At 41.5% G+C, this 72089-nt stretch overlaps 2 protein-coding genes across 2 annotated transcripts; both read left to right on the top strand.

The window, feature by feature from the left end:
- The first annotated feature begins 40157 nt into the window (after positions 1-40157).
- Positions 40158-52441, top strand: kbtbd8 (kelch repeat and BTB (POZ) domain containing 8). The gene is made up of 5 exons (XM_079579275.1): positions 40158-40200; positions 41893-42100; positions 44003-44309; positions 47014-47833; positions 49693-52441. The coding sequence occupies exons 1-5, from the start codon at positions 40185-40187 to the stop codon at positions 50154-50156; spliced, it is 1815 nt and encodes a 604-aa protein (XP_079435401.1). The 5' UTR covers positions 40158-40184; the 3' UTR covers positions 50157-52441.
- A 207-nt stretch (positions 52442-52648) lies between these two features.
- On the top strand, positions 52649-58481 carry LOC306979474 (monocarboxylate transporter 2-like; the record flags this gene model as incomplete). The annotated part of the gene is made up of 5 exons (XM_079578427.1): positions 52649-52685; positions 53228-53439; positions 55187-55330; positions 56002-56796; positions 58228-58481. The coding sequence occupies exons 2-5, from the start codon at positions 53232-53234 to the stop codon at positions 58479-58481; spliced, it is 1401 nt and encodes a 466-aa protein (XP_079434553.1). The 5' UTR covers positions 52649-52685; positions 53228-53231.
- Positions 58482-72089: the final 13608 nt, after the last annotated feature.

Genomic DNA, 72089 nt, shown 5'->3' with positions numbered 1-72089 from the left:
AGAAAGGCATGAATCTGATACAATAAACGTACCAATAAATAAATAAAAAAGGCTACTGTATCTTTTTGCTTGCCAATACTATCTGACATCATTCATTTATACATTTTTTTTCTCACAAGAGTGTGGTCGTGGACATTACATTGTGAATGAATCAATAAAAGTCAAATGAACAAAATCACATAAATAAGCCTCCTAATGTGTTTTCTCTAGAACAGACAATTACACTGGTCCGCGAACTGGACATTAGTGGATTACCATGGCCCAGTCTGAGTTGTATTACAGATCCATAGCTAACACAGACTGAATAGGAATGCGTAAGATCAGGGCACCAGCTGAGCATGATGCTGTGTGTCCTATTGTGGGGCGCAAAAAAACACATGTTGGTTAAATATGTACCAGGTAAACAAACAACTGGTTTTGCTTAAAGCCGGGGTACCTGACTTTTGTTGTTGCAGAGTCAATTTATTTTGGCCAGTATGTTGTAAAGACAGTAAAAAACGATCTATTGAAAGTGTGCAGTTCAGCAGCATGTTTTGTCTGATAACACTGCAGATGTGTGCGCCCGGAATGCATTATGATTCATCCATGTGAAGAATTAGAATGTGCAGGAGGTATTACGGAACCTTGAAATGATTTGGAATAGTTCATGCTCCACAAGTTTAAAGGTATTGCATCTTTAATATATAGTATTAGAGAAAGTTGTACTACCTTACTGCTGCTATCACCATTAGTCCTATGACATATTATTACAGCCACTGCCTCTGAATGCCGTGTGTGTAGCATTCCTCATATTAAGCCTGTGGTGCTATTTTTCTACTTATGGGGTGAGATGTTTGGAGAAGCCTGCTCCCCTCCACCCAGGTCTCACCTGTTGGGCCCTGACAGCCAAACAAATGGCTTCAATGGCTGCTGACGTTTGGCCTCTGACCCCATGGCTTTGAGCGGGCCCGCAGGGAGGGGCTGCTGCTGAAACCTCACTGGGTCAGCTCCATCTTTCCCCTCGGAGCGGATAAAGCGCTTAGCTGTTTAACACCTGTGGCTCCGCGCTCTGAGCCCCAACACAACTGCTCACATCTTCCACACATCCTCAATGACAGGCCTCGTTTGTCACGGCTCGTTCTGGACACCTGAAAGCACCACCGCCTCAGCGCATGCATTCACTGGGAGATAAATGGTTCCACCCCTCTCTGCGTGCTGGACTTAAGAAAAATGTATTCCTGTTGAATTTCTCAACATGTAATGAATCAAACTATTAGTATACTACTACTCGGTTGTTGTATAAAGCGCCCAAATGTTTTCATCAACCTCCAAAGTATTTTTTCTCATTTGACTTGGGCTATCATGCGCAGCTCATCATCAAACAATAAACAGATGACTCCACATCTCGAATGAGTTCAGTGGATTCGCTCATATTCACTCACAAAGTCCACTGTAAACAGTCCCTAACTGACATCATTATTCAAATAAATCATCACTATTGCAAGTTAAGATATACAGTACATAAATATACACAAGCCTCAGGTCTGTACACATCACCTCCGGCTTCTTGCACCCAGCCTGAATCAATGGTCAATGGAAATAGCTCCATAATCTATGAGACGTCCTGTTTGCATGCATGGTTGGTTTTGGTTTTGTTTGCTTGTTTACATGACTCATAGCTTACAGTAGTGGCTCCCACTCTCACTGTGACACACAGTAAGTTTACTTTGGGTCCTTCAGTTTCACACATCAACCTTAAATATGCACAATAATCCTCAAGCATCCTGACCGAACCTGGCTAAAGCCACGAAAACTGGTCTCTTGTGATGTAGTCACTTGCTTGAAGGATGCGCCAAATGCAGAGAATGAGTTTAACGCTTCAATATCATATTGTGACATTGTGACACGGGGGATATTCTATTTTTTAATCTTTTTTTAAAGTCATTTTACAAACATTGCATTCAAATTCATTATTCATGGATTTGTTTAAACTTTTAACCTCAAGTTTCAACCTTAAGAACTAGTAGGCGCTCCCACACTGATTTAGTTCCCTGGTACAACAGGCCAACAAAGATCTACCCTGTATTAGCCAGGATCAGCCTTATTTATTGCCTCGAACCAAGACTTGGTGAAACTCAGCTCATACATACCTCTGGAAGCACGCAACAGCTTGTACGCAGCAGATGCAGATGTACCGGAGAAGCGCGATCCAAGAGTGCTGTGCCAAAGGCATGAGAGCACCACAGCAGCACCTGCCTGCCTTGGCCCGGGCCTTTTGTGCTCCTACGTCTCTGATCAGGATGAAGGACCAGCATTAGGTCATTGCTCGCTTCTTCTGGCGTCTGCAGCTGCTGCTCTACACCAGTGGAAACATGTCCACATATGGAGGTCCTCATGGCTCCAACGAATCTTACACAACATTTTGCTTTGAATTTGGAACTTGAAATGCTGACTAAATACCAGAGGACCGTAAAAAATAGTGTTTGAAATCTGACAATGGTGTGCTGTAATCGGGAGAGTATTAATATTCGTTGAATATTCATAGTGTATGTCCAAAGAGTACTCCACATACAAAATACTTACTTTTTAAATTACTGCTTTTACTAAATTGTTTGGTAATTCAGCCTGCAGTACAGTTTTCTGATTTTCCGCTCCCCTCCCCTTACTTTCCTGCTGCTGCGTGTAAGTAGGTGCCACGTTTAGCAGAGCAGATCGAGAGTATTTTGAGAGTGTATTGTGAGCACAGCAGGTCAATAAATATTTCATGATGGTGCCACCTCTGCACAGCGCCCAACACTGTCCTGACCTTCAGACACCCAGGCTGGATGAATTATTGAGAGGCGAGCTGTCAGTCAGGAGCGTTGGCCCTGCTCCATGTGGGACAGAAGAGGGCTATCTGTGATCGCATCTCGCTCAGATGTCAATCGCCGGACCACCACCTGCTGAATGGACACGCTGAGATCGAAGGGGTTTAGTGTGAGCTCAGCAGATACTGTGTGTCTTTGAAGAGGAAATGGGCAGTAGTGAAAGCAATACAGATCTCAAAACACAAAATATATCTCTAAAACAAACATATGTAGGCAGGGATGTAGCACAATATTCAAGGCTTTTGGTGGGCCCATACAGGACGTCTTTTAAATTATTTTAAGCATTTTTATCTATTTGTTTATTTTGTCGGAACAGTGCATGTTAATGACTCATACATGTGAACATGCCACGCCACATTGTGTATCTACATTACATGTAGCCATAGGCTAAGCTATATCTGTTGTGTCCCACTCACCCTCTCAAACACACTGGCCTATTGTACATGTTTTAGTGATAGGGGAAGGTTTCCTCCAGGTACTCCAGTGTCCCCTACCACTAAAAACATGTGCATTAGGTGAATCCTCCAGCCAGGTGATACTGACCATCAGCCTGGCTCCACATCTGGAGATGGGTAGCACGCGCCCACTGCTCCTGACAGGTCGTCCCAGCATATCAAAGGATAGGTCATATGAGACAATACAGTACACCTTAACCACAACCTTCTAGCTGCGAAGCACGAGCACTAACAGATACTGTGCCACCCAACAAACAGGGTCTTCTTACCCTGCATAAATGGCCCCCTTTATCCCCAATGCCATCTTCCAGTCAGTAGAAAAAAGCCTTAAATGGGTTATCCTTAGCATGGAAATGTTCTCTGATATATAGAGTAAAATAACTGTAAATCCTAATCTATAAAAAAAAAATGTGTAGCACTGCCAGAACTGCCAAATTTGAGTGTTGGTGTTTTTTTTTAGGTGCAACAAAACATAAGGGAAAATGTTTAGTCATGAAATATGCTGGCACACATGTGACCAAATCAGTCATCATCTGGATCTCTGTAAGATTTAAATTTATCGCAAATACTATATCAATATTCAAAAAATATAGTTTTGATTCTTTTGAATTTAAACCTGAAAAAAATGTCTCACCTCCTCAGTCAGAGCCAGACAGGGGGCCCAGAGTAGCACAGCTTAGTCATTATATATGAATGTGCACAAGGCCCTGTTATTAAAAAGTAAAAAAAAAAAAAAGAAAGCTTGTGCAAACAGATGAGGGCCTCTGCCTTTTGATCATGTGGCTGCCACTAATTGAATTATTTGTCCTTTAAAATCTTCATGACATTTGCAAATAAAGGTTTGATGAATCATTTCAGCCCGAAAAATCACTGCCTCAACTTGGACTCAGAGTCTGAATTACAGTAAGTAAGTAAGAACTTGTTTATTTCACTTTCTGATTTTACATAGCACATGAGACTTTTTAGCATCAGCACCTCTCCTAACATGATACATGTCTCTGTGGTCCGCTCCTGCCTTCTGTTGACAGACAGTTTCAACTGTGATAAGAAGGAACAGCAGAGCAGCAATTCATTTTCCCAGTGGGTAAGTTCAGTGCTGGCAGCCCACCTAATCAGATCTCCTGGGGGGCTTCTTGCTTTAATTTAATGCACCTCGTGAATGACAGGTGACATTGGTCTTGCTCAAAGGCCGGGAGAAGTAGCTGTTGGGAATTGTTTCCACAGAGCAGATTACTGCTACAGCGATCATTGTGTGGGTAGATATTCTCCATAAAGCATTAGCAGGCAGTGGGTTAATGCTTATGGATGGGATTCAGAAAGGGACATGACAAGTTATGTTATGTAAAACGGGACATAAATGCAAATTAAGCATGTTTTGAAAAGGCCAGAGACTGTCCTTTGTGCCGAAATCAATATACATAATCTGCTGCTACATTACCACAACTAAGACTGCTATATTTTTGAGGTTCCTTTAATAATCTAAAGCAGGGGTGCACAAACCTTTTTCATTGAGGGACGCATGATAGAGGTGGTCAATGCACTGAAACATTGGGTGCATTAAACCGACTTCGACTGAATATCCACATCCTTGGACTTGGATCCTCAACGCCAGCTAAGTGTCTTGGTATCTTTTATGGAAGATGTGAATTCCCTTCATGTCGGGGCAAATGAATTGACACGAGAGCCTATCACGCAGAGAATTGGCTACATTACGTATTCTCATGTTGGCCTTTGAGTCATTCAGCCTGCATCAGTCTTATTGCCCCCGAAGGACACTGGTCTGTTTATTTCATACGCAGTGGCCCCAGAACACTCTTTGCTATCTCTGCTATGAGCGTCAGGGGAGGCATTGGGCTCAAGGCTTGGCTTCTTATAGGTTTCCAAAGCACAAAGCCAGGGCTTGTGTCGATCACTCCTCTGCCTTTTACTGCGATGGCTTTTCCAGTCACCATACTCATGTACGGTTTGCATGGAGAACAGCTATTGTCAGCAACTTTTTGAAAATTCTTGCAGAATGCCTAATGCCTGTTTGCGAATGCTTTCTATTTAGTTTCATAGCGCATTATATCGTATTTCCTTGACCATAAACCGCTACGTTTTCCGCACGCTTTGAACCCTGCAAACAAAACAACAATACGGCTAATTCATGCATTTTTTTTTTATTTTTTTTTGGAACTTTTTATTTACATTTTTACCGAACAAACAGAACATTATCTGAGACGAGTGATAAATAATAATAATGTTAAAAGAAAGAGAAAAACAATAATTAAGTATTTACCACAGACATGGTACAATATACAGCAATAATATAAAAACAAAACAAAACAAGAAAAATAAATTTTAAAAAAATGCCTCATGCTAGAGCAGGTTTTTTCTTTTTTCTTTTTTTTTTTTCTTTCTTTAATTATTCATTTATAGATTTAAATATTCTTTAACCATGTGCCATCTCTGATTAAAAAGGTCAGTTTTCAATTGTAATGATGCAGTCATTTTTTCCATCACATAAATCTGTTTTAGTCTCTGTTTCCATTCAGTTACAGTTGGTGATTTCACAGTCTTCCAATTACAGGTAATGTTTTTTTTGGCAATTAGTAATAATACACGTAAAATATATCTTTGGTCAGCATTGAAAACATCAACTGATATTACACCCAGTAAGTAGAACTTTACATTTGAGGGGACTTCTTTTTTTACAATTTTCTCCATCTCTTCTTTAATATTTTTCCAGTACACAAGGATTATTGGACAGTCCCAAAATATGTGTGTATGGTCACCTATTTTACCACATTGTCTCCAGCATAAAGCTGCAGAGGGATCTTTGACAAATTTTGAAATAACCAAGGGAGTATGAAAATAACGTATTTTAAGTTTCCAATCGAATTCCTTCCACTGTTGACTATTAATTCCCTTATGGCATATATAGCAGAGTTTGTCCCATAACTCATCTTCAATTACTGTATTAGCTTCTAATTCCCATTTTTCCTTGATGTTGTAGGTGTTTTCAACAATGTCCGTTGACAATCTTTTATAAAGATGAGAAACATGTTTACCGATAGGGAGGCGTTTTTCTGATACTGTGATGAAATATTGTTCTATGCCATTTGGAGTTTTACATATTCTTTCTTTTTCCTTATGATTTGTAATGTAATGCCTAATTTGCAAATATCTATAAAAATCACTTGAGGGCAGATCAAATTGCTCCTGAAGTTGTGTGAAGGACTTTAGGTGTGTTTCTTCAAAGAGTTGATTAAAAATAACGAGGCCTTTAGCTGCCCATCTCTTAAAACTATAGTCCCACATTGAAGGTGGAAAATCTAAATTACCCGCAATGGGCATAGCTCGAGAAATTGTTCCAACATCCTTAAGCATTTTCTTTACTTCTGCCCATACCTTTATTGTGTGTTTTATCCATTCGTTTCCAATCTTCAATTTATTGACATGTTTTAGATCCATAAAGGGTAGGGCAGACAGTTGTGCACCCATAACTTCCCCTTGCTCTATTTGAGTCCACTTTGCTTCCTCGTCTTCATTGATCCAAGTCACAATTGCTGCTAGTTGAGCTGCCCAATAATAACATTTTATATTTGGCAGAGCTAAACCTCCTTTATTTTTAGCCAAATTTAGTATTTTAAGTTTAATTCTGGGTCTTTTGTGTTGCCATATAAATTGAGAAATTAATTTGTTTAGCATATTAAATGTGGAAATTGGAACTCTTATGGGCAGCGACTGGAATAAGAATAGGAGACGTGGGAGCAAATTCATCCTTACGGTCTCAACTCTACCAAACAGAGACAAAGGAAGAACCTCCCAGCGAGCTACATCGCTCCTTATTTGTTTAATTAGCTTATTATAATTCGCATCAAAAAGTCTTGTAATTTCAGGTGTAATAATAATTCCCAAGTACCTAAATCCTTGTTTAGACCAGTGATATGATACACTCTTGTTTAGTTGTTTAGGCCAAGTTCCCGATATCATCATTGCCTCTGATTTATTTTGATTAATTTTATATCCAGAAATGTCTCCATAATCTTTTAAGCATTGCATTAGTTTAGGTATTGAAGTAAGGGGATGTTTTATAAAGAGCAGGATATCGTCCGCGAAAAGGGAAATTTTATGAACTCTCCCCCCACCATCCTCAACCCCCTCAATCTGAACGTCTTGCCGTATTGCCTCCGCCAGAGGCTCGATACTAAGAGCAAAGAGAATGGGTGAGAGAGAATCACCTTGTCTTACTCCTCTCTCTATATCAAAAAATTCAGAGCAATGTCCATTAACTCTAATTTTTGATTTGGGGTTCTTATACAACAGCCGAAACCAACTGGTAAATTTTTCACCGAAGCCCATCTCAATTAATGTTTGTTCTAAAAATTGCCAATCTACCCGGTCAAATGCTTTCTCAGCATCTAAGCTGAGAAGCATTGACGTTTGAGTACCCTTTGCCATGAGTGACTGCAGGTTTAATGCTCTCCTTATATTATTCGTCCCCTGCCGACCTGAAATGAACCCTGTCTGATCCGCCTTTATCAATTTCTTAATATATTTTTGTACTCTAGTTGCTAAAATAGATGTTAATATTTTATAATCCACACACAGGAGGCTAATAGGACGATAACTAGAACACTGCAGTGGATCTTTTCCTTCCTTATGCAGGACTGTGATGATAGCCTCAGACCATGACTCTGGAGGGTTCCCTGAATTTAACACGTAATTATATAGCTTGCATAATACCGGAGTGAGGTCATCAACAAATACTTTGTAATATTCTCCTGCAAACCCGTCTATTCCTGGCGACTTGTTATTTTTTAATTTAGTAATTGTTTCTTTCACCTCTTTTTCTCTAATTGGTTCTACTAACACAGAGGCTTCATTCGCTGTCAACTTGTCTAATTTAAGATTATTAAAGAAATCATGTATTTTTTCTTCTTTCAATTCCTGAAGTTGACCCTTATATAACTGTTCATAATATTTGGCAAAAGTGTTTGCTACAGCTTTTGGGCTAATTTCAACGTCATTGGAATTAAGTTTTTTGATTTTAGGAATTATTCGACTTGCTTGTGACTTCTTTAGTTGAAATGATAATAACCTGCTAGCCTTATTTCCCAGTTCGTAATATTTTCTATCAATAAACCTAAGGGCACCTTCTGCCTTATACGTCAGAATCTCATCTAATTTGGCTCTATTCTCTTTAAGTTTATTAAATACTTCTTGTTTTCCACTTCGTTTATGTTCATTTTCTAATTTTTTTATTTCAATTTCTAATTCTGATTGTTTTTTAAGACGGTCTTTCTTTAACTTTGATCCAATAGATATAATTTTCCCCCTAATTGTGGCTTTTCCTGCGTCCCACAAAACCGAAGGTGAGACCATGCCGTTGTCATTCAAAGCAAAATATTCCAGTATTGCTGACCTTATTTCTTCTCTTATCTGCACATCTGTCAATAATGAAACATTAATTCTCCAATATTTCATACATGGCTCCAACCCCAAATCAAATGCCATTTGTACTGGACTATGATCTGAAGTAGTTATTGGATGAATAACACAGTTTTTAACTCGGTATATGTCTTTTTTGGACATCAGAAAGTGATCCAACCGTGAGTAGCTTCCATGTACTTGTGACATAAAGGTGAAGTCTCTCTCTTTTGGATGAAGGTGGCGCCATGCATCTATCAACCCTAATTCCTTCATCATATTCATTAGACTTTTAGACATTCTGCTTTGAGGTCTTGAGGATGATGGTAATTTATCTATTCTATTATTCAGTACACAATTTAGGTCCCCACCCATTATAAAAATACCTTCCCCATGATCTGCTACCAAATGAGCAAGCTTTTTGAAAAATTGTGGACAATCTTCATTAGGAGCGTAGACATTCAAAAAAGTTAATTTAAAACCAGCAATCCTTCCTGTGACCATAACATACCGACCCTCTGCATCCTGGAAAACCTTTTCACAGTGAAAGTACACAGATCTATTAAATAGTATAGCTACTCCTCTCTTTTTCTGTTTCCCATAAGAACTACTGTAAACCTGATCCACCCACTCCCTTTTTAATTTTTGGTGTTCTGTTGTTGTAAGGTGTGTTTCTTGAAGTAAAGCTACAGAGCATTGCATTTTCTTCAACTGCCCCAGTATCTTTTTTCGTTTAACTGGGTTGTTTATCCCTTTTATATTGTAAGTAACCACATTAAGTAATGCCATCATTGTATTTGTACGGATTCATGTAAAACAGCCCGAACCTCTCATAAGAATCTGTTAGACAAAAATAGATACAATAGTTTAACTCAAATTGTACAAAGTTCAACAAAAAGAAGTTAGCAACCCGTCTCAGATAGAACAAAACAATAACATTGTGAACATAGAACAGAACTTCCACATTTCCAGCCAGACACAGAGAATAAGTTATAACCATGTCTGACCCCCGGTGATAATGGGACAGAGAGTGGTGACCTGATCCCTCTGTGGAGAATAGCACACAATGTGCAAAAACGACCAGTATTACACTAGCATGTAAGAAAGGTCTCAATGAGTGTGAACCACTCATGTAAACATCAAGAGTCCGTCAGAACTTCTTTTACTCTTTTTTTTTTTCCTTTCATTTTTTTTTTTCTTATTCATTTATTTATCCCCTTGTGACAACTTTTTTTTTTTTTTTTTTAGCATAATACTATTATTGCTTTCAGTCTATACATTGTTCATACGCACTCCACAGTATGTGTACCTTTAGCAGCCCTTGTAAAAAATCAACCTGAAATAACTTTTAGGTGTCATATACCACCGACTACTCATCCTCATCTTCCTCCTGAATCATAGCCTTCAAGTCGGCTATTGCCAGCATGTTGGGTCTCTTCCTCCTCGCGCTGATGTTCCACCCTCCGGTCAGTTTCTCCTCGATGCGCTCCTTCTCTCCACACTGCACCTCCACACCCATCTCTCTCAAAGTGTCAGCGGCGCTTGTCAGCGAGGGAAAAGTTTTTTCTCCTGAGTCCATGTTAACTTTCAGTCGTGCTGGATACAGGCACTTGGCCTGGATGCCCTTCTGCTTTAGCTGCTTGACGACTGCGTGAACCTTAGATCGCTTCTTTTGTAGCTCAGGAGAATAATCTTGATCGAAGAAGATCCTCTTGTCCTGAAACATCACCTTTCCTTGGCTCCATGCTTGCTGCAACACAATATCTTTAACCGCTGCGTCGAGGAATCTCACGATGATTGATCTCGGAGGAGCTGCTGGATCTGTCGGTTTAGACTGAAGTGAGCGGTGCGCTCTTTCAATTTTAATGTCCAGATTAGGCGGTAACGTCAGGACTTTGGGGAGCAGGGCTTTCACAAACGCAACCACGTCTCCATGTTCACTCCCCTCTGGTATTTGAAACAGTCGAAGGTTGTTTCTCCTTAGCCTGTTTTGCAAATCATCACAAACAGCTGTGAGTTGTTTTTCACGTTGAAACAGGTACCGTAGCACACGGTGCTGCCCTGCCCCAGCGTCTTCCACATCACTCACTCTCCCCTCCAGCTCTCCGATCCTCTGTTGATGGTCACCGAGCTGCTCTTTAATATCAGTCACGGTGTTTTAGATCGTCTGGTGCTAGGTTATCTGGTCAAACAGCTGGCGCGTCAGCTGTGTTGACGATAGGCTACCACGCTACCTAACGAGACTCAACAACGCTTATATTTCGTCTCAAACAACATATCCGATTGTCTCCTCAGTGCTCACCACTCCGATGCACCCTTACCTTGACATCGATTCAGTTAAATGGACGCTGGCGCTCACAGAGAAGCCATGTGTTCGGTTGAAAGTATACGAGCATGTCCCAGTTGATTCAGCCAAAGGTCTCAGCTGGTAATGCAAATTAGGAGCAAAACAGCTGTTTGTGGGCGTGTCCTTTTGGGCCACCTTGATGAAACCAGTCAATGAAACTAACATTTCTTATGTGATCTGTCTGATCATTTTTCCACATTATGCTTCATTAAGAGTGTAGCTGAGTGGCTGCTTCCTTTAGACCTGTGCAATTTCCATTTTCATTTGCAAAGACAAGAAAAACGACGTGTAGAATAAATGCAATTGAGAAATATTGGTTTTAGCCACGCATGTTCTGTTGTTCGTTGGTGCGACAGCTAAGGTCATGGACTCTGATGCCGGAGGTCGCTGGTTCGATACCAGTAAAGGAAGATCACAAAGATTTATTGATTTCAGATACAGTTCATCGACAATTGGTGTATTTTTCACCAGCTATATGCGAATTCTACAAGCACACACGCGCCATTCTATGCAGGACATCCACTGATATTATTCTTTGTGTTCAAATAAAAGTGCATTTCCCTATGTATAAGACAAAAAAGAGGCTCGACCGATCTCTCCCTGCTCTACAAGCATCCACAGCAGGGCACCTGTGGCTGTGTTGCCTGGCCTCCACTCTGACGTCTGTGGGGGTGGGGGTGAGGGGTGCTCTTGGGGATAGGTAAAGACAAATCAATTGTCGATGAACTGTATCTGAAATCAATAAATCTTTGTGATCTTCCTTTACTGGTTTCGAACCAGCGACCTCTGGCATCAGAGTCCATGACCTTAGCTGTCGCACCAACTAACAACAGAACATGCGTGGCTAAAACCAATATTTCTCAATTGCATTTATTCTACACGTCGTTTTTCTTGTCTTTGCAAATGAAAATGGAAATTGCACAGGTCTAAAGGAAGCAGCCACTCAGCTACACTCTTAATGAAGCATAATGTGGAAAAATGATCAGACAGATCACATAAGAAATGTTGTTTCATTGACTGGTTTCATCATGGTGGCCCAAAAGGACACGCCCACAAACAGCTGTTTTGCTCCTAATTTGCATTACCAGCTGAGACCTTTGGCTGAATCAACTGGGACATGCTCGTATACTTTCAACCGAACACATGGCTTCTCTGTGAGCGCCAGCGTCCATTTAACTGAATCGATGTCAAGGTAAGGGTGCATCGGAGTGGTGAGCACTGAGGAGACAATCGGATATGTTGTTTGAGACGAAATATAAGCGTTGTTGAGTCTCGTTAGGTAGCGTGGTAGCCTATCGTCAACACAGCTGACGCGCCAGCTGTTTGACCAGATAACCTAGCACCAGACGATCTAAAACAACGGTCTTTTCCAAGCGTTCAAGGGCCTGTGTTGTTTGTTTATGCCCCTGACTATTTTCTTCGCGAAGTTTTCTCATTTCTTGTATCAAAGACATCTCGGCTTCACGTGCGCTCGCCTCCGCGCGGCTAGTAGCATCTAAGCTAGCGCGGTTCGTGTTCGGTGGATTATTGTCAGTTTCTTTCACATGACCTGGTTTTCCCTGTCCTCTGGTCCTCTGGGCAGCATTCATCTTCTTCGTGGGCTATTTTCCACCCTGAAAGCTTTATATATCTGCAGTTGTCACTGTTTTCTATCTTTTTTCTGACGGAGCCTCGTCTCTACCCTGTTGTTCCAACCATGACGTCACCGGAAGTCTAATTCATGCATTTTTATGGGCGTAAAGTCCTCTAGGGGGCGCTCTAGCAGAAAGTGCAAGGGTGAGACAGACAGGTGGAAGAGATATTACGGCGAGGAAGATGCTCGTTTGATTGTATTTTTCACTTCACATACCATCATGGAAAACACAAGAAATGCATATGATGATACTGATCAACTTCTCTGGTTGCTTGGTTTATTTCTTAAACCAAGCATGTTTAAGATCGGCTGGATGATTGGCGAGAGTAGGCGGGCACAACGATGGTGAAGAGAAAAGTCTGAAGTGGAACCGGCCGCTGCAGAGGACTCACAGCATCACGTTGAGATATCGCATTCATTTCAAGTTTATTCTGAATAAAAGTCATTTAGCCTTCTGCTCTGTTTCCTTTACTCCAGAGACATCATTCATCCTAAGAGAAAAAACACTCTATTTGTTTTTTGAGATAAAGCATTTCCTCTAAATTATGAGTTTGTTCTGTTGAGCATCAATCCTAATGTCTTTTTATGGGACAATGGACAAGTAGTAGTTTCAGTCATATTTTAAAGTAGCTTTTTTGTGCAGATCTAAAGTGTTGCACTGTTGAATGTGGAGGAGGGTCACAGCCGAGCGAGGAACACTTTTCTGATCCCAACACGTCCAATCACCCGTGCGAGTGACAGGTGGGTGTTTTCCCATCATGCACAGGGCCATGTAGCCTCTGCAGTTGCTTGACATTGTAACATGGAAACGTAGCAAAGGCAGCAACAAAGTAGGATGTTTCAGTTGTGCTAGCAATAGTATAATAACCATAGTGGAAGCTGTAGGTGTGTCTGCAGCAGTGGCATGTTTCATTATATAACTTTTGAGTTCTTTAACTTCTCAAAATCAAGCTCCTCTGACAGCGACTTACACTTGTGTAGCCTTTCAGTGGCTGTGCGCCTGACGTCTTGAGTCTCCTTTTGCCCAATCAGCACAAAATAATAGTCCTTATCGTTTTACCTCCACAGCGAGCCGGTGTAATATTATCAGGTATAAACACAGGTGCTTCACATGATGGATATCCCAGTTAACTTTAAGTATCAGTGTCCACTTTTATAATGTGTGAAGAAGACATACCACGATCTTTGTGTCTTTGGCAAACCCTCACTACTAGCACTGCAGGGATCATCACCTGCTTCTCAACTCTTCTCAACCACCACTACTGGGTCTACTTCTACCACTATCACAGCTGGTGTACTCAGAAACATTCCTTATTTAGGCGCTTTCCCTACCAAAATGTGCTAAAGACATGCTAACATATAGGTCAACGAAGTACACCAAACGTTAGCTCTAGCACCATCGTCTTTCTGATCCACATCTGCAGACCGTTAGAAAAAGGTTTCGGCCTCCGCTCTAGTGAACTTTTCCCCACTACCACCTGGCTTCGTCGTCGGGTCTCACAGCCACCGCGGGCCCCGGGGATAAGGTGCTGTGCAGAGTAGACCAACACGCTGCAATCTCCATGGTGTGTGTGTGCGCGCATGGAGACAGCTGGTCAGCTCATCTTCCCCTCGCGGCCTGCCTCATTTATAATTAACCCAGATGACCAGGTGGCTATGTCCCTCTGTCCCTGCCAAGGCATGCTTCGCTGTGACCTCTGCCCTTCTATCAGACATTCCTTGGCTTGTGTTTAGCGCTCATGTACTGCTTGGTTGACTGGCCGCCCCTGACACTCCACTCTGATACCGTTCCCTGGAGCGGCACACTGCGGCTGTGGAATGAAATATTACACAGGTGATAAAGGGGGTAGAGATTCGGGGGCCAGGACATGAAGGGAACCAGATAGATACAATCGGGCAGACACTTGTTGAGCTTTGATTTGATTCATTGCTTCCCTCGTCCAAATTTGATTCCGTTTAGCTCCGGAAACCTTGGAGGATCATCACTAATACCCACTATCTACACTGAAATGATTTGGTTTTCAGAGTCAGTGGTCTCGGTTATCAGTCACTCTCCACTGCAGAACAGGGTGCGATGGTGTCTGTACATAACTTTTCAACATAATGACTGGAAAGTGAGTGAGCCTCTCACGATCAGAGGTCTTGGTCAGAAGTCTCTACACAGAGAAAAAAAGCTATATTTGACGGAGTAAGCTGAAAACCCCATGGGGACACATGCAAACTCCACATAAAGACCACACAAATTCTAAACGTTGTACCATTTTATACTCTAGTGGTTCTCAACTGGTGGGTCGGGACCCAAAAGTGAGCCGTGGAACCATTTTCAGTGGGTTGTGAGCCTTTCTCTGAAAACATTTATTTCAATGTTTATGCACTGAAAAAGTAAAGAATCACTACTTGAGTCTGTTAAAATGACTGTTAGAGTTGTTTTTTTAAATTATAATTTCAGCTTTTTTTTTTGGCTTATTTAAAACAGAACTAAGTAACTTGTGCCCCTAGAGGCCGTAAGCACCACTGCAGGTGCAGTGTTTTTTTACTCATTAATTGTCTGTGAGAGTAAATACTACGCTGACAGAAAAGACAAAGGGAGAGAGTTATATTGTACATTATGGACATTGTATTGTACATTCCATTAGTGTGTTTAAATGCTCCGACCCGGTGGCAGGAAAATTGCAATTGTGGTTTTCTTGCCAGAGACACCAGGGGGAGATGAAAACCCCTCAATCATCCAATCAACACGTGTATTACCCCCAGAGGGACTACGAAAAGGATTTATTAAGGTAAACAAGTTACTTAGTACTGCTTTAATGCTTATTCAAGAACAAAATTTGAGGAAAAGACAATATTTGACATTATATTTCACAAGTCTAAGGCTTGTCGCCCAGGGTGATTGTGATTCCACACACCATACCAGCTGAGAACCACTGCTTTAGACTTTGCAGAAGTAGCTACAACATAAAATGTACTGCCAGAGAGAAGTAACTGACCTGCGATACATGAACAAACATTGTGTGTAACATTCAACCACCCACTTTCCGTTGCCCATCACAAACCAACCCCTGCCTGTCGTTGCTATAGCGACATCATAACTTTTCCCTCACTTTGCATAGAGTTCTTCAAACTGAGTTGCCCGTCTGAGAGCAGAGCATAACAGCTACAGGGCCACACTTTCTTGATGCCCATCTGTCGTCGCCCTCATAATAGCGGCTGAGGGCAGGACAGAGACCCAAGGTTAACGAACAAGGCAGATCCAGTTTCTGTTGTGTAACGGCAATACCTCCATGCTTCCTGTGCACATGTTCGGTGTAACGCTCATGTCCTGGTGATTGGGTGGGCTATTAGAGCACATAAGACAAGTGAAACTCAACCTCGCTCAGACTTCCTCCCACTGCGGCACACACGCTGGAGATAAACCTCTACACAACGACTCGTTACGGAGTGGGCCATGCATTCACTCGCTAATGCCTTATCTTGCAAACACCTTCCACAATCAGAATTTTCTGAAAATTCACCTACAGACAGAGAGACATATCTTGTGCGCTACACATGTTTATTTTAAAATATAGTTTAAAACGATAATTCGATGAAATGAAGTGACAGGGTGGAGTTTTGTGGACTGGAGCAAGGAGTTTCTATTACTTAGCTTTACTTTCCTGAAATTCAGATAGGTACCTCAAAATGCGTTTCTCTTACTCTACAATATTACTCTCAACACTTTCAAACTAAGCTTTAAAATCCACTTGTGGTATAAGCCAATCACGTGCTGAATGTGGAAGAAAAGAGAGATGTATTTCAATTGCACACCATCCCTCTGCTCATCGTGAGGCAAGGGCCACGGCACCCATCTTGTCCCCTTCACCCTTCAGCACCCTTCACCCTCACTCGTCGTCTCTCTCGTACCTCGCTGGCTCTGTTTGCTTTGGCAGCCGCAGGACATCCGTCACAACACCTGCCACTGCAGTTTGCGGCGTGCCTGCACCCGTACCCTCCGGCGCGCTAAAGGGTCAGCCACGTGTCCCGGCACCCTCTAAATGGGTGACAATACCACTGTCCTCGCCCACGTGGATTAGGCTTCAGTCAAACCAATGCCAGGACGGGCTGGGAGCAGGGCTGCTGAAGGCACTCAACCGTAGAAACAGGTGTCCCAGGCCCCCCGGCACAAGCCTAAAACATTACTCTTTCAACCTTCTCATCAAATGGCATCAGGCATGAGGGCAGTGAAAGGAAGAAGCCTACATAAATAAATATGGAGTGAGTTTTCAGAAAGGAACGCTCATGCCAGAAGGGTTTACGTGTTTCAAACTTGCCACTTTTTCTTTCTGTTTTACCTCAGAGATTGATATGAACTTGTAAGATAACTAATAGTTTAGCTTCCATATCCGCATCCTGTGTCGATTTTTTTTTTTTTACTGTTCATGTCTTGATGCTTGACTGAGGTCCTTCCTTTCTTCTAAACAGTATTGCATTAAAAGAGACATACCACAAAACTGAACGATAGTCCGGTTCGTACAGATTTCCTTTGGTTTTCCATGACTTTTCCAGGATTTCCACGATGAACCTAGGATAGCAAATCTGGAAATTTCCTCAGCATTTTTAAAGCCCTTGAAAAAGTCACAGAATTGACGTAAAGTGATTGTAAAGTTAAGAAAGGGGCAGATATTTTAAGATTGCTCTTCTCTCTCCCCCTTTTCATTCAAACTGCATGCACTATATATTTTAAAGGACAAATTGAGGTAGCCTAAAGCAAAACATGGGTTGAACCTCTCTCAAAGCACCGTCACAGTAGCACCTCCTCCTGACACCTGCGCCGGGTCATTGTATTGCAGTTTCTCATCTGCTGAAGCGCAGGGGAAACAGCTACAACTAGGCCACAGTGAAGAGGAGAGAGTCGGCCTTTGTCCTCAGCTGTCTGTTATGCCCTGATAGCATCATGCTGACTGCCCCTCCCTCCCCATCTACTCTTTCCTCTGTGCTCCTGGCTGCTAAAGGCCCCCCTCTCAGGCTCGCATGATACTCACAACCTATGAATTATCAGCGGGCGAGAGGAGAGACCACGGGAGAGAGGCGAAACGATTGTGCAGTGATAGATAGCGCAGGTAATGGGCGGTGAACTCTTTTTGGGACTTGGTAAGATTCACGTTCAGCACTCCAGATAGCGGGTCGTAAATAAAGCCTTGGAGAATCATCACTTTGGATTGAACGCTCGGCCAGACTACGGCTGATGCGTATCACTGTTGTTGACGGGGCTACAATAACTTCTGCGAGGACATTACGGAAGTGCTTCCCCGCTGTCTGACCTCCCACAGGGCTGATTAGCTCTCCAGACAGTGCTACAGTCAACATATCTTCGCCTCATTCTTTTATCATGTGAGAACACCTCCACAATGAAAAGAGGCAAGCTCCATCTGACAAACCAATCTACCGGGCCAGCTGTAACATAATATCCCACTTCTGTTCGGGATTTTTTTTCCACTGTTCCCTTTTGTGTCCTCGTTGTTGTGGCAAGGTTCTCGCGGAGAGGGGTGAAGGTTAACGTGGCGGCTTTCATTAGAATTGCAAATCGCAGTGAGTGGATGCCCGATCAGATAAGGAGTAGCGCAGAGAACAATGGGGCAGAGTGGGAGAGAGGAGAGTGTTTGGGGTTTGACTGGGCCACTTGGAACCAGGGGAGCTCAGCTAACACCACACGGGACTCATGGGACAGTCACAGTACCCCTGGCTGAACCCCCCACCAGTGTCTTTTATTCACTGCAGCACAAATCTGTACTATATCTACAGAGGAGCCCTCTTCGTAAATCAATACTGCGCAAATGAAGTGCTCATGGAAAAGGATATAGTTTGTTAAAAGTGTTGTGTCTAGTGACACAATTTCTGATATTGTACTTCTTAAACAGAAAAAAAAAGTAATTGGTTGGCAAGTATGAAGTAATAACATTTTTACTGGAGATATTTTGTGACATCCCAACGATGTACATTGGATTGGAAGGCCACATATAGTCAAAGATATGTCATATTCTCTCATCAAAACGAGACATATTTATATGAAATGTTCAATGAAGGTACTTCCATCTTCTGTACTCTGTAGTTGAAGATGATCAAGCACCTTCAATGAAGATGGACAACTCCAGTACGACTGAGAGCTTACACAGACATTTATATGAAATGGTTGACTTGAATGGTTGACCAAACCATACAGACGGCTGCTTCATGTATGTTTTTGTCAGTTGCAGGCTCCTTGCTCCAACCCTTGTTGTTACTCTACTTGTATAATACAGTATATATTTTACTGCCCACAAGAACATGTGTGCGTTAATCGCATTTCAGCATCACACAAAATTAATGAAAGGTTATGTTTATTTGACTGAAATATGAAGGATGAAGGGAGTTATTTTAAGTCACAGATTTTAGTTTAAAACAGTACTAAGTAACATTTTACCTTATTAAATCCTTCTCGTAGTCCCTCTTGGGGTAATAAAAGTGTTGAAGGGATGATTGGGGGTTCTTTCATCTCCCCCTGGCGTCTCTGGCCAGAAAACCACAATTGCAGCTTTCCTGCCCACGGGTCGGAGTCACCAATACACATTAATGGCATCACGAAGAAGAAGCTAACAGGCTCACGGACAAAGCTAACTGCGGGCTAGCACAACTTAAACAGTATTTACAGCCAAGTTTGAGCAGAAAAAAAATGACACCTGCAGCAGCGCTTATGGCCTCTAGAGGCATGAGGTACTTAGTACTGCTTTAAGGCATAAAAAAAAATAGTAAGAAGATTTAGGAATAATAAATGTACTGTTTTGGGGGGAAAGCTGCTTGATTCGATAAGAAAGCTGAATAACAAAAATATGATGAGTTTTTTTTATTAAAGTAGTGTGAACGCACAGTACTCTTTGAAAAATAGAAAACAACTGTGCGACTAAGAACCTACAGAAACATGTATTTTTATATAAATATTCCAGTTTTTGATTTCCGGTTCCCTTTATCACACCCACAGGACCAGCTGTGTCCTAAAGCTGTCAGTGCCAGCAGCTGGACTTTACAATTCTCTCCTCTCAGTGAAATACCACACTGTGTTCCTGCACCAAAACCAAATCAGCCTAAAGGATTTGGGTGCTATGTTTTCACACCAAGCTTTACAAAAACAAATAATCACAGGATATGTGCTGAAAACAGCTGCGAGCGCTCACTTCAGCACCAAATCTTTCCAAGCAAAGTTTTTTTTTCCAAACAGATCCTCCAATATCGCAATCAACACGCTCCTGAAGGATCAAGATGGAGTTGGCACAGTGAAGCAACAAGCAGCAACAAGATCAACGGTAGTTTTTTTCTCTTTTTTTTCCCAGCGTGCACCTGGTCTGTTTGAGAAAGGACAGGACGGGCCGGAATGAAGGCATAGCTAAATCAATACGAACAAAATGGTAAAAACAAACATTCTCCTGTCACTTGTGCTTCCTCATTACAAGTTTTCCTCAGTACATTTATCTTCTACAATGCAACAAGACACCTACTAAACCGCCACGTTATTGTCAAACCCTGCCGTTAACCCTATGAATTATTATGCTTATGTTGAATAGTCATGTCCATAACATTTTTTAAATGTTCTGGACTAATTTGACATTGTGTTCTGACATGCAACAGAGTTTTTATTTGTATTAAGAGTTTCTCCTGATCATGTCGGCTGCTTTTAGCTTTATTAAGCTATTATAAAGGTTATTATGAAGGTTTTTTATTTCTAATTCCTCACCTGATCGATTGAACCACAACAAGAGATACCTGAACTCCTTCCTCCCTCTTCCAGTGAACCACGATTAGTTTACTTTTAGTATTGAACTGTATTAGAGATGCACCGATCCAGCTTTTTTGATACTGATACTGATACATCTGCCAATACCCGATACTTACCGAAACCACTTTCTTAAAAGTGTTTTTCTCTGAGTGAAAAATGTAATTGACTCTTTTCTCCATTTTAAGATCAATAAAGTCATTTTTTATTGTCATGACATTACGTATAAATTATCAATTATATCTATGGATAAACATTTAACAAGAATCACTGGACTTTTCTACACTTAACATTACATTAATATAAACAACTCACATGAAGTGATCTGATCATTACAAATAGTGTGTTGTTTCTTAAACTAAAATGCACACACTTGGCTATTTCCATGTTAGCTTCTATCCCAGCATTGATTAGCTTTAGCTTACTGATGCTAACCGCAGCATTTTGCGCGGCAATCAAAAATGCTCCAGGTACCTGATATCGTATTTTTTTCAGTATCGGCTCCAATAGCCAATACCAGTATCGGATCGGTGAATCCCTACTTGTTATTATGTCATTGTATTTTTTTAATGTGGCAGCCTGACAAATAAATCATTTTGAGTCTTGCAACAAAAAACAAAAAAAACGGAAAGAATGCAAATCCATACATTTACACATGCTCTATCCATTATTCAGATGGCACTAAACTCTCCTCAGACCTGGATCAGGTTTACAGTTGGGTTGGTTGCATGCAGTGGATTCCCTTCTCACACAGATGAACATGGTGACAGTGCACCTGGCCTCCTCTGCTCCCAACGGCCTCGTCTTCTCACGACACACAAGCGCTCCCAGCACCTGTTAGTCAGGCCGCGGGCAGCACATGTTTCACCGCATTCCTCCCTCCACAAGCATGACTATCCACCACCAGGAGGAAATCCCTGCCACAAAACCAGATTGTTGTTTTTAAGGCCTTTTCAGCGCATTTGTCACACACTTCTAACGAGGTGCCCGCATTCTTAAGGGGAATCATTAGTCACAAGTTGGAAATATAAAGCATGGAGGAAAGAAGGGAGGGGTGATGGAAGGAAATAAAGAAAGACGGAAGGAAAGATGGAAGGAAGGAAGGAAGGAAGGAAGGAAGGAAGGAAGGAAGGAAGGAAGGAAGGAAGGAAGGAAGGAAGGAAGGAAGGAAGGAATGAAGGAAGGAAGGAAGGAAGGAAGGAAGGAAGGAAGGAAGGGTAGAAAGAAGGGAGGGAGGAAAGATATAAGGAAGGGGAAAGGAAGGAAAAAAGGAATAAGGAATTAAAGAAGGGAGTAAAGACGGAAAGAAGGAAGGAGGGATGTCTAGAAAGAAGGGAGGAAGGAAGGAAGGGAAAGAAAGAAAGAAAGAAAGAAAGAAAGAAAGAAAGAAAGAAAGAAAGAAAGAAAGAAAGAAAGAAAGAAAGAAAGAAAGAAAGAAAGAAAGAAAGAAAGAAAGAAAGAAAGAAAGAAAGAAAGAAAGAAAGAAAGAAAGAAAGAAAGAAAGAAAGAAAGAAAGGAGAAAAGAAAGAAAGAAGTTCTTACTCAACCCAACTCATATAAATAATATTAAAATCATCCATTTACTTTAGCATCCTGAAAACTAGCTAACTGCATTGCTACATTGCTAACTTCCCTCCTCTTACTGTGCATAGCACCCCCCTGACTGTCCACAGTTCCTCAAAGTCCTCCAGCTCAGCCACCAAAGAGCTGTGCATGAACTCCTCTGAAGCAGTAGTCTGGGGTCTGTGCATCCAGAACCAGCCATTTTGTTCCTTCTGTTCAGCCAGATTCCCAATTTAGCCCATTTTCCTCCGCTGCGCTATGGAGAACGTAGGGCCATAGATGAACAGTTCTTTGGTCAGAGTCTGTCCTAAGCGCAGGTTTCTCTGAGTACTCTGGTTTCCTCTACCACGAAAAACATGTACAATTAGGCCAGGATGAATGAGAGTGTGTTTGAGAGTGCGAGTGTGGGACAACGGATGGAAATTAGCCCATGGCTACAATTCGACGTGGCGTGTTTACATGCATGAGGCCCATGTATGTTCATTAACATGTTTATTAGCATTAGCACTGTCCCGACTAAATAAACAAATAAAAAAAATAAAAATAAAAACAGTTATTGTGAGACAGAGCTGGCATTAGGTTCCAAGCCTAAATGAAGGTGTGGGGCACGGTTTAAACCTTTCTTAAACATACCCAGTTGAATGTTTGAATGCACTGGCCCGTTGTATACATGGCAATATGTGGCCCTCGGTGAAATAGTTTGGACACTCCTGCTATAGACCATAGTGTTAGCTGGTGTTTTGAGTGCGGAAGAGAAATGTATCTGTCCAATTCCATGCATCAATAAAAATGTATGTAATGCATTTGTCTGTTTGACAGAAGGCCCATTTGTGGATGGTCTGGTATATGGACCACAGTGCTGGTTTGCTGATGGACAGAAGTGTCCAAATGAAGAGGTGAACAAGTGGAGAACTTCTTGGCTTTGCAGGTCACACGCGAAGACATGAACCTGACTGGCTGGGCTGCCACTGGAGGGCCTGACGACAGAGTGACTGACTAGAACCAAGAGGCCCTGGGACAGCCATGGTGACAAAATGAAGAATGAGTTGGAAAAGTGAGTGAGCGCCCCTGACCGGCTGAGGACATGTGGATTGAAGTGGCCTGAAGGGAGGAGAATAGGCCTTTATACAAACATCTCCACACATGATTTCCCATGGCCAAAATGGGGCTTTTTCGGTTGTGAGCCCACACAGCTGCAAACTCTGAAGGACACAATTAGTAAACTCTGGTTGCCTTGACGATGTGCTGTGTTCATCCAAGTCCCGAAACTTCCCACAAAGGTGTCCAATAATGAGAACAAAGCAAAGGAAAGCCACAACAAAAGGCTTCAGAAGTTTGACTGCTTTCTTTTATTTTCTCTTCATTCTAAAATGCACTCTTCTTTTTTGTTCAAATGTCCCACGTTCAGAGGCATTATGTAAAACTGAAGAGAGGTTACCGTCACTTTTCTTTACAGACTCAAACTGCATGCACAAATATGTAGGTATCTACTCATAGTGCACCTGCTTATTGGCACGTAGCAGCTGTTAAGTTGTTTGTTCTACTTGATATGTAAAAGAATTTACATACTGATTCACATTCACAACACGCACTGACAGTATACTTCTATAAAAATATATACCTAGTCAGGGCCGGCCTTGCCTATAAGCAGACTAAGAAACTGCTTAGGGCATAAGACAACCAGGGCCCCCAAATGCAGTAAGAACTGCAGTACAATGCTCAAAATAGAATACAATAATAGTATAACATATATAATATATAATAATAGTATACAAATATAGTAAACAGTAAAAGAGAAGTTAATCAAATATAGCTGGACATGGACTGCAGGACCATGCACTAAGAGCACAATCATCAACACAAGTTATATGAGGGGCCCCACGCCAATTTAAGTTTAGGGCCCCATGAAGGCCTGAGCCAGCTCTGTATGGCTGTGTAATTGAAATTTGACATAATATTAGATAATAATATATTTTTAAAGTTTGCGGATTTCAGACACTAATCAGAATTCCTGGGCTATCACTTTGACCAATGAGTTGAGTGTTTCTGTGAACCGGCCTGTCAGGACCAATCATGAGGGAAGGGGGAGGGAGCTTGATCTTTTACTTTAAAATTTCGCTCTCACTGTCTCCTCACTTTGCAATCTTACAGACTATCACTTTAATACCTATCAGAAGTGATATCACACATTCTTATTAGGTTGAAATAAATATGTGTGATGCCATTAGACCATTTGCACCGGTACAGAAGTCTGACCCGTCCCTTGCACCTTCCCCCTGGTGTGTATGTGCATTTGCGTGTGTTGGTTCCAGTTTGTGTCCGGGGCGTACAGAGCCCATCTGTTTGGTGGCCGGACACGCTCTGGGAAAGTGTGTGCAGGCGAAGAATTCACACACTGCACAAAGCTCCAATTATGGGCCCCCACTTAGAGCCCAGGGAGGGGGGGAATGGGCCCTCATGGTATAATAGGGACTTGTCCCTCTCAGGAGGGGGCATGATGACTTCCTTACCTTGCACCTCGCCCGCCTTTCTCCTCCCCGTCTCACCACAAACAAACAGTATGTGTGTGTCAATAAGTACACAGCGCCAGGGACATTCCTCTGCACTGAACAGATTTCCACTTTACAGGCAAACACCTTCACCTGTGTGCAGATTCAAGATATTCCATTTATTACTGGTTATTGGTCTTCCGGCTGCCCTACACGGTTGAATTGATAATTAAATTAATGAATTAACTAACGTAGGTTTTAACCGCAGACACAATGGACTTCCATAAATATATTTGTTATGTTTTCTTGTAGTATTATTATTACAATACAGTCTTAAATGTAGCATAGTGTAGCACTACTATACCCAAAGTTACTTTTAACCGCATTCTCCCATTTGAAGGTCCTATTACTTCCTCTGGTAGTTACAGTTTCATTCTGAACTTGCGACCTGACTGACCACAAGCCACAGACGTGGACTGCAGCTTCATGACCTGAACACGTGACACGTGTCATTAATTTGACAACTTGACAATTGACTGGATAAAATGGACTCAGACTTGGGCTTCGACTTGAACTTGAGTACCAATGAGCTGGAACTTGATTTGCCCTTGTCATATATAAATCTGATTGAATTTCTTTAGAGAGTATTCATTTTGATTTGGCAACATGGGGGAACTGTCTCACCAAGGAGAAGGCAACATCATGAACTTGGAAATCTCCAATCTCCTGACTCAAGTTGGGGATATTGATCAAATAATGTGATAGTTGGATAATGGGGGCACACTGAGAACATGCTATACCAACTGGTGACTTAAAGCTTATATAAAATAATGAAATAATTACTGTTATTGTTTCATAAACTCTGTGTAATCTTTGTAATATTGGACTTTTGGCGCCTTTCCCACCCATCTCCCTCCAGTGTAAAACAGCAGATTAGATTAGTTTGTATACAGAGAAAGTCACAGCACCGGCACAGGCTCAGCTGGTGCCAACTTTACTTCCTTATCACCGTCGTGAACCGCGCACCTTTTTAAGTCCCCGTTTGATCTCAGTTTGCGCGTGTGTAATTTTTATCTCAGTGAAATGTCAAGCTTCTCACTGCGGCGATTGGGAGTCTAGACAGGCACCTTTTCATCTTGAGTGTTGTGAGTGAAGAGGTCATGACAATATGTGCGACGTATAACCTGTTCAAAGTGCAAATCTTTTGTAGCAATGGAGCACGACAGGAAGACACTTGTGAGAGGTACAGGATGATCTTCTTAAGGGCCCTGCACCATTTTTTTTTTGTCCAGTAATGGAGTAAAATTTCAAAAAAGCAGAAAACCGTGACTCCATTTGGGAGGGGAATCTTATTTGTATAGCCCTTTTCACGTGACACAACTCAACCAAAGCGCTTCACACAAGGGAAGGGGATTTACATTCACTATAGCTGGTGTGATAAGCTTCATATGTAGCCACAGTTTCCTCTGGAGTAGACTGAGAGAAGCACAGCTGCACACATTCGCGCCAATGGACCCTCCGACCTCCACCAACACAGGGGCTGTAACCATGAAATGTAATATTGATATTTATGATGTTTATTTGTCACTACACATTTTGCTAAGAAACACCCAAAGATCATTGCTGCCTTTTCCAGTTATCCAGGCTTGGAGAGAACACAAGTTTATACAGGCAGAAGCAAGCCAACTTTTTAATGCTCAAATACTATACTCTAATGCCACAAATGCAGTTTGTGTTATGTTTTAGACTATAATTTGGGTATTTTCAATTAACTTAAACAATAAAAATTGTTGAGCAATGTCATGATTTTCCAAGACGTTTAAATTTAATGCCAGTCTGAATCCAATTTAATGTTTGTTTGTTTATTCATTACATTCAAGGCCTTGATTTTGGCACAATTCATTTAAAACAGAACTTAGTAGTAACTCATGCTCCTAGAGGCCAAAAGCGCCACTGCAGGTGTCGTAGCATGTTGCCTTTTGTGCGTGAGAGTAAATACTACGCTGACAGAAAAGACAAAGGGAGAGAGGGATATTGTACATCCAATTACACAATGGAGATATTTTTTTTCACTTTGACTTGGCTGTAAATATTGTTTAAGTGGCGCTAGCCCGCAGTTAGCTTTGCACGTTAGCCTGTTAGCTTCATGATTCCATTAGTGTGTATTGTGCCTCCGACCCGGTGCATGGGAAAGCTGCAAGTGTGGTTTTCTGGCTAGAGACACCAGGGGGAGATGAAAGACCCCCCAATCATCCCATTAACAATTATATTACCCCCAGATGGACTACGGAAAGTATTTATTAAGGTTAACAAGTTACTAAGTAGTACTGCATTAATGACTTTTAATATTTTTAAATAATTTTTAGTGCCCTGCAGAAACGTTGTATGCTGTTACTCCTGTATTGAAGCTAATTCACTGTCGTGAAGGCAATTACGTTCATGGAAATATTAAACTCAAAACTTCTATTATTACCAATCTTGAGAAAGCAGCTGCTCCTCAAACATCTTCAAGTTAATTCTGTCCTTGGATATTTTTGAAATAATGCTTGCCATTTCCTGTTGCACCTGTGAGCGAGGACATATTGTATGCATTTGAGCTGCGCAGGCCCTGCTTGGTGCGGGGGAAGCAGCATATGCCGGTACATCTGCACTTCTAAATGTAAGAAAAGTATGGAGCAAGTATGCTGTGTGCGTGCGTCTGTGTGCACAAGGAGCTCATGTGACACTCAAGCATCAACAACTGGTGGGGGGCAGCGAGGTGCGATTAGCAACAAGCACCGTCAGCTCCAAACACTGGAAAATATGGGAAAGAAAATCTGTCCAAAAATCACGGTGGACGTTGGATGGTTAGGGTCCTGAATGAACACTTGAGACGTGGTAAAGACAGGGCAATAAAAGGCATTTGGTTTCCATCTGTCTCTGCTGCCTCAGTGTCAAACAGTTGGCTGTCAGGCTCATGAACCTGCTAACCACATGCAGAATAACCATTAGTCCAGCCTTCAGCAAACCCGGAAAGGGCTTTGAGAAAATAACAAAAACAAACTCATGCCAAGTGGTTTACGGTATAACTGACACAGCGCCTGAACCGAGCTAACCAGTTTTATCAGTGATATAACCAGTAAAAGTCAGCTGAGACCGTAAGAAATAACATCTTTGCATTCAACAGGATGCATGTGAGCAGAGTGCACTTGTGTCCATACTGTGTACCCCGGTAGAACTGTATAGTGGGCTGACTATGTGCAGAATTAATCTTGTTCTTATGAGTGAGGGCCAGTGGACGATAGGGTCAGCGCTGACGGACAGACTGAGGACACTTCTCCCAGCACACTTCCCAAACGTCTCCGGCTACACTTAAGCCGCCCGCCAGGATTTAGAGCTTATTACTTTGTGTTGCCTTTTCTGCTAAGAGGTCATCTGCCAGAGGTGAACAGTGAACCACGTCACTTGCCAAGCACATCATATTGAGCACGTACAGGCAAGTGATAAGAGGATATGATACTGTGATAAGGGATTTTTGAATGTTACTATAATAACTGCAATTGTGAAAGATTCTGAAAGATATTCTTACATTCTAAAACTTTGAGGAACAACAATTAGCTGCATTGTTCAATACATTTCTATAGTTTTTGCTCATGGTACTTGCTTTCAATGCGGTTACCTGTGACAATAAGGTTTAAGAATAATCCTTGTTCAGCTGAGTTATAGTTTCTTATTGAACTCTTACTTGTGGCTTCTCCGCCCCTCTGGCAGCAGCGCACAGTAGTGTTGTGCCTTGTCGGGAGTCCAAGCCCTGGGACGTCTCTTATTGTTGGTCCTGTGTGAAGGTCAAGGGTGACACCTGTTTCCCGTCTCATCTCCCAAACTCCAGTCCGGTCCGTAGGGAGCTGGGGGGTCTGACCACTCACCACAGGGAAGCACAGAACCTCCTGTGTCTGCTTCCTGCCCCGAGCAAACGAAAAAAAACACACAAGAAGGGGATGAGAAAGCCAAGTTTGTATATCGGGGTGGGACATTAATTTCCGAGGTGAAAGGGAAGGCATGCAGGTCTTTGAACAAAAACTGGACTTGTTCTCGTTTCAAGTCTGGTTCCAAAAGCTCATTCCACTCCTGGCCAGACTCAAGGCCAACGGCTGTAGCCAAACAATAAAATAGCTTTTGTCATGTTTACGAGGAGTGGTAATGATAGGAATATCTGAATAACGGCAATATAATATTTGTACTAATTAAAACAAATCTACTACAAAAATCATTTCAAGCATTAGTGGGCTATGTTAAAAACGTTGGCACTATATGAAAATGTAGCTACCAGTTACCTGCGCCATTGCGATTGACTGCGGAATTGCGGGAAGCGAATGCAGAAATTGCATAAACTGTTCAAATTGCATAAATTGCTTAATTTGCATAATCTAATTTGCATAAACTGGTAAAATGCATTAAAATGTCATGTTGCATAAACTGTATAAACTGCATAAAGTGGTAAAAAAAAAAAAAAAAAAAAAATATATATATATATGAATGTAAACAGCTCAAATAAACAGCTCAATCAATCAATCAATCAATCAATCAAAATACATGAATGGGTTAATTTGCATACATTTTGTAAATTGCATAAACTCTTTAAAATTCATAAATCCTAAATGGCATAAACTTTTAGGTTGCATAAACTGGTTAAATCCCATAAAGTGGTTACTTTGCATAAATTAATAATATTGCATAAACTTTTATATTCCATAAACTGGTCAAACTGTTGAAATGGCCTCAGTGCTTGATTGGCAGAAGCTGCACAAATGGCTGAAAGGCCTGGACTCTCCCCATTGGCTGGATTCCCCCATACACACCAATGCAAAAACTTCAAACTCTCGTATAAAAAAACTGGAAAACTGCAGAAGGCCAATTTTTTCTCAAAACCCACAAGTTGCATAAGCTGAACATGCACAAAGTGCAGAAATTGCATAAAATGCAGAAAAAAGTGCAGAAAAGCATGGATTTGCGGCAGACCCATTATAAGTCAATGGGAAAAATCTCCGACATTTTGGCCGATTGCGGAAAAACCATAAGTTGCAGAAGTCCCAAAAGTAATAGCACCCTTCTCCTCAACATGCGGAACGTTTTGATGCATAACTTGCATAAATTGCACAAAGCATGAAGGTGCTGAAAGCTCTAGAAAATCGGGAAAAAGATGGAAGAGGAATAATAATAAAGAACATGAAAACCAATAATTGACTGCGGAAGAATTCCGCAGTCAATCAATCAATAAATTCAAATCTCTGCCTAGATGTGTCTTCTCTCCGATAAGCATTAGGCCGACAAACAGTGGGGATTAGCAAGTGGTCCGTGAATGCACGTGCATTATGTCTGAACAAAGCCTGCCCCCTTGTGGATGGGACCGGTAGGGAACAACGTCCTGCAGTTTAGGAAAAAAAAAGAGCCGCTGTGTTTAGAAAAAGAAGAAAAGAAGAGATTTTAGAGAATTTATCAACGCATTCATGTCATAATAACTGTCTTTTAAGGTAAACCCCGAGGGAATCTCCTGTTTAAAGATGATGATTGAAAACATTTAAATAAAATACCTTTAAAGAATCCAATTTTCGACATTTCCTACATTTGATTATATGTACACAATGAAGCAAGGCAATGATAATAATAATAATAATAATAATAAATTTTATTTGTATTGCACTTTACATATGAAAACACATCTCAAAGTGCTACAATTGACACACAAGACAACATAACATTTCAATAGTAAAAACCCGAAGAATAATAGCAATAAAAGCACAAAATAAACACACTAAGAGGCAAGGCAAGTTTATTTGTAGAGCACAATTCATACACAAGGCAATTCAAAGTGCTTCACAGTTGCATAAATACAAGAAAGCAAATATAGAATCAATAAAAACATCAACAAAAAATTAATCAATTACAGTAAAAGCAAGAGTGCAGATAAAATACTTTCAGTCATATGCATTGGTAAAAAGAACTGATTTTGAGAGCGATTCTGAAGCGATTACTTTTATGCCCAAATTTGGCTCGTCACAATGATCAAACTTACTGATCCCAAGATTGGTCTAAAAGGCAGATGACAGTTAAAGCGTTTTACTTTTTACATAAGTGTTAATCCATCTTTCCACTGTCAGCCCTTTGGAGAGTGTGATTAACAACAGTGAGATAATCACGGAAGTATCGATTAAATTCCCAAACTCTGGGGTCTTAAAAATGTCGTCGCTCTTTCACTGCAGAAATTAAGCAGGTGACGTCATACCTTACACTTTTCAATCCTGGAAGGCCGACCTATGACCCGGAGTGATTCTCTGGGAGTTAATGCAAAGTGACGACTTCTAATGTTCAGCGAAGGGAAATCTGACCAAACTGTGAAATTGATAAACTGATTTCAGTCCTATGGTGCCACTCAAAATCAGGCATCACACTATATGAGGGATTGTCTTAGTTTGTACGTGACACAGTGAGATGAAATCATTTAGAAGTATATAAATGCGAGGTGAAGAAGAATAATGCAACAGATGTGAATGCAGAGTCTGGAAAAATGGCCCTGCAAAATCATGAAATAAATTCCTTCAGCAACAGCAATGTTTCATCCGATCTGTATAATCATCCTTTCTCCGCCGCAGAGTGTCTGAGGCTTGAGCAGATTTGTGTAGGCTATTGGTTTATTTTGGTCAGGCATGTTAATGAACATACATGGGTCTCATGCATGTCAACACGCCACACCGGATTGTAAACCCAGAAGCATATCCAGTCTGCTCTCATTTTATCTTTTTTTTTTTTTTCATTTTCATTTTACTTCTTCACTCAAGCAATGTTTTCAGTATGTTTACTAATACTACCTCATGAATAATTGTCCTTCTAAACACCACCAGGGCTGTAGGGACCAAATTATGTATACATTGGACTTGAACTATGTTTGAACCAGAATAATGGTCCACTTTAATACCTTACTAACTCATAAATAGAATGATCTCTGATGAATATTAAAGCCTGAAGTTGCAGATGATGCCGATAACCCCTGGAGGAAGTACTGTTGGGGAGGCCGGGGCTGGTTGTCTCAGGGGCTGGTTGTCTTATTGCATTTACTTACTTGCAGTTACTAATATTTTTGTTCTTAATTCCCATTAACACTAAAACCCCCTTCAATAACAGTAGGGACACCCAATCCCACACACTGTGACAACCTAGCCCACACATATACATATACACATACACCTTGCAATATATTTTCCTGTTTTTGAAAGTTAATAAGAAAAAGCAATAAGATATAATTTTCTAAAAAAGGAAGATGACGTTTTAAACTTACATTTAATGTATGCATGAAATAAATCAATGAAGTGTTTTGATTTTTATGCATAACATGGCCACCTTTACACCTCTGCATTAGAGATGCTCTCTCTTGGTAATAACTATCTCCCTCACACCAGGTGAGGTCATTATCGAGCTTTGCACAACACCCCACTACAAGCATAGCCCCATAATGTATTTTCTCACTTGTTAACACAAGCTAATACTTCATGAACCAGTCTTCATGTATTCCACTGTCACCTCTCTACTTGTGGATCAATTTTACATTCTATCTGTGTGTATAGTGGACATCAAATAGTGTGCAGGGCCCCAGTGCCGGATTAGAGGGCTTGTTCCCTTTTAATAGGTCCTTGACCTTCGCAGTTGCCTCCTTTTAGCCCGAGATATGGGCCCTGTGCTCTCATGATGCAAATTTCACGTCAGCACATCAAACATTACAGTGATCAAAGGTCAGCCCTCCTTTGTGTAGGTGCTTGATATCAAAATTTCTATTTCATCTCCAGCTGTCACAAGCAGTTAGAGCCGAGGAGCCCGTTAGTGCAGGAGAGATGGAAGAGGTAATGAGAGAGATAGTCTGACCAAGAGGGAATGGGAAAGAAACGGTTTATATGAACAGCTTCTATGGGTTTCAGTAGACAGTGACTTTGTGTCCATATTTTTTGTCTCCATCAGTCTTAGACAAGTTTGTCACAAGTTTATGTTACTGCTTTTACAAATTACAATGATTATGTTTTGAGCAATTTTGATTTTGTAAGTGAAGGCTTTCTCTGCCTGTAGTTTACCTTCAATGCCAAAACATGCACAGTATAGGCATATAAGTATGTGAAAAGGTTGTTGTAATCAGCCTTTGTAACTTGGAGGACATGAAAGGATGCAATACTATTAGTCATGCATGCATCTCATGATCATGTGACATGAGGTGGCGCTCTAAGACAGGACTGGCTGCTTGTGATCCTTCACACAGGCCGCTCAATAAAGTCCTCTCTTCACTGAATCAGCCCAGAGAAATGAAATGCCAACCAAACAGGCACTGCTGGGAGTTTTGGCCACAAAGCAGAGCATGATTATCATTCAACGATGTGCCAATGAAGGAGCGACCCATGCAAATGCACTAGACTGGATGTGGAATAAATCTCAATGCATCTCTGAGAGAGGCCATGCGTGGAGTATATTCATAAATACTGTAGCCATGTGTATAGTTATGTTCTTTAACTTCTCCAGTGCTTTCAGAAGGCGCTGCTGCGGGGGAAGCTGGAGGATGGGAGTGGATGGACATCTTTAACTTGTGTTGTTTTTTTATATTCACAAGATAAAAAAAAAATATGTATATATAGAAAAGAACACACATTCAGACATCTTTAGCCACACAGATACAGGGCACATGAGGTGGCTCATCCATCCTCGCCATGCGCTCCGGTTTACAGCAGGTAGATGGCACTGTTGCTCTTTCGCAGATGAAAGCCTTCCAAATATAGCGTTGCAAAAATCCAGCCTGAAAACATTTTAACTGATCATAAACAGCAAATGATTTACCAAATGTGTGTGTAGACAGCGGGACTAACAGTAGTAATGGGAAAAGTATGTAAATCAATTAATTTTGACACTTTTCCTGGAGGTTACTAAGACAAATGCATGAAAAAAAATTAATTCATTCATTTCATCTTGAAATTATCCGAACATCTAAACCTTGTTTATAAGATAAGACAAGGTGACGTCTTTATGATGTCTTTGTTTTGTAGACATCAAATTTTCATTGTTGGCTTAATCACACTGAGTATTAGATAGTATTCACAAATCCTGATGTAAAAGAACTAGAAAACAGCAAGTTCATAATTTTGTTCAAGGCACTAAACCTGATTTATTTTATTTTATAATAATGGAATGAAGTTTTCTTACATTTATGTGAAAGTGACCCTGAGAGGTGACCCTGCAAGTTGTGAATGTGCAAATAAACTTGTCCCTGTGAAGAACTGGGATGCTACAAATATGTTTGGAAAGCTAGGAATGAGCGAACATTTTCATTTCGTGTAATAAAATAAATCAGGTATAACTACTACTACTACTACTACTACTTTTTTGAAAATGGCCTTTGGGAGAAACATTTAATCACTTATAATAAAGCTTATTGTGTAGATGTGGCTATTTCTTTGCATCCAGGTAAAACCTAATATGCTACGAAAGCAAAATGGCCCAAATCCTTGGGGGGAAAAGAGCCTGCAGTTCCCCCTTGATTTGAGTCATACAGGAATCTCATAGTTTATCTTATCTAAGCCTATTTTCATAGAACTTCTCTTGAGGTCCGTACAATAGTGGTAATACATTGTGCTAAAGAGATGAATGTTGACTGCCTGTATAGGTCAGAGTGCAGGGGTCAGATGAGGCCAGAGGTGAAACAGTCTGGAATGTGTTGCTCCACTCTTCACTTACACCTGCACCCCTGAGGTCAGCGAGGTTGTCTCTCTGTAAGCTCTCTCATTAGTATTCCGGAGAGCTGTGTGGCACACGTCCAGCTGCACAAATGTGTAGTGGTGACGCCGAGGATGTGCTTTGTGTATGAAGAAAGTTTCCGTTTTCCCGCACTCATGGTAATCTGTATTTTTCTGTCCGGAGACTTTATCGTCCGCACAGGGAAGTTCGTCCACTGCGTTTGACCCCAGTGCATACAAACAAATAACTGCTCCACATAAACCACATTTTAGCCATTATTACAATTTACAAAAAGCAAAGTAGGCTAATTTATACTTAAACCCTCTAAGTTCAAGTTCTAACCGATGCCAGTGAATAATTCTTGTGTTTGTCGGGTCACGCAGCAAGGACTTTTGGAGAAGTGGATATGAATGCACAGAGCTCCCCGAGGCTCATCCAGGCAGCTCTATTTGGAAGCTTCTTGTAATGACCTCGATGTGTCTTCCCTTGCAGCGATGTATGCAGCTGATCAATCAACACCTTTTTTTTTTTTGGGTACCGTACACACAATTGCTCACACCAGAACGTAAAAGGTAAAAAAAATAATGTTGCAAGATCCAGCTAGCAAATTGAAAGCGCTGTTTTTAGAGGTCAAGTTCCAAAGTTCCAAAACCACCACCAAAGGAACTAGAGAAGGGATTCTGTTGAATTTGATTTCAACTATAGAATCCAATAAAGAGCTGATTAATTTGGTCAGCATGTGGTGGAATGCTGAGACCAGCGCAGAGACAGTACGTCGACCAACCAGCCTGGCCCCCCGGGGAAAAGCTTGTACTGTACATACCTCATGGTCCTTGTACCGTTCAGCTGCTGCTTCTCCAAGCTCCAACAAGCCTCCAACTTCTCTTCACTCCAAGTCTCCAACCCAGCAACCCTGCCCCGCTCTTCTCCGTAAGCTTTTTTCTTTATGTAACAAAACTCCTTAAACTTCAGTCTCTTGGTTTCTTTGTACCCTGATGATCAGAATTGAAGCTAGAAAGGTGTCACAGGACAATAAGTGAGTTGGTGCAAATGTGTTCAGCCAGGTTTCTGTCAGTCTACCTTACGGACAGCTGTGACTACGTGCACAACTTCCAACCGCCGTCGTCGACTGGACTGAGTTGATTTTTCTTGTTTTTTCTTTTTCTTGGTGGTCAGAAAATGTGACATGTTTCCCCAGAGAGGCCGTAAAAGAAGACCAATGCCCCTCTTAGGACGAGGGAAGAACTGCCAATACCCACCCACTGAAGTTGTTTACAGTGTCACTCAATTAACAAGTCTTTGTTATGCTTTGATGCTGAGAAAGAAGAGTGTACAGTGTCAAGGCCAGTGACATACGATGAGGTTTGCAGCTGGTGAAGCACATGTTGTATAGACTCCAATATACAGTCAACAAAATAGTTAATAATAGTCAAGTCAATAAAGTTTTTACTTTTGATCACCCCTTTAAGTTTAAATAGCTGAACAGACTGGTTTTAACTGTTAATCCAGCAGTCTCAGCAGAGATGCCCAAACTTCCCGATCCACGCACACCTCCTCCAGCTGTTCTGGGGGGACCCCGAGGTGACACCAGGCCAGCCATAGTAGCCAGCCATAGACATAGTCCCACCAGCATGCCCTGGGCCTTCCACAAGGCCTTGTCCCACTAGGACATGCCTGGAACACCTCCTGCGAGAGGCGACCAGGAGGCATCCGAAACAGATGCCCTAGCCACCTCAGCTGGCTCCTTTCGACGTGAAGGAGCAGCGACTCTACTCCAAGCTCCTCCCAGGTAACTGAGCTCCGCACCCAATCTCGAAGGGTGCGCCCAGCCACCCTGCGAAGGAAACTAATTTCGGCCGCTTGTATTCGCGATCTTGTTCTTTCGGTCATTACCCAAATCTCATGACCATAGGTGAGAGTGGGAACTGTTAATCCACTTTTCTTTTTCTTTTAAGAATGAAACATGTTAAATGCATTGTGCATGTTACAGATTCTTTATCCATATGATAGAAAACCAAAGCTCCCAACACAAAACACATATACAAATTAATTCATTTTTGGGGGGTGAAGAAGGCACAGAATGGGATAGAGCGCGCTTGAATGAATGTGCCCAGGTCAGCCACAGCTCCTCCTTTACGAAATACTGACAACTGATAAAACATTTGGGTGTTTTTAAGCACAAAACCTCTCAGCTTCTTAGCTCTTGCGTTTTCTGACCAGAACAAGAAGCTTCAGTAGATATAGAAGCAAATCATTCTCAATCAACTCTGTAGGTGTGTAGGTACAGAATACATGCGTTGCTGAGTGAGTGGTGTCGGTTGCTGTGCCTGGTTCAGTTCGGGACAAACTACATTTTAATATAATGTACTTTTTTTTAAATAAATGCATTGTCCCTTTAAATAATTAAATACAAATACAAACTCTGGCCAGTGGACAATTTAATGCTTCACTCCAGGGTTGAGTTATGTCATCGTTTGAAAAGTGCTACACAAGATGGAACCAAAAGGGAGCCTCAAGGTGGGCAGGACGGCTGAGTTCCATCAACAAGTTGCAAATGTTATACAGTGTCCAACATTCAAACAAAATTTCCAATTTCTATTTCTATTTGTATATTTGGTTTGGGCCATGCATGTCAATGAACGCATGCGACTCATGCAACACGCCACGCTCAATTGTAGCCATGGGTTAATTTATCCATTGTTTTTATAGAAAGAAAGAAAAAAAGCCTACGCAATGATGGATACAACATGCAAACTCCACACTGCAACACCCCACCTGGCCTGGTTCTTGAATGGATGTGATTAGGAGAGGTGGTTAAAAATGCATGTGATTCCTCCTGTATTAAATATTTCCTTTCGCAAACGTAAATTCAAACGGACATGAACAAGTGCATTGTAAATTGAGCCTTGAATGTAAAATAGAAATCACAAATCTAATTACAATTAAATATTTGCCAACAAAATCATAATTTATCATACAGTTCTTCCACTCCATCTGGTTAAGTTTATCCAGCTCCATTATAAACATGAAGCCGTAAGATGAGGTGGACCTATAAGTGAACATTAAAAGGCTCTGCTTTTGGATGCTTCATATTTCTTCACATTGTTCACACTAGACTGAGTCTGAATGAATCGGAGTGAGTACAGCATTCATGAATCCAAATATTTCAGCAGGTATCAGCAGGTACCACTGCATCCAACTGAGTTTTTTTCCATATGAGCTGAGCTGATGTATAAGCAGTTGTTTTGAGGCAGCATATTCACTGGTCTCCAAATGGAAATGGAAGAGCAAGAGCCTGGAACTGAAGAGCCATACACAGCCAGCAAGCCACAGTCAGGGATCCGTGCTCATATTGTGTGGAATCCTCTCCACAGAGCGGTGCGCTATGGCTGAGATGATTAAGTGCTAAAGTTGCATTTCTCCTTGGCCCTGAGGCCAGAGGCGCAGCATGATTGCCTCTGTGCTACATTACACTGACATGATAGAGAAAACCCTCCTGGGGCCTGAAATAATGCGTGAGGAAAGTGGAGAGAAGGGAAATGCCCATCCAGCTCCATTGGGACACTGGAATTCTGTGTGCACTCGGATTTGGTGATAGATCTCTGTGTGCCACCAACTTAATGTTGATGACAGAACATTGGCACTGTACATGCCAAACGCTAGGAAGCTCTTATCCAACACTGCTTTCTAGCCCCAGAGACTTCCCTATGGGTGTCCCACTGCAGTTTCTCTCACCCACTCTGACTATGACCACAGGCGGACTGATCCAACGGAAAGAGAGACCAGCTTTGTTAAACTGGACGAAACATGAAGTTAGTTAGTAAATAAATAAATGTAAAACACAAGTGTTTGTTCAGCAAAATGCTATAATGTTATGTAGCCCCCTTACAGTGAGAACCAGATGTTTACAGACACTGTATAAAAAGACACATTTGCATTTTTTTTCTCACTGTCTGACATGAATACAGAATTAACTTTTACTGTTTTAGGTCAATTCCATTTTTAAACATTATTTCTTTTTGCTAAGAATGAAAGATGAGAATGAGAAGAATGAAAGATATAATTCTTTAGAAATGTTTTTGGTGACCATGTCATGTCCTTGGAAGCACAAGTCTGGCTCATCCTGGGGTGCACTTCAAGGTGCCAGGTTCAATGTTTGAAACGAAATAACTGCTTTCCTGTAGTTGCAGATTAGACATGCACAACAATCAGGATTAATCTTGGACCATTCCTCTTTACAACACTGTTGCAGTTCAGCGAGATTCCTGGGTTCACTCACTTTTTCCTCCCTGTCCAGCAAGTGTTTACATGTTATGGCCATTACAAAAATGATAACATGTATTTGTTTTTTTGGGTGGTATTAGTTTAAACCGACACTGTTTATTCATTCTTATGATTTTGATGCAGATCAAACCACATTTTATGACCAATTTATATTACAAATTCCAACACATTCACATACATTTTCCTCCCAATATTTAAAGATCAAGTCACTGCTGTGGGCAATCTGCTTTAATTCCTAAAAGTATGGCTCACAGTAAAGCAACCTCAGGACAGAGTTTTCTTTCATTTCAGAGCAAGGCTCAATTTCAATCACAGGCCACCCTATGGAGAAATTGGAAAGAAGAGCATGATTGCACTTCGTTGTCACCTTGTCATGTAATTTTACAGTCTAAAATCATTTTAAATGTATTCTAGCTAGGGAGATAAAGTTCTTGTAGCCTAATGCTTCCGTTCAATAGGTGCTTTTGCATAAGACAGTGGTTGGGAGTGTTCATGCTCAGGCTGCCTCCTTAATTTTTTGTTGTATTGGATCAAATAACAATTGGTCACAAGAAAGGGACATGAATGGAGAGGACGGCGTCAAGATGTGAGCTGTCGCACACCAAGGTATATATCACAGTGATCACCACATTTAGGGCAGCATGGTGGTGCAACATTTAGCTGACAATTAGCCCATGGCTACAATCCAACGTGGCATGTTGCATGAGTCTCATATATGTTCATTACACCGAGTCGACCAAATAAACAAATAAACAAGTTGTTTACAGAGGTACCGCAAGCTACATTGTTGGTTGATTAGACTGTGTGCAAAGTTTTACATATGCAACAAATCTACATGTTATGTAGATTTACACACATAGATTTGTGCGTACGTCTAGCTAAAGGTAGGCCTATAGGTAATCTCTAGAGTTACAGATTGGGTGCACTTGCATACAACTCATTTGTCTTTTTCCGTAAAACAATTTGGGAGAAATGCTGCATGGGTACTGGTGTATGATTTGTCTGTTTGCCATAAGAACTAAATGCAGTATATATATATTTTTTTCACCAGGTGGTTAAAACAATTACCACAGAGTTTTAGAAAAAAGATGGATAATAAGATAAGATGGAACAATTTACATTATACAATAATCAGATTGAGTAGGCCCAGGGTTAGACCGGTTTATTTTATGTGATGCTTATGTGTATTGAATTTCATGGAAAAGTGCATGGAGGGAAACAGCTGCATCTAATTACGCTATAGCCTAAATAACCCTGATTTCATGTATATTATTAAATATTGTTCTACCTCAAAATTAGACATTTTCCAGTAGTGTAAAACCTAACCTGCAATAAAGGGTAAAACAAGCAAAGGCGTTTTGCATTATGATTTGCATAGACAGAACCTCCTACTCTGGCTATCTGTGCCTTCCACCACTTTTCAGTGCTGATGTTTCATTTGATTTCAGAGATGTTGCCAAGTATTCATTTACTTTAATGCCCGTCGATATTTTTTTTATGTTCCTCAGATGTACTAAGAATGTGATTGGTTGAAATTGTTGAGCTGCGCTGCTGATTGGCTCTTCCTTGTTTCCGGGGCTCCGCTGCTTTCACTGACGTTTCTGGTCTGTCTGCCCCAAGACAGACTGGAGAGAATGGCTGCCAGTGGAGGTTAGCAAAATCATTGTTTTCTACACCGGGTTGACTTGAAATTGTGTATTTCTTTTGTATTATGTCTGATGATAATGCTATAATTCTGTCTGTGTTAATCGAGAGAGTTGTGACATGTTTCTTTCTTCCTAAGTCGGGTCGGACTCTAAACGACTCCTCAAAATTTTGGGTAATCGTTAGCCAGCTAAGCGCTTGCGCTAGCTTTCTGGCTAACTTTTGACCGGTTAGCTGTAGCTTCGAGTGCACAGCTGATTGTGTAAACATTTATTTGATAGACGGTGCAACGATACAATATACGCTTGACATGAGGCTGTAATCTCTTAATAAGCAGATAAAGCCAGAAAATGCCGGTTTGTGTAATCGAACTGTGATATCCCGCATACGATAAGTGTTAATTTCATATTGCATTGTGGATAAGATCATTTTGCTAGCATTAGCTCGCTGCCTAGCTCTCTGCTAAAAGTTGAGCAGTAAAGGCTCCTCTTCGAAAACAAGTGGCTCTGTGCTTTTTCAGCAGTAGCGTAACATGACGTACAAGTACACTTCAATTGTACAGACTAATTCAGCTTTGCAAATGTTTTAAACGAACAAACCGACAGACGGAGCTGAAACAAATGACAATGACAGCAGGCTAGCTACCACCTGGCGAGGCAGTAGTTCTCTTATCACTTGTAGCAAGTCTTTGTTGTGTCAGACTGTGAGCTTTGGGCTCGAGTCGACCGTTGGACCAGTTAAATTAACGTGTTCAGACCATTTTCTGTCAAATGCACGTGTCAGTTTTGCGTGCGTGACGTATTTGTTGGTGGTGTTACAGTGAACTAAAATTACATTTTGGTTTGGTTCCATGTAGAGCCTTCGATATATTTTCCGGTATAAACAAACAAACAAGATAGAAAATAAACTTGCATAGCGCAACTCTTAGAACTTTGAATATACATACAGTTGGCTACATGGTTGAGGCTTTATTTTACTTTCAACACTGTATTTTCGATTCAGATTAAACACAAAGGAACTTACTTATCAGCAAATTGTGTCAAAATTAGATACAAAACCAGTCTAAAATGGAATGTGGATATGAGCAAAATTATAACAAAAAATTAACTTTAACACATTTAAACTTTAATTGTCTTTGGCCAACTTTGTGATATATTGTGTCTTTTTGTAATACGAAAGATATTGCATCAATGTGCGCTCATATATTTTTTGCAATATATTGTGCAGCCCTATTTGAAGAGATCCGTTTAAATCTGTTAGAAAGTTTGCAAAAGATGGCATGAAGTTCCTTTAGTGAGTGGCAAAATATGTTTGAGTTGTATTGATTTTACCACTCGGCGCAGAATAATGAAAGCAATCACTGCTCAGAGTCAAAAGTTAGAGCTCATAAATAATGCACCTAAAAAGACGCATTTGGTTAGTCCTTAGCATTGGTGTGAAATATGTGAACATCTGTTCCGCTGCACTGAAGCTCACAACAATAAATGTATGGAGACAAAAATTATTCTGTATGTAGACCATTCAGAAATGCAGAACCAAAACCAAAATCTACACCTGTTAACATGTACCGTTGCAACCATATGTAGTTGTTAATTAACTGGCCGCCATGTTGTTTATTTGTCTGACTTGTTGCTGATTTAGAAACTGTATATATATATATTTTTTAACATAATTGCTATTTTCTCTGTTCCTGATCAGAGGTAGGAAAGCTGTTACAAGTACAGAATGGAACACCACCGAGCACCAACTACAACGGGGTAGATGCTGTCCATGCCTGTAACATCCTTCAGCAGCTCAAAGCCTTGTATGATGAAGCACAGCTCACAGACATTGTAGTAGAAGTGGACCACGGCAAGACATTTTCATGCCATCGAAATGTTCTTGCAGCAATCAGCCCATACTTCAGGTACAGTATAGAACATGGGTCAACTAAATCTACTCAAGGGTAACAGATGTTGAACCTTCACCTTATGTCCGGGGTCCAAACAAATGCAGTCATTGCTCTTTACCCTGTAAAACATACTTGAGATATTAAATATATTGAACTAAAGCCATTGGAGGTCTGGATCTGGACCTCGAATTGGAGATGGAGTGGACTGGGAAATATGTCAATTAAAGAAAAAAACGCCCTTTTTCCCCATATTGATTGATCTTGATTTTAAAAAAATAAATAAAATCACTTATGATTTATCAGGGTAGCTGCAGGGTCTTAAATCAAGTATGACGTTTGATCATGGCCAAATTAAGGCCATAATATGGTAAATATGCTTTAAAATAATGTTTAATTTATGACCGTTTTGGAAATAAAACCAAAAAATGGACTAGCCTGAAAGTGTCCTGAGTCCCAACGCTTCAATTCCTCAAAATACCTGTAGCTGAGGCGAGCTCCACATGCTCAAACACTGAAGACAGGCTGCAGGTTTGGTTTATTTATTCATTTTTGGTAGGGACAAGTTAATGAACAAGCCACAGCAGATTGTAGCCTTGGGGTAATTTCCATCCGTCGGGGCCCCCCCATGTGCACTCTCAAACACACTCTCATTCATCCAGGCCTATTGTACATGTTTTTAGTGGTAGGGGAAACTGGAGTACCCGGAGAAAACCTACGCAGACACAGGGAGATCATGCTAACTCCGCACAGAAAGGCCCCGTCCCTGGTGGAAATCAAACCCGGACCCTCTAGCTGTGAAGCACGAGCGCTAACTACTGCCGTGCCATCAGTCAAATATCATTGTAAATGAGCCAGAACTGTAGAAATATTTGCGGGACGGGGAATCAGTCTAAAAGCATCATCATTTATCTTATTGGATAAATGAGGATCTGTAGTACAGCCATAACCTTTATTTCATAACAAATTGCCTAAGCGCAATGCACTCGCTAATGCTAACGTGGTTTGTGCTAACGCAGCTAGTGCTAGCGTTCACAGCAGCCTATACTCTCACTGAGGACGGTTTGTGCCTGCCAAAATATAATTATTGTAAGGAATGACTTTAATAGCATATGTTATTTAAGTCCTGTTGACGTACAAAGGCCCTCCCCGTTCTATTGCATTACTTTTAAAGGCTGCGACACATTAACACAATGAGTGCCAAAAACAAAACAAAAAGTCCTTTTTATTATTATTACGAAACTAGACACTCTAATACACCCTATGTGTGATTATGGTAGCTCTGTGATGAACAGAAGTGAAATAAATTACCATCAAAAACTTGTGAAAAGTCACGATCTGGACATTTCATATATACCATTGTGTTTCTTTTCTTTTCTACTAACTCTAGTTAGTATAGTTTAGTTTCATTATTTGCACTAGCAGCTAATTTCATCCTTATTATTTATTATTATGTAATTCATTTAGATTGAAAAAAGTCTTCGACCAGCAATTGTGGCATTAAATTTCACTGTGATGACATTTAAAAGGTATTTAAAAAGTCTTACATTCTACTTGGCTTGACCTGGAGCCACCCTGTTCATGAGCGTGGAAAACCTAGACCTTTTTAAATAAGCCTCCGCTCAAGCAAACAGGGTTTCGACTCCTGTACCATTTTAACATACAAAAATCTTCATGTCTACCTCACCATATGACAAACCAAGATTGGATGCCAGAGGATATGCTGGACGCCTGATGTAGCCCTATCACCATAATTGAGATTGCAATTTTGATTAATTGCACTGCCCTAAGAGGTGACTTGATTTAAGAATAGTGCAATAGACTGCTTAGAGGCTACATTTAGTTTATTCAAAGTTGACAACAGTTGCACTTTTGAATTGTAATTTGGCATTGTTTATTTCTGTGTTGACCCATCATCAGGTCCATGTTTACCAGTGGCCTTACCGAAAGCAGCCAGCGTGAAGTCCGAATCGTTGGAGTGGAGTCAGAATCCATGCATCTGGTCCTGGACTATGCCTACACCTCCAGGGTCACACTTTCTGAGTGCAACGTCCAGGCCCTGTTCACTGCAGCCAGCATTTTCCAGATCCCAGCCCTGCAGGACCAGTGTGCACAGTTCATGATCAGTCGACTGGACCCTCAGAACTGTATCGGAGTCTATATGTTTGCTGATGCATATGGACACCAGGAACTTAAGGAAAGATCCCAGGATTACATCCGCAAAAAGGTCAGCTGAGCACAATAAAACACTGTTCACATGAAGGTGCTTATTGTACACTGTATCTTACTGACTTATTAAGGTCATGTCCACACGTACTAAGTTTTAGAAAAAAAACGAATATCCCTCCACCTCCATTGAGGAAAAAAATACTTAATGTCAACTTTATTTCTATAGCACATTTACAACTTAAGCAGCCCAAAGTGCTTCACAAATAAAATCACTGAAAAAATAACAGCACATAATAATAAAAGGAAATAATCATAAAAAAAATATATTCTCCACTCATCTAGTGTTAAAGGTCTGTGTGAAAAGGTGTGGCTTTAATAGTGATTTAAAATGCTGAAGGAGCTTTGCAGAGGCAAAGTGTTCCAGAGCCGGGGGGCCGGCCACAGTGCAAGGCTCGTTCCCCTCTGCTCTTCAGATTTGTCCAGGGGATGTCCAAGAGCAGCTGAGAGGAAGACCTCATAGTTCTGGCAAGAGCATGAGCTGACAACAAATCACACAAAAAACAACGGGCATTAGTTTTAAATGAATTCTGTGAGTGAATGGAAGCCAGTGCAATAATGCCGGGACTGGAGTTATGTGTCATTTTGTTCCAGTCACCAAACGGGCAGCTGCATGTACCAACTGTAACCTTTTCAGAGAGGCCTGATCTAAGCCAAAATATAAAGAATTACAATTGTCCAATTGTGCAGTGATAAACATGTGCATCACTCGCTCAAAGTATGTTTAATTTTTTTGCAAGTGGTGGCAAAGAAGCTGCTTTTCACTTCTGCACTGACCTGTTAGTCCATTTTAAAACTGGAACCTAGGAACACACAAGTCTTTCACAAAGGGGACTTTTCCACTGGCAGGCGCAACTCTGCCCAATGCCTGGTCAACCCGGTTTGACGAGCTCCACAGCGGAGGCTAGTGCCAAACCGGTCTGACCAGGTATACGTTTTAGGACTGACCTCTGGCTGTGGCTGAGCCGTTACTATTGTGACGTGAACAGCTGGCCTCTGATTGGCAAACGAGAGAATGTTATAACCTGCAGGTCATACGGATTAAATATTTCACAACATCATGCCGCTGTTCTAAAAGGGGATTTTGCCCATTTTAGCATTTAGCCGCTGTTAGCACAGCTGGTGTTAGCATTACATTTGCAAGTAGCTTACCTTCATAGTTCGTATTTTAGCGGTTTAATTTCTGTTTTATTAGCCTTGGTACCTCTGAATGATTCCATAGCCCCCACCAGAAGGCAGTTCATTGCGACTTATAAACATTTAATGATGATCTGTAAAACTGCGGTTGTGTTGTCTTGTGGAAAAGTAAGCGCGTACTGGGTAGAGTCAATATGTGCACGTAGATCGTGGCGCGCGCATTAGAGCTGCGCTAGGTGAAACGACGCCTAAAGGTCTGCTGAAAAAAGATAAAAGACCTAGCGCACTGTCCACACCCTCAAGAAGAGCTCGATCTCCAAAAACTAGTCATTCATCAATTTACATGATGACTTCACACCACCTCATTTTAAAAATAAATCTACACACATCTAACTGCATTCTAAGTGTGTTTTGTTGAGCACATTTTCGTGCCAAACCTTGACCAATATTTTACTGGTGCATTGTTTTCAAGACAACTTTTTTGAGTCAACCTGCATTAACAAACCAAACACATTTTCCATCTTTTGTCACTCCGAGGGTGACAGGAGTGAGGCCCAACTCCCATCCCAAAGTTTTCTCAGCAACTGGCTGGCTGGCTTCTACACAGGATGGAAGGTGATTCATCACTTCCCCTGAGTAAAATAAAATTGTGATCAGTCTGACCCAAAACCAGACTGACCTACAGTGCTAATTTTCCTGTGCTCATCATGCAAAAAGTGTTTGAATTATGTTACAAACACGTTTCTGATTACATACAAGGTGTTGCTCAATTGCCAGGATCCTTCCTCCGTACTTCACTTCATTGACTTCCTCAGGAGTTGTCTCCTCCTAAACAGAGCTGAAGCATAAAATGTGGCATCTGTTAAAGTTTACAAACCTATTTTGGTTAATCAACTTTTTGTCTATTAGGCCTTGCATTGAGATTAACTTTAAATAAACCTCATTTTTACATCTTTCCTTGCTTACAACACGTCTACCATTGAGTTTACTTTTTGCACAAATGTGTAACAAAACAAAAATATCTTATTTATTGAGTACACACATGTGCATCATATTTATGTGCTTTTATTGATAAAGGTTGGGCTGGGGGGAAAACAAAAAGGAAAAGAAAAAGTGAGGTTTGGAACCCTAAAACCCTGATTATTTATGTTCATCAACATCCAAACCCATAACCAAACCAAAACTTCACTTTGGTTGGAGGTTTTAGAAAACATATTTTTTTTACAGACAGAAACCTGTGTTTTTTTTGGATGACAGGCCACATTTTAGATAAATATCTTTGTTCTGTGAGATTCCGTGCTACGTGTGGACAAGGCCTAAATGAAGTTCTTTTTTGATTAACCAATCCTCTGGCTTTGAAACATTTGTTAAGCTGCCAACTGCACTGGCGAGTACTGTGTATTAAATGACTTGACTGACTACATGATTACAGATGATTTATTATACACTGAACGATAATCAAATTCTAAACCTCCCACCATAAATTGAGATCTTAAATGTTTTGTTTTTGCAGAAATGAACTCCTCTGAAAATGACTGACCCTGATGCTTTATTTATTGCTTCCACAGTTTCTGTGCGTGTCCCGAGAGCAGGAGTTTCTCCAAATGACCAAGGAGCAGTTGGTCAGCATTTTGAACAACGATGACTTAAATGTGGAGAAGGAAGAGCATGTGTATGAGAGCATTGTGCGCTGGCTGGAACATGACCTGGCTGGCCGAGAGGCCTACCTTGCTGAAGTCTTTTCTCAATGCATCCGTTTGCCACTCCTTGATGAAGCCTTCCTCAATCGAATACCTGCCCCCTTTGCCTGTGCTCTGTTCATTTCCAAAGACCCTGCAGAGGCAAAAGCACGTCTCACTGGCACCAATGGTTGCCCACAGCGCCTGGGGATGACCGCTTCTGAGATGGTCATTTGTTTTGATGCCGCTCACAAACACTCAGGGAAGAAGCAGACTGTGCCTTGCCTGGATACAGCAACAGGAAGAGTGTTCAAGCTCTGCAAACCGCCAAATGATCTTCGAGAGGTGGGTATCCTAGTGTCCCCAGAAAATGACATTTACATCGCTGGAGGCTACAGACCAAGCAACAGTGAAGTTTCCATAGACCATCGAGCTGAAAGCGACTTCTGGCAGTACGAGCATGCTGGCAACAGATGGCTTCCACGTGCTCCTCTGCTGAGAGCGAGGATTGGCTGCAGACTTGTTCATTGCTGTGGAAAACTTTATGCTCTGGGAGGCCGAGTGTATGAGGGTGATGGACGCAATGCATTAAAGTCAGTGGAGTGCTATGACGCGAGGGACAACTGTTGGACAGCAGTCAGTGCCATGCCAGTGGCCATGGAGTTTCACAGTGCAGTGGAGTACAGAGACCGCATATATGTTCTTCAAGGTGAGTGGAGGAGAGGCTTAATCAGACTTTGTTCATCCAGGTTACCCCAAACTATTAGTGATGCGCAGGTCAGGGTTTTTTTCAGCCCGCATTTGATGCCGGTTCTGCCCGGCCCGCCCTGCAACGTTGTTTCTATTTTTACAACCCGACCCACCCGCGGCAATTAAAAAATACGCGTTATAAACATGATCCGTCCAACCTGCTGTAAAGATGATAGAATGAATCATGGCTTAATACAATGAACACGTATGGTGGCAATGGGTGGCAGCGACTGGGATTTTTTGACCCAACCCAACCCACGATCAAAGGACAATTTTATGGGAAAACCCACAACTCGCGCATCACTACAAACTATCCTGTAGGTTGGTAAATTAATGCTGTTATGGAGCAAAATGGGACTAGCCCCCGGCTACACAGTTAACCCAGGGTGCATTACTATTCAAATGTTAGCTAGGTTCTTCATTGGAAGAGATATAATATAGTATCTTATTAATCGGTTTACTTGGTAGGGACAGTGCATGTTAAAGGAATGGGCTACAGTTTTTACATACTGAGATATGTTCTTACCTTAGATTAAACAAGTTGATGCGTCGTATCTGTTTGGTGTTTGTGCGTACGCTCTGTCACGCAAATGTTGCATTTAGCCTCTCCAAGCATAGGTATAGCTCCAAACTGGGGTGAAGTTGGAAGCTGTTCCACGTTTTCCCTATTTAAATACAATTACGTTAAAAGTTACACGATCCAAGTCTAGTTACACAAAATTTAAACATGTAAGGCGTAATAATATTAGAAGCACTTCGACTTTACTGTGTGGACGTTGAAGTGCTCCTGTGGTATTATTACACCTTACAATATAGTCCCCCTTTTTATCCGCTTAGAAAATCGTCACGTTTAATTTTGTGTAACTAGACTTGGATCACGCAACTTTTCACGCAACGCTATTTCAATAGGGAAAACATGGAGCAGCTTCTAACTTCACCCCAGTTTGGAGCTATACCTCTGCTGGGAGAGGCTAAATGCTAACAACATTTGTATGACTGAGCGAATATAGAGAGACCAGACAGTAAAGCATCAACTCGTCTAAGGTAAAAACATATCTCAGTATGGAAAAACGGTGGCTTGATCCTGACACAGCTCACCTAAAACGAATTTCTTGTTTTTATTCCAACGGATAGATTCGATAGTGTCGATAGGACCAATATTGACGGTAAAATCTGCACCAAAATTGGTAGAAAAAGATCAATATGTGCGACGCGTCTAACACACTCAAAAGAGGAGAGAGTTGGAGCAGAGTTCAGGGCAGATATGACTTATGGCTGACATAGGCCTATTATTATTAATCAGAAATAAAGTGCAATGGACTGAATATTTTCTCTAAATACTATAATATAGGCAGTATTAGATGTCAAGTCTATATTGCTTTAGACTGAAAATATTCATCATAGCCTATATTTTTTAAGACTTTTAGTTTTGATTTGCCATTTCATATGGCAAATCAAATATGGAAAACTTCATTCATTTAATCATGTGTATCGTTACTCATCTAACCGCCAAGGGCCCACTCGATCATTTCAATTAAATAAGTTCTGGGGAGAAAGGGAATGTGGGCTAAACCATTCAGACAAAGGCCCATGGTTCTTGGACTGCTTAGTTCAGTAATTAAATCTGCTCTTCAAACAAAAACACCTTTTTATCATGCATTTTATTTTTTTAGAACAGAAGTGTATTCACTGACCCACTGAACTTGACTGTTTTTGAATTTGAATGATGACTGAATATGATCTTCTTGACCAATCAGTGCGTCTGTGCCAGGATAGCTCTCCCATTTGGTGACAGTAAAATTATCTTTCCCTCCACAGGTGAATATTTCTTCTATTTTGATCCCCGGAAAGACTATTGGAGCCATCTTCCATCCATGTGCATCCCCCGGTCGCAGGGTTTGGCTGCCTTATATAAGAACTGCATCTACTACATTGCAGGCATCTGTAGGAATCACCAGCGCACCTTTACTGTGGAAGTCTATGACATAGAGAAGAACACGTGGAGCCGCAAGAGAGACCTGCCTTTTGACCAAGCCACAAGCCCCTACATCAAGGCCATGCTGCTGCAAGGCAAGCTGCACCTGTTTGTGCGAGCCACGCAGGTCATGGTGGAGAAACATGTGTTTCGCACCAGCCGTAAGAACTCCCTTTACCAGTACGATGATGAGGCAGATGTATGGACCAAAGTGTATGAAACCCCGGACCGCCTGTGGGATTTGGGTCGCCATTTTGAATGCGTCGTAGCCAAACTGTATCCACAGTGTCTACAGAAAGTGCTTTGATGAGCCGGTGAGGCAGAGGAGTAGTTCGATCGTGCCTGCCCTGTGCCTGGTGTTTCCTTGGGTTTATGCCACAAGGACATTTTTTTGGTTAGGTCTTGCGTTATTCAGTTTTTGGTTCAAAGTGATCAAATATGTGGTGCTTTTTAAAGATTGCAGTATTTTTTGTCTAACAGCACCAACTCAATGATGCTAACAAAACCGTACAATGAATCATAAGTGCAATTATACTATATTTTGCTTATTTTTGAGCCATTCTATTTTTGTTTCACATACATAGTTAAAATAAATTTACAAATGATAAGCATGCAAGTGAGTGTACATGGACAAATTAAACGTTTCCTCGGGAGCTACGGATGCGACATGTCCAAATGTCTCTATAAATCTATATAAAGTCTATATTCATACGGGTAAGGTGAGAACCGTAGCTTATTCGTTTTGGCTCAGATGTTGTGTGGGCTGCGCATTTTCCCTCTTTGGTCTTTCTGCAACTCATTTTATAGAATTTTAATTTGATGTGTGCTGGACATTTGCTTTGGTGTTTTTGAACCATATTTCTATTGCCTCATTTGTCTCCGTGTCAAAACAACACCCCTTTGTGTTGCTTCAAAGCTATTTTCACATTTTTCCGGATGTTTTGGTTGCATGGGGGCTCGCACTTAGGGTTGGCATCCATTTTGTGTAAAAAGAACATGTAAAATTAAAGGCGAACACTCACTCTCCACATTGGAGAAATAAGGATAGTTAAGTTGTGGCAACGCTAAGTGGAAATTGTAGACCATTTAACAGGCTGACCTCATTAGTCTCAGATATTTGACAGAGAAAAGGGACATTTTGGACAAATGTGTGCTATAGTAAGCTCTATTGAGTTATTCTCGCATCTTATTGGCCAAAACGAGCATTAGAAGACTTGTCCTGGTAAATCTGGACAAATTATTTTGTGGTAGCAATAACTAACAGAACTGTGATTAGGCTATATTATATTATCTTAGTAAAGTGCATTAATTGTGTGCGAGAATTGCTGATATTGATACATTTGTTTGGCTGTTGCATGGTGCAGACTTGAAGTGATCCGTAATTTAGTGCAGATCATGTGTGATGCCAATGTGCCTGTGGCTCATAAGGAGGCATCAGAATCAATAACTGTTTCTCCTGATGAAGAATAGTCTTAATCAGCTTTGCACTGAATCACTCTCCACTTCAGTGGTGCAAACTTCCCAGGCACCGCCTCAACATGTAACAGACTATAGACCAGTGAGGCTGGCCTGGGCCGTGTCCTATTCACCTACAGTCAGTAATCCGTCTCAAAGGCATCACACTGAGGACACAACTGTTGGTGCTGCTTTTTGACAATCCTGTATAGAAGTAATCCCACCACTGAGTGGCGTTCCTTGTCAATGTGACATTATCAGTGCCGTCTATTTCCTCATGCAAGTTCCTGTGTCATCTTTGCACTACGTATTTCCCCCCTCCTTATCTTAAAGTTGACCCCTCGATACAAGGTTTTCCTATATAGCAATCATCTAAGGGGTTTGTATGGAAAAACTAACATTTAGTAAAGACTTGATGTAACTTCTCCAAGAGAAGAACCACCAATGTTATTTTTAATTGACCTTTGGCTTGAACAGTGCCCTAACAAATGCGCTCAAAAGCAAAGGTTTGAGCTTCATCCACATGTCTACAGACGGCCATAAAGAACCAGGAACGAGAACTCTCAGGATCTACTGATACACAGTACTGTATTTAAATGTTTTGTTATGTGTAATATACTGTACTATAGGTTTGCTGTACTTGCACAGTTTTCTAATTCTTTTGTAACTTGAAAACTAGATGTGATTTTTGTTGTCTTCAAAGGCTGTTTTCTGTAATGCTTTTTAGTTAAGTTAAGTAGTTCATATAGACTATGATACCCACTGACTAATGATACCCACGGTATAACACATTTTGATTTTTTTCCCTCCTTTTGTAGAATAGTGGTATATTATTTAACACTAAAATCATCACGTCACACTGTTCCATGTCCTCCCCCACACCAGTCACATGGTACAAAAAGCTAACACAACTATGTTCAATATGTGGTCTTAAGTTCAAAGGCTTTTGTTTTTTGTGTTCTGTTAGCCACTCATTTACATAGTTTCTGTCCCGGTGCTGTTGCATTGTACATTCAATGCACTCCTGTCCCCGCTTTACTTAACTTTACTTTGCTTGGTTTGTTTGTCTGGATTATGGAATTTAATGGTGGTTGAGCTCAACTGTGAAATTCACATTGCACATAGTTTGAAAATAAAAGAACAGAAAATAAAATCATGCTGGGTGTTTTATTTAACCATTTGCATGTTTGCCCAACTTTTCCACCGCCGGGGCTGATGCCAAAGCAGGAGCCTGTGGTCCACAGTCACCAGCATATCCGCAGACTGCTACAGGCTAAGTGACGACACGTGACTCAACGTCAATAGTACAAGAGTCCTCAAAGTTTGTTCACGAACCAACTTCAGTGCAGAGAAGATCAGCAGTGGGACAGCGCACAGAAAGGTATGTGTATACCCAATACACCCTCAGCATTTTACAACCTTTAAGTGTCATACTGCCCTTCCTTACGCAAAGCGGCTTCTTTGTGTCGCTGTCCACGTGGGCGATGCGTGTTTGCGATCGGCACAGTGCGCTAAGCCCGTGTAGTGTAGTGTCATTCTCCGGGCTCAACAAGTAGTTCTGTAGCCTTTGTGAGTTGAGCTAAAGATCTGTGAGAATGTAACAGGTGAGAACATTGTATCTAGCGCAGTTTGCGTTCCTCCACTTTGACCTGAATACATCACAGAAGTACGTGCTGTATTTGTCACTGTACAAGCGTACAGTCCTGAGCCTGCGGGACTGAGCTGCGCTGCCACTGTGGCTCATAAGCAACGAAACTCACAGCCAACTGTAGGACTGTAGGTGGGTGGCTGTATTTTGCCCATGTGCCAGATTTTTTTTTTTACCCTTCACTGTACAGTAAAAACAAAACTCACAAAAAGCATAGGTCTACCACTAGGCTTCTTCCACCTCTAAATTATCTTTATTGTGTTTGTTTTGATCAGCATCATGTCTGCAGCAGAGGAGCCCCCTTCAGTCCTAGATGGAGGCTGGGGCTGGATGGTTGTGCTTGGGGCACACATTTCTATTGGGTTTGCATACTCCACACCAAAGGCCCTCTCCATCTTCTACAAAGAGATCCAGAATGATTTGCAGAGCAACTCCAGTGATGTTGCATGGATTTCTTCTATAATGCTGGCTGTTATGTATGCTGGAGGTAAGATTGTATGTGCAGGTTGTAGGGCAAAGATACCCCTATTTGGCCTATGTAGCTGTCTCAGAGAAACTTCATAGAATCAACCACATAGAATCCCAGTGTAATGTAAGAACGTGCAAAGAGCATTATATTTGAGAAACCAAACAACAGAAGAGACTTTATGAACACTGAAGAGTGCTAGTGGTTACATTTTTACCTAAAGAAAAACGTTGGTTTGAAAGGGGTCAAAGAGGCCATTTTTGTCCCAAAAAAAACAAACGCAGCTCTTCCATTAACAAAAATGGAGGACTGAGATTTAATCTGTCCCCTTTGCCCCAAACCTGGAAGGCTCTGTCATGCTAATGAGGCTGGAACAAGCAGTCATCAGTTTGAGAGTAGGGTCAGTGAGACTGAAACTCAGGTGAGAGTATAGTCGTTGAGAGTTAGAACAATAAAGATTGTAAATCCACAGGTTGAGAGTAGCCTTTAATAGAGGGAAGAGACTTGTCGCTGATGAAACCTTTTGGATTAGAGGTGTAACGTCCTACTGTAACTACATAACAGAAGATGACTCAAGAACCTTCACCTAAAATGTATGTGCAGCTAATTCTTCAAACCAGAGGAAACAAAAGTAACAATATGACATTTAGCAGTCAAAGTCTCAAATCTCTTGATGAACCTAAAAAAGAAAAGGACAAAAACAATTAGAAAGTATCAGAAAATACACTGTTTGTGATGAGTGAAAGTCGCAGTATGCATAATAGATTAAGTGACTTCACATGAGGCCGCAACCAAATCACCAGTGTGTTGTCCAGAATTACTCACCTGACCTTGGTTACAGTTCGTTTTCTTAGATTCAGGAAACGGGGGGGATTTGTTACTTAAGCTCTGACATGCTATGGCTAGAGTGAAGCCATTTAATCCATATCCAACCAGGGAAATTCTAACTCTCTTGCTGTTAGGCTTGATGTAAATGTGCCGTTTTATTCTTATTTGTATTCATAATATTAAACACTAAAGGCACTTCTGAAAATATTACATTTTCAGAGGCTGCTTTCAAGGTTGCAGGACAACAGGGAGTAGGCTCACCTGGACCTGACTTGGAGTGGCCTAACTAGTGAAATATTCTCCTCCACTGTGGCTCAGGCAGAAGGCTTTATCATATTGTCCTTGGCAAGGATTCGCCAATGTCACCCAGTAGAGGAGAGAGGCAGGGGGGATATATCAGAGGAGCTTGCAACACTGGGCTCCGACACTACAGACCTCATGGGAGCAACATGACAGCCCTTTCAGAAAACCTCTGACTCAAGAAGTCCCAATGATAAAGTTATAATGGGAGTGGAAATGGTGGCAGCGCTAGTGTAACAGAACCATGGACTGCAACATGACTTATCTTTTAACAGCTGCAGGTTAATGTTAAATAAGTGGCCAGACTATCCATTCCCTGACTTAACAGCATTAGCTTTGCCTATGCATTTAAGCACCTAAACAGCATTTGCGTTCTTGTCGTGACATGCTGAGCCTTGTGTAAGCAAACTTGATAAGTGATATAGTGAAATAAAGCTTTTGCCCAAGTACCACAGTAAACCACAGCAGTATTTTTTCCCTTTTGTTTTTAGTGTGTGAAGAGTAGGTTGCCACCACCTGTATTTTATTGAATGGATATGTCCAATCGATTGCTGAACTAACATATATGATTGTTACATCAGCAATTATTTAAGCATTGTGATTATTGTTGACTTTCTCTTTGTTTGTCTCTGTGTTGCAGGACCTATAAGCAGTGCATTGGTCAATCGCTTTGGAAGCCGGCCCATCGTCATGCTTGGTGGACTCATGTGTGGGGGGTCTATGGTCGTTGCTTCTTTTGGGACTTCCATCATTTACCTCTACCTGTGCATTGGCGTTATAGGGGGTATGTTGCTCATTCGATATCATTCAGGCATGCACAGGACAAGTTACAAGCACTACAAACAGTGGATTACTTCGATGACATAGATTTTAGTCTTGTTTATGCCTTGGCTCAGCATTCCCTGTGGCCTCGGATTTTCCTGCGGGATTGGAAACTGAGCTGTTCCATTCTCAAGATGCGTTTGTTGCCAGATCTGATTCCCATTTCGGGCAACTCACCGGGACCTGGGGCATCTGCCCTGGCTCCTGGGTTGCACCAAGGGAGCCATAAGCAGGACAGTAATTAAGACAAAACTGTCCCCTACCCCAGTGTGCATGGTCTACAGTGGCCCTCTGTGCTCTCCCGTAGGCTGCCATCATGCTCGTCACATGGGGGCTCATTGCCACCCTGCTAGGCTCATTACCCTGTCAAGGACTGCTGGAAGGATTAATAGTCCCAGTGTGGTGCCCGGGGGCAATAGTGTGCCCTGCACCTCTCCCCTGTGCTCCACACACCTGACACATAGCATAGCACACACTTATCACTAAATCCCATCGTGTAAAGATGATGTTGTAGCTGTCGAACTTAGTTTTACCATTAACTCTGTAAGTTCTAGAAATCTTCATGTTCACTTGAATTTAATGAATATCTCACTATATGTTTTAAAAGGTGGCTTCTGTGTTTCTTTTATGCAGGCAGTGGACTTGCCTTAAACCTGAATGCATCACTGACCATCATCAGCAAGTATTTCTTGGTCAGGCGTCCTTTGGCCAACGGACTGGCCATGGCAGGGAGTCCTGTGTTCCTGTGCTTCCTGGCACCTCTCAACCAGTTCCTTCTGGATCAATTTGGCTGGAGAGGCAGTCTGCTCATTCTTGGGGCGCTGATGCTCAACTGCTGTGTAGCCGGGGCCTTGATGAGACCCCCCATTCAGCCTGCTGTCCTGAAGAAAGTAGAGGATAAGTCCAATGAAGTCACCAGCATAAAAGACAGCTGTGGGCCAAATGTAAAGAAGTTGATAGATTTGTCCTTCTTTAAGGACAGAGGCTTTGTCTTCTACCTCATAGGAAACCTCATGTTCTTCTTTGGAGCCTATGCACCCATTGTGTTTTTGTCAGCTTATGCAGTTAGCCTTGGTGTAGAGGAGTACTCTGCAGCCTATTTGCTCTCCATCATGGGGGTCGTGGACATGATCGTTCGCCCAGGCACTGGCCTGATCGCTAATACTAAATGGATCCGGCCTAGAGTCCAGTGTTTCTTCAGCTTTGCCATGGTGTTCAATGGCGTGTGTCACTTGTTGTGTCCACTGATCACAAGCTATCCTTTGCTTGTGGTGTATACTGTATTTTTTGGAGTGAGCTTTGGCATGGTGTTTGCACTCATCTTTGAGTGCCTTATGGACCTGATGGGAAACCAGCGCTTCCCCAGCGCTGTGGGACTGGTCACAATCATTGAGTGTGTCCCTATGTTACTGGGACCACCTGCAGCTGGTAAGTGACTTTTATTTAGTCTTCAATCTAGTATACAAATAGATATAAAATTGTGAGGGGGAAAGTATATTCATACATTGTATAAAAAAACATGTTGACAAAATTCATAATGTCATCTAGATAATTCATAAAGTGTTGAATAATTTATACTTACTAATTATGGGAAAATATGCTGACACAAGCCATGTACTTTTAGGAATAGTCCAGATTATTATTCACCATAATGTACTAAAGTGTCACAATACGTATGTACTGTATGTATAATGCTGTGCCCTTTTGATTGCCCTACACAAACTGATACGGAGTCTATGCATGGCTTTCATTCATCAGTACACTGTGCCAAATTTTAGTAAGGGGATAATAGCCTGGTACGACCATGTTTTGAGGCTCTCTTTATAAAGGGTAAATAAGGGCCTCTCTGTATGTCTATCACTCTCCTCCAGAGGGCATAATTGTTATACCCCCCCAAGTAGTGTACTTGTCACTGCTCCCCAAAACCTTCGGGTCAGTCCAATTAGGAGGAAGTAAGCCAAGTGAATGCAATTAGCTTTTAGCTTTGGGTGTTTAATGACGCTTAGTTCAAACCTGCATCATTAAAGACCTGTACCTGGGCCATAATTAAGCTGTGAATACATTAAAATAGCAGCAACTTTGCCAGATGGACATAATTATTGGCTATCTAATCAAGGACCTCTTAATGAGGGTGATGGTCATTGACGTACACTCACCAGATGAGTCCTATCAATCAGACGTTGGACAGCGTCACAAAGGCCTTCCCTTATGCAAAGTGACCTTTCTACAGGCACACCCAAACAATTTAGTCACTGATTGCTAGTATACTAACTATCACTACATGCAAAACTCGTGATTATGCATAAAATTCTCCCAAAATAGGCTCACATGTGCAGCTCCGAGCCTTTCCGAAACAGCTGACATGCATTGGTTAACCTCTGTCACAGTATGCTGAGACCGAGGTGGGGTGCTCTCCGAAACACTTGGGGGGAGCTTAAATGTGACCTGAAGCGCATTTGTCTCGTTCTGCTGCCCTGGCTCTGATATTTATGGCTGTAAAAATGGGCCTCTCCTCTGATTCGTTCTGGTAGCTGCTATCCAAATTGCTTTCCCCAAGAACCAGGCAGAGCCAAGAGGGGTGTAACATCCCTCTATCATTTCCGACACGGCTCATCTCAAACTGGCCACTACTCACTCTCTCACAGAGCACACGCACACACAGAGGCTAAATTGCAGTGGGAGGGTAAAACTAGGTGTAAAAAGGGCAAATGTGGGAGGAATATCTGCAAATTATGCTAAAGTAAGAGGATTATTGCTTTATTATAAGGAAACTAGTTGAAGTAAAAGATGTGGCTATAAAAGTCCCTTCTTCAGGCTATGAAAATGTTTCTGATTTTCTCCCCTGTCTCCTCCTCACAGGCTTACTTGTGGATATCTTTGGACATTACAAATACATGTTCTTCATGTGTGGAGGAGTCATCACATTAGGTGGCACGTTTCTCTTTACCATGAACGTCTGCCGATACCTCACGCTGAAGAAAGAACAGAGCAGCGCAGACACTGAACTGGCAAAGCCAACCAGCACCGCGAACCAGGGACAAGCAAACATCTCGGAGGTGGAAATGCAAACAGCCGTCAGCGTAGAGACAGAGCCAAACAACAAGAACTGTTAAAGACAGAAATCTCAAGCTTCTCTAGGTACTTTGCAAGTTCTCTCCATTGCAACAAAGGGGATTTTTTTGTTTCACTTGGCAATGACATTTTTAGTAAGTCCTGGGTCCAGTGCTCTTCTTTTATTAAAGGAATATTTCAGGATTTTTGAAAGAGGGCCTCATTTCCTAGTTTTCCAGTGTTGTTGATTTCTGGAGATTTTTTTTAAATTCATGCAGTCCTTATATTTGAAGAGTTTAGTGGTGCTAGGCTAGCGCATGTCTATGATAACTAGACTAAAAACCTCTTCAAAATCATCGGGTACTCCTCCAAACATTGCCATGTCTGATTTGTAGAAAGCTCCTTTGTGAATTTACGTGTAGTAATGCCGGCCACAGGTAAACAAACTGCTGTAGATCCGGTAACCTAGCAGATCACTCCGCTGCTGCGTAGCTTACAACCAGGAGGCTGATGCTGCTCAAATGTAAGTTCTTTTAAATGCAAAATGGTTATATTTAAAACATTATTCAATCAACGCAGCGACATTTATATTGGTAGTCTGGTGTTATAAGTTATTTGCCTCAGGTGCACTGTGCTTGGGTCAGATTGTTTTTAATGCAGGCTACTAGTTACCATAGACATGCGCTAGCCTAGCACTAGCGTAGCACCACTAAGCTCTTCAAATATATGGACTCCGGAAATCAACAAGACTCTGGATCACTAGGAAATGAGGCCCTATGTCAAAAATCCTGAAATATCCCTTTAAGAATGTTATTCGGACTCATTGGGCCTGTGACATAAAGTTGTTTAGATACATACTGTACATTATTGTATTAGTTTTTTATGTAGTATTTTAAGTGAGCTTTTCATTCTATAGTGATGCTGAAAACCCTGGGTCAATGTGAATTATGTGAACAGTCAGACGTGCATATTTCATTTTTTACTTGGTCAAGTGAAATTCTTTGGAGTAGCTCAGGGGATTGTCACGGTTTGTCATTTTGTGTGAGCAAGTCTGCCTTGACGGAGGAAGATTTTTGTGCATTTGATGTTAGGGCTACAGCAATAACTGTTGGACGTTCTCAGTGAATGCTGGCTATTGCAGGATACGTTTCTGTTTACAATGCATTACCTGCAGGCACAACCGTCACATGATTTCCTTGTTTGGATAAATGCATTGTTTGTGCCGTGTTTGTGATACTGAAAAAACTTTGTGTCATTCAGGGTCAATTATGTCAACACACAGCACACATACAGTACATATTTTAATTTCTACAGCTTAGTGAATCTTAATAAATTCTAGCTATATTCTTTTCAAACATGTTTACATTCCAATCCAACTTTATTCATATTGCACTTTCAAAACAAACAACACTGTTGACCAAAGTGCAGTGGAGAAGAGGACAAACAGTAATTACAAGAGCAAAAAAAGGTCAAACAACAAAAAAAAACTCAGTTGACATAAACTGATACAATTAAAGTTGCTGGCAAAGAAAGAGCAGAGCAGCTAGTTTGTTAATGTGTTCATCCATATGTGTTCATAAGTAACACTCTCCTAAAAGCTGATCAAAATGATTGTTTATTAAATTATTTACCTATTGTTTTAGGTAGTTCAGTCACTTGTGCTTTTATTTTAAACGCGTTTACTTGACTATATTTACATTTTACAGGTCTATGACAGAGAAAACAGTGTTTAATCCTTTGGCTAGTTGTCTGTGTTACTGTGAGTTGTCTGTTTTATTTAATATACATTAAAAGAACTGCCACACAAAGACATGTCTTTAGAGTATTTGATGGGGGTTGGTTTATTGTAGCCATAACAACAAAAAACACACAAAAAACAGGAGCGTTGGAGCCTCCAAATATTATAATGTGTAATATTTTACTGTAGAGTAAATTAGTTTATCATGTGAATACTGATCTAGAGTAGTACATCTAAACCAAAAGACCTACATCTTCATTATATAAAAGAAGGGGTATTGTGTGTAAGAGCCATATTATGCTTTTTGTCTATTATTTGGTAATAATCTCCAACTCAGCTTTATCACTATATTACATTTCATTGCTTATAAAATGCAATATTGATCTGAAACATATCCATTTTCACTTCCTGATTTTCACACATTTCAGTTTAAGCCTCTCCCTCCTCCTCTTGCTCCCCTTTGCTGTGCAGCTGTTTCCATAAAGAGTGAGGGGGGGGTGGTGGGGGGAAAGGCCTTGTAGCTTGTGCGGTTGTTGTGAAGCGGTGGTTGAGAGGGTTAAGCTTAAGATCAGGTGAGCATTTCATGGACACATATGACCTCAGAAGCACCTTTTTGGCGCTGATGCAAAGGTTACTCAAAAATCCGTGAGTGGGTTGAAACACAGCTCTAGGTGGGGTTTTTTTTCATGAAAGATCAACATAGTAACAAGGTAAAAAAAAAAAACTCTAGAAAGTCAATTTTGCACTATACCACTTTTAATAAATTCTATTAAAGGGGCTAGATGCAAGTTTGTGATTTTATACTCACTACTGCCATCTCAGGCCCTATGCGTAACTGCAGCTTCTATATTAAGCTTGTGCATGACGGCACTTCGGACCCGAATTAACACCTTTTTGAGTGACAGTGCAGGATTTTAGAGGCTGGGCTCATTCTACACATTAGGACATGGCTGGAACATGTAGGGGGAGGAAAATACATTACTTTAACATTTTTAAACTCCTTATAGTCCCTTTAAGAGATGTAATTTTGAGAGCTCCAAATCCCACTATGGGAACCAGGGTTTATTTGAATAATTCTAAACAACCAATGCTCTGAAAAAGAGAATATAATTAGAATTAGAGGAGAGGGGACAAGTTTGGAAATGTCAACTGCTGAGGGCATGAGCACCTAATGAAGCTGAGCCCGGCTGTTCCAGGCGAGCGCTCAGAGCAGCATGCAGCCCCTCATACTTCAGCACATGAGTGAGCCTGGAGATTAGCAGCGCACACAATAACTCGCCACATACACACCAGCATCGACTTAATATATCCCTTTGCACAGTATGATGCATAGACTTCGGACATGACAAGGTGGAAATTTCCCCCCGAGACAGAAGGCTGCGACCGCGCTGACCACTAAACTGTTTATCATGATTATATTTCCGCTTACCTGGGGCACACCTGCGGCGTACCCGACTCCTCCTCCCTTTAGTGTCCTCTGTGTTCGGCGGCTGAAAGACTTTTGGGTCTCGGGAGGGTCGTCAGAGTGAATGGGCGACTGAGCAGGGAGTCAAAAGGAACGACCGACTAAAACAAAGATAAAATAGTTAGCAATCGCACGCTCCGCATTAAATGAGAGTAAACAATTGAAAAGTGGTTTGCATTGTCGAAGATGATCAGCCTTTTGGAGCTCTACACTATGTGATCTTTTTCCTTCGTCATAGATGTACTTGGGTTTTGTTTCAATTCATCACACCCGTTTGAGAAGTCTCGTAATCTCTAGTGCTGAGCTCATGGGGCCTCAGCAGGCTCATGATGAAAAACCAACCTCTCTTCATCCACTTAGCTCAGGGATCATAAAGAATATTTAAGAAAGTAAATCACTTTGCTGACCTGTTGCTCACCAGATAGGCTAAATTGTTTCACTTGCAAATTACAACATAATATTCATTCCTACCCTTTTGCGCTTTGTCTAATTGAGTCATCACCAGTATCAAGTGCTCTGAATTACTAGGTCCTATAGTTTGTGCGCAACCAACACAGCTGTAGTGGGCTAAGTAAGTCTTCAAATACACACTCCAGCTCAAATTGAGGTGATTGAGTACATGTTCCCGGCTCCTCATCAGCTAATATACTACAATGAGGATGGATTGCTATATGAGAACGCCTAATTGACAGTGCTCCGTTAACTGCCAGCCCTTATTAAACAACAAACATCGATGCGGTGAAAAGTAATTCATCATTCTTCATAAACATCCACCAGAAGCAGCGCCGTTTTGGAGATCGCCTGATAAGAGACGGTGTAGTTGATTAGCCGGTGAGCAGACTTGACTCTATTCATCGTGGTTGAACGGTTGTAAGTGGTGTTACACAAACAAAGTGTACAGAAGTCGAAAGTCTGGAAGAATCTGGTTCCAAAGGGCTCAAAAATGGATCTGCGGCTGCTCGGATTACATCGAGGATAAGGCGGTCGAAAGTTTGTCGGGACGAGGCGAGGCAAGCAGGTTAAGTCTTCAAGCCGAGGACACAACAGCAGTATGAACCACCAAGTTAAGGTAGCCTATGTTTGTGAAGGCTCTCATTCATCCAGGGAGCATCCATAGTAGAAAAGGTTAAATCATCAACTGGACTGGGTTTTGGTGAAGTTGAGGACGTTTCGCTTCTACTCACAGAAGCTTCTTAGCTCTTTAAGGTCAGCAGCAGAGCAGAACAAAGACCTGCTAGTTGAGTGATACTGTAAACAACTTGAGAAAGGTTTTGCAGTTTTGGCTCCCTCCCTCCTGGGTCTTATTAAGTCCACTCCAGTTTGGGTAACAGTGTCTTTTATGACCGAAGAGCTAAGAAGAAGCTTGACTAGAAGCAAAATGTCCTCAACTTTACCAAAACCCAGTCCAGTTGATGATTTAACTTTTTCTACTATTAAAGGAAAAGGCTGCCGTTTTTCCATACTGAAATATGTTCTTACCTGAGCTTAGACGAGTTGATACGTACCTGTCTGGTCTTTGTGTATGCGCTCAGTCACGCACAAGCATTAGTTAGCGTTAGCATTTGGCCTCTCCCAGTATATTCCTATAGCTCCAAATGGGGTTAAAGTTGGAGGCGACCACGCTCTTCCATGGGCATGCACAAAGACCAGACAGGTACACATCAACTCGTCTAAGCTCAGGTAAGAACATATCACAGTATGGAAGAACTGTGTGCCCTCAGTCATGCAAAAAGACCAAAGATGTTGTTAGCATTGGGCCTCTCCCAGTATATTCCTATAGCTTCAAATGGGGTGAAGTTAGAAGTGACCAAGCTCTTCCACGGGCATGCACACAGACCAGACAGGTACGCATCAACTCGTCTAAGTTCAGGTAGAACATATCTCAGTTTGGAAAAACAGTGGCCTGTTCCTTTAAGGAAGCCTAAATTATACTTTATAATTCCCCCGTAGGTAAATCCGTTGCACATCTCCGCACTTGGCCCATCCTCAATGCCGCTGGGGCAACCAGTTGTTTCATCATTTTTGCCATCTGTGTACAACCCTTCTCAAAATGTAAGATCAACACCTCAAATGTTCTGAGATAAGGGCAGCACCCTGAACAGTGTCAATAAACACGGTATTTAAAAAAAAAAAATGTTTTGCTTTGTGGGAGAACGAGTGAACATGGGTATGCTTTAGTTGATCTAGTTGCAAGAGGCAACAGTTCAGCAAAACACTTCAACAAAAGATACTTTCTATCAAGGCTTTCACTGGGAAATTGCATTGCATTGACAAATCATTCAGTGCCTCAAAGGTAACCCTGTCAATGCAGTTCCTGATCTTCCACATCTTGAGCCAGGATCTTGCTTATAAGTGAGGAAGGCCACCCAAATATGAGGAGAAGAGCTGACAATCATTTCAAACTGAGGGCCTTACACTGTGAGAGAGCGTTTTCTAAGCGTACCACTGAGCAGCCTTCCATGCTGCACAAAAATGAAGTTACCAATGTCAAAAGGAAATTGAAAGCTCAGAACCATAAGAAAGAGGGCTATTTTAACTTCGGGTGTTATAGCGGAACTCTTTCCATCCATCATTCCTGTCTTTTGTCCCTTCGACGGAGCTTGGAAGGTAATGAAAGTAATTTAATGTACATTTATAATTAATACGCTGACTTTGTGCAGTGTGCTGGGGTCGAGCTGGTGATGGAGTGTTTATTATGTGTGTGTGAAGGTCTGTCACTACGGGGCAGTGGGCCACTATACTAATGCACCCACCACCACCGGCTATATCGGGCACTTCTAGCTCCTACGTACGTCCCCATAGGTGCAGCAGTGAGGTGAGTTTTTGTTCTTAACTTGACTCTTCCCTCCTTAGGAAAGTGGCATTAAAAATTGCAGTACACAGCAGTGCCCCAGGCCATTGTTCTCCCGATATGTGTCCTGGTAGCTCTGTCCACAGCCAGCTCTATCTCTCCTGCACGTTTTTTTTTTATTTAGTGCAATATTCTCCTCAAAAGAAAAGCACTAGAGGAATTGCTTTCTTTGTCTTTTTTTTCTGAAGGGTGGCGGCTCCGGCGCAAACAGAGTTCAAACCCGGTGCCCTCAGTGCTGTCTCCTTTTGAAAGTGGCTGCTCTTTGAATAGCATACGTTTGAAGAGAATGCCCTCTGCATTTCTTCTTCACAGTCACTCACATGATTATCATTACACACACTGACTCATACCTTCAGCATACAGCATGTTTGAGTGATATTAGTAAAGAGCATTCAATTTGTGTCTTTTTTCTTTTATATATTATATATATATATATATAATTCTGCTTTTCAGTCTTGTCAATAAAACAACTGGACTTGCACAAATTCTTAAGACATCAGTTATTGATCACAGGATTGACCTTCCACTATGCTCCATTTATTGGAAATATTCTGTTATTTCCCCGTAATATCAGTCCTTTCTTCACCGGAGAGCAAGACCCTAGTCCTCATGCATGAATTTGAGGCAGAATCTCTTCCTACATGGGCAAACCACTTTGAGGTGTTGGTCTTCATACAAGCTGCTTAAGACTTGGCAGAATTATCCTGTGGTCTAATAGGTTTGAATTTCAACACATTTTTAAGCCTATATGAAATCTGGAGATGGTTTTTACTACAATATATTCTAGTTATTATTATTGTATTTCCTGGACATTCACTTGTAAATGTTTCTATTGCGAGATCAATAAAGATTTGCGTTATCTTATCTCAAAAACATGCTTAAATGTGGTCACAGTGAAAACTCGAACCCCCCCAGAAATCAGCGTACTTTTTCTACCCACCTGCCAGTCTCGTCCACCTTAGCCCAGTGCACGCGCAGTAGCAGATGTGGCGAGGGGAAGCAGGTGCCAGTCGGGTGGCCACACGTCTGATTCTAATGGGCAGCATATGGAGGTGCTGACTGATGAGAGGGAAGGGGCCACTGACAGGTGCTGAGTTGTCTGTTCATTTTGACCCCGGCCGGCAGCCCCCACGCTGAACTAAAGCCTAGGACAAGTTCATTCCAACACTGCCTCCACAAATCCACACACGTCTGGATTAATCCTGTAAAACATGAGTAATGGGCTCAAGCGTTAGCATTTCACTCTAAATCAGGGGGACGCAACCTCCCACTGAAAACTGATTTGAGTTTAATCATTATAAAGTTTGCAGATTATATACCCTAACCCGGAAAGTAAGAGTTCACTAAGACGCAGGTAGACCCATGAACATTCAGAGTTCTGTGGAAAGTGGCACCTGCAGTAATGGCACAGTGGAGGTGTTTAATTACAAGGGCCACAGTTTTCCTTGAGGGGTTTATTACCTCAATATGTCGTCCAGAGCATCAACAAGCATACCTCAATGTGTGAAATGATGCAGCACGCAGAATAATGGAGGGAAAAAGATGCCACCGGCAACCCGGGTATCAACTCCACCCACATTGTCTTTGGCAATAATTAAGACGTTAACTGAATGTGTTTTCGCACTTTTTTGAGAATAATTCCAGCCCTTTGCAAATGTTTTATATATCACAGCAGCAGATTATTTTTGGTCTAAATGAGTCGGAAGCTGCAAGGTTTTCTTTTATCGGCAACAGTCCGTATTCCCCCACCTGATTTCATTTGAAAGCTAAGACCTACAGAACTGAGCAAAGATTTGTCCTAACGTTGTTGTCACTTGTTTGTCGTATGTTTGACGCTTTTTGGTCACGTTTTTGTTGCACTTTAGTGACTTTTTTCATCGCTTTTTGGACACGTTTTTGTTGCTCTTCAGCATTTTTTGGTCACCTTTTTTGTTGTGTTTTTGCAACTTTTTGGTTTGCGTTTTTTTTTTACACTTTTTTGTTGCTTTTTCATCACTTTTTTTTTGGTGCAACTTTTTAAATCGCTTTTTTGTTTCTTTTCTGTCATATTTTTTTTCGCTTTTTCATCATTTTTTGTTGGGTTTTCATCCTTTTTTTCACATCTCATTTCTGCCGCCAGTTGCCTTTTCAATAGGCTTTTAGATTTGAGCAAAGCCAAACCGGAGAAAATGTGCTCGGTTAAGGTGGGGGCTAAGAGGTTAAAAGGGAGGCACTGTAGGGGAGAGCGGGGGAGAGTGAGACACGTTTTGCTTCGGTGGTTATTGTGTAAAAACATAACCTTAATACAAAGTTTAACAATTTCAATTTTCTAACTGTTTGCAATATTCTGGAACGTCAAGAAAAAGAAAAAAAAGCTTTACCTAGTTTGCAAACAACTTTCCATCAAAATCTCTTTTTTTCGTCATTTTGAGTAGCCAAGCGGGGGGAAAAACACTGCGCATTTCACCCAATATTTGGCCTGGCATAATTATGTAAAGTTCTTATCTAGTATCGTACCTTTGGATGGTTGAAAACTACAAGTCAATGTGCACTACTGGAATAATGTTATGAAGAAAGAAGGAAAAAACAACAACAGAAAAAAGGCAAAACTAAACTATAAACAAATCGGACTTCTCAGATTGGTCATATTGACTGAACGTGGCGTCCTGTCACTTGTTGGAGGGAGATTTGTGTTTCACTGGCTCGGCGGCTTTGGTGCGTCGCTGGTGTGTTGTTGCGTTGTCGTCCTGCTGCAGCTGGGATTGGCTGGGATCATTGTGCTGACTGTTGCCATCAGGTTGTTATGCATTGCCCTGCCACCGGCTCCAACAACATTAATGTAAATATGATATTAACAGGGGTGGGAATTTATAAGTTATACTTCCTCCCACTCCTTTTCGAGTTTATGTACAGCATTACGTATATATGTAAGTATATATGTCATGAATGCATGTTAAAATATATTGTACATTGAACTCGGAACAAACAATCAATCAATCAATCAATCTATAATGTTATATGAAAGTAAAAAAAAAACACATTACAGTTCCTCAAATGTAATGGGTGGTTCAGCTTACCCCACTCTCCCATGTACGGGGATGTCAGGTCAGCAAAAAAGGTCAGTACCCTAAACTGTATGCGTGAGTGGCACCTCCTCTTATTTCCACCTTGCTGAGATTTCCGGGGTCCTTTTGCCTGCCCATCACCAGGTCACTTTGGCAAGGCAAAAAAGGGGGCATCTGTTGGTTGCTGACGAAGGAGGCAATTTCACCAAACCAGTTGGACGCTTTTTGCTGTTCCTGTGGTGCCAGGTCCATTAGCACATGCCAGCCCCGTGCACGGCCACGCAGCTAAACCAGCGCATCATTAGCCGGGGCAGAGGAGGAGAGACACACACACTCACAGGAGGGGTGTAGACTTTTCTAACTAGGTAACAGGCTATAGTAGTATGTGGGATGAAAGCTAAATTGCCTATTAGCAAGTAAGCACTGCACACAGAATAATCCCCACAGGCACAAAGGAAAGCATCACAAAGGGAGACAGTATAATTGTATTCATGTAGATTGTTTTTATGGTAAAAATGGTTTCTCAGAGCCTGTTGCTCAAATTTGCTGTCAGAGCTCCACGTATCAAGCGAAAGCAGCTCTGTCCATAGACATGCCCTTAGTCTTTTTTTTTTTTAAATAAATTGCACATATTGGCAAATTTATTATATCTAAGTAATGGTTGTAATTTAATGAGAGTTGCTGGCCCCACAGTGACTGTCGAGAAAATATTCAAATTTAACACTCACATTTAACAGTTTTCTGCTAGATTTGGGATATTAATTGGCCTTTTTTAATGTTTGGAAATACAACTTTGTTCCGGGATTTTATGAAGGTCCCGGGGCCTTTCTGTGTTGAGTTTGCATGTTCTACCCATGTCTGTGTAGGTTTTCCCCGGGTACCCGTGACACTGGCGCAGTTGGCAGAGCGGGTCGTCGCATGATCAGAAGGTCGGGGTTCGGCATTGAGGACGGGTCAAATGCAGAGAACAAATTTCAATAAAGTATAGCCTACCTTAACCAACCATAACCTCTTAACCCCCACCTGAACCGAGCGCATTTTCTCTAGTTCGGTTTTATCCATCCATCCATCCATTTTCTTCCGCTTTATCCGGGGCCCGGGTCGCGGGGGCAGCAGTCTCAGCAGAGATGCCCAAACTTCCCGATCCACACACACCTCCTCCAGCTGTTCTGGGGGGACCCCGAGGCGACACCAGGCCAGCTCGGAGACATAGTCCCACCACCGTGTCCTGGGTCTTCCACGAGGCCTTGTCCCACTAGGACATGGCTGGAACACCTCCCGTGGGAGGCGACCAGGAGGCATCCGGAACAGATGCCCGAGCCACCTCAGCTGGCTCCTTTTGACGTGAAGGAGCAGCGACTCTACTCCGAGCTCCTCAGCCGATCTTGGAGGGTGCGCCCAGCCACCCTGCGAAGGAAACTCATTTTGGCCGCTTATATTCGCGATCTTGTCCTAGTCTAGTTCGGTTTTACCCAAATCTAAAGCTTCTTGGAAAAAGTGGTAAAATAGCAAAAGAAAAGAGCCGAAAACGAGTCAAAATGCGGAACGAAAACAATTAAGATGCAACAAAAGAGCGTCAAAAACATGACAAAAAAAGCAATGAAAAAGTGGCAAAAATGTGATGAAAACCCTACAAAAAAATGTCGATAAAAAAAAAATCCTTGAAAATCCCTGAGGTAGGTGGGGGCGACAGTGGCGCAGATGTTAGAGCGGGTCATCTCATGATCGGAAGGTCGGGGATTCGAATCCCACCTCCTGGAAGTGCACACTGTCGTTGTGTCCTTGGGCAAGACACTTTACCCACATTGCCCCCACAGTGTCTGTGTACATTGGTGTATGAACGGGTGAGTGGATCCTTGCTGTAAAGTGCTTTGAGTGCCTAATGTAGGTGGAAAAGTTGAGACCATTTACCATTAGCTTTCAAATGAGGCGTTTACAGGCTGTGATCTTATGGATTTGGGTAAAGCTGAACAGGAGACAATGCACTTGGTTAAGGCGGGAGGGAAAAATAACAATATGATGTCATTGTAATTGTGTGTATGTTCTGCAATGAGTGGTATAGCAGGAATTCCCTTTTCTTAAACCAAAACAATGGGCTTACTCACCAGCAGAGGTCAGTGTTGCTCCATTTATGAGCTCCTGTCATTTACCACAGGCTTCTAATCACTGTTTTCTTTTACCTTTTCCCCCTTAACCCACTCTCACACATAACTCCTCCCAAAACATCAAGTTAATCACTGTGTGGCCCATAAATTTTGATCTCCCTTACATTCTGCAGTTGCTTTTGCCTCTTAGAACCACCGCGCGCTAATTGCGTTTGACTCCACTTAATCTAATGGCTTTGCGAACAATGGACATAAAGGACTTGCTCTGAGCGGAGGAAATAGTGTTGCGTGTGCGAGTTGCTAACAGGATATTGACACAGATTAAGAGCCACACACGAGCGGGAGGGGAAAGAGATTAAAATTCTAGCATCAAAGCATCCCTCCCATCCTATATCGATCGGCCTATGTGTTGTTGTCAACGCTTAGATTTGATTACCGCTGACACGTACGCGAGGGGCCCGAGAGCGCGGAACACAAGGCTGCTAATGGCGGGCGATGCTGTGTGCATATCAAATATAGCGTGAATCCTACCGGAGTAATTAATATTGCAGTGTGGTTATGAGTTTCCTGGCATAAACGGCCAATCGGATTTGCATGGCTTGTGCGGCGGTAATTAAGATGAAGCATCAGGGAGAGTGTTACACGGGTGTTTCGGATAATTTGGACCCCCACGTGCAGCGCGTCTCGGAGGACTGCATCCCCAGACACGACTACCTTAAATGTTTGCAGATCACTCCGGTGCACTGGGGAATAAGTGTAAGTAAGACTTTGTTTTAGGCCCTGAAAAGCACAATTCCCAACTTTTAGGGTTGTAATAATGTAGCCTAAACAACAACAATGAGCCTTTTACTTAGCTCACAAGAAATAAAAGTGCTTTATGAAATGCACAGCGCACAAATGTCCACAAATGTCAGTTTTTACAAATAGCCTAAGGACAAAAATTATTACCTCGAGCCTACCAAAAAAAAAAATCAGGTAGGCCTACAGGGTCTTTAATCTTCATTTTAGATTACTTTACTCATTCCTAGATTCTTCGACCCATTTCAAGGCAACTTTCCCTGGATTTTGTATTTTAAATTCAATTTCCGTCCACAGCAGATGAAGCAAGAAGTGAAGTAAACTAGGACTAATTAGTAAATGACTCTCAACAAGCCATAACTAGTTGAGACTACTCAAGCAGGATAATCTGAATTCAAATGATTTTAACACTTAAAAGTGTTAAAAGTGTTAAAAACTTTATAATTAAAAAAATAAAATAAAAAAATCTTAATATATGTGCACATTTGGCCTTTTAATGACTTAATGAGTGGCATTATGGGTGCAGCATGGCACCTTTGCTTCCCCTCACAGTGGCTTTTATATTGCTCCAGGATTAATTGTGTTTAGGGGTTCGTACCAGAAACGGTCCAGAAACTCAAAACAATTGATTGTGGAGCATCATAGACGCCACTGTGAGGGAAAGCAAAGGTGCCAGGCAGCACCCATAATGCCTTTCAGTCATTAAAAGGTCAAATATGCAAAAGTATATATATATATATATTATTTTTTTTTACATACAAAGTTACATAGTGCACCTTTAAATCTTTTGTGCTCTGTTGTCGACATTTGCCTTTTATCACAAATTTGACGATAAAAAATGCTTTTCACAGTTCTTGATTTTTTTTTTTTTACTTTCTCCACCTTTAGACACCCACCTGCCCAGAGCGACTTCTTTCTCTGTCCCATTTGACACTGGATTGTATTTCCTGTGCGCTATTGGCCTCGATCCTCAGGGGGGGATCACCACAGTGGTTTTTCAAAAATCATCCATCAGAAAGCTGTCAGTATAGTTTGGGATCAGCGGCGGTTGTCAGGTGCAGCCACATCCTGACCTTGTGGGAGGCAAGGCGCGCTGCACACACACGCACACACGCACACACGCACGCACGCACGCACACACACACACACACACACGCATGCGCACACACGCGCACACACGCGCACACACACACACACACACACACACACACACACACACGCATGCGCACACACGCGCACACACACACAAAGGTAGAGTTTCAATTTACCTGGGAAGTAGGATATTAGTTTGTTAATTAGTAACACTGACTCCCAATGACCATAACTGTACTGTCCCCTTAAGCTGTTTTAAACTTTGTATTTACATGTGTGCTTACTTGTACTTAAACCTTTTATTTTATATACATAGAAAATTGTGCGTAAAATCCAATGTTTCATGCATTCATGAGTGCATTTCTCTCTTTGATATCTCCATATCCTGACATCTTCTTTCTTTCCCGATCCTCTGGCTGTATGAACAAGCACACAGCTGTATTTATTCACTGAAAAGATCAAATGCCCTCGGCGCCTTAAAACCATAATCGTCCCGCATCATCCGCAGCTTAATCCCCCCCTCCACAGCCGTATTTAAAACTGCAGATAAAATATGACGCCGCGTTGCCAGTGTGAA

Source organism: Gobius niger (assembly GCF_951799975.1).
Source record: "Gobius niger genome assembly, chromosome: 20".
Classification (NCBI taxonomy): domain Eukaryota; kingdom Metazoa; phylum Chordata; class Actinopteri; order Gobiiformes; family Gobiidae; genus Gobius; species Gobius niger.
The sequence above is the reverse complement of the archived record's forward strand: the minus strand, read 5'-3'. Positions and strand labels throughout refer to the sequence as shown.

Bases quoted from the DNA above. Each gene is read 5' to 3' on its own strand.
- kbtbd8 (XM_079579275.1), top strand. The intron at 44,310-47,013 runs GTCAGCTGAGCA...TTGCTTCCACAG, and splicing joins AGGATTACATCCGCAAAAAG to TTTCTGTGCGTGTCCCGAGA. The intron at 47,834-49,692 runs GTGAGTGGAGGA...TTCCCTCCACAG, and splicing joins CCGCATATATGTTCTTCAAG to GTGAATATTTCTTCTATTTT.